This window comes from Panthera uncia, chromosome B4 (assembly GCF_023721935.1).
Source record: "Panthera uncia isolate 11264 chromosome B4, Puncia_PCG_1.0, whole genome shotgun sequence".
Taxonomy (NCBI): domain Eukaryota; kingdom Metazoa; phylum Chordata; class Mammalia; order Carnivora; family Felidae; genus Panthera; species Panthera uncia.
Window position 1 is genome coordinate 121,955,939 of NC_064809.1, and position 72,089 is coordinate 122,028,027.

Below are 72,089 nucleotides of genomic sequence, written 5' to 3' on the forward strand. Positions count from 1 at the left end.
AAGGCATGGGTTCAAGTTCTTACTCTTAACTCTTAGTTAATAGTGCAATGGTGGGCTAGACCTCTCTGCTAGCATTGGATTCAACGTTCTTAAATCAAGTGGTAAGCATGCTATAGTAGATTACTGCCTTTAAAAACTACTCAGGAGGGGCACCTGGGTGGCCCTGGCGGTAAGCGTCCGACTTCAGCTCAGGTCATGATCTCGCTGTTCTTGAGTTCGAGCCCCGCGTCGGGCCCTGCGCTGACAGCTCAGAGCCTGGAGCCAGCTTCTGATTCTGCGCCTCCCTCTCCCTCTGCTCCTACCATACTCACACTCTGTCTCTCTCTCAAAAATAAATAAACGTTAAGAAAAAAAATTAAAAAAATAAATAAATAAAAACTACTCAGGAAGGTGGCACCTGGGTGGCTCAGTTGGTTAGGCATCTGGCTTCAGCTCAGGTCATGATCTCACTGTCCGTGAGTTTGAGCCCCATGTCGGGCTCTGTGCTGAGAGCTCAGAGCCTGGACCCTGCTTCGAATTCTGTGTCTCCCTCTCTGCCCCTCCCCTGCTCGCGCTCTGTCTCTCTCTCTCTCTCTCAAAAATAAATACACGTTTAAAAAATTTTTTTAAAAACTGCTCAGGAAATGAACTCTCTCTCAAGTTTGGCGAAATCACCTGCTGTTAGTCACGATGGGAAGCAGAGATCCCCACTTCTCTCTCAGCTGGAGGGAGGACAGCTTCTTCCTATCTCTGACCCTACATGGCATTGGACCTTGAATCTTCCCTCCTGAGGCTTTACAGAATGGCCCGTAGCTCAGTGAGGGTGGGGTTGGGTTTGTGACAGCAGCCTTGGTGGATCGAGGCAGTGGCAGCTGCAGTGGTGCTGATGGACAGGCACCGTGCACTGAGGCTATATTGTCCCCAGTGCCCAGAATCCAAGCTTCCTGACTGTTTCCCAGCCTTCGTATTAAGTCTGGGAACCATGCAACAGAACCAACGCCCGAGAGAGTTTTTACGAGGATTAAATGAGATAATTCATCAAAGTAGTCAGCATTGTGCCTGACTCATGGGAAGAGCTCAAAATGTTCATTATTATTGTTTTCAGAAAGATGATGCAAATTGTCTTGAAAAACCAGCCCTAGGATTAATAATGGCTGTTGGACAAAAAAAATGTTTTTATGATTCTGTCTCTCACTTCTCTCCGTTTACGCCCACACAAAAACATTTTTACCTGCTTTCATTGTGCAGTAAGGAAACACAGTGTGTAAGACCCCATCCCTGTCCTCAAGGAGCTAAGAGTTTAATTAGAGAGATACAACTTACCTACATTCAGTGTTGTCTGTTAAAACACATCATTTGTGGGCTGAACGATAGCCTGTGCCAGAAGAAAATGTGTTGAAACATGTTCGAAGGTTAAGCATGGAGAATGGCGGGGGAAGTCCCTATATTGCAGACCATCACTTTTCACAGCCAGTAACTCTCTCCAAGACCATGGGTATATTTTAAAACGAAATTCATATGGTAACAAAAGAGTTCTCAATGACTCATGCATTAATAGATAATGGAAGTTACAAAGTATTTATAACTGAACAACAGTGAAATTAATGAAATATGAAAACTTTTGGATGCAACATAAACCATATTGAGGAGAGGAAAGAAGGAAGGAAGGCAGGAAGGAAGGAAGGTAGGAAGGAAGGAAGGAAGGAAGGAAGAAAAGAAAGGAAGAAAGAAAGAAAGGAAGAAAGAAGGAAAGACTTAAATGAGTTTGGTGTTTAACTTAAGAAGTTATAAAAATAGGGCCACCAGGGTGGCTCAGTTGGTTAAGTGTCCAATTTAGGCTCAGGTCGTGATCTCACAGTTTGTGAGTTCGAGCCTCACATTGGGCTCACTGCTGTCAGCACAGAACCCCTTTTGTATCCTCTGTCCCCCTCTAGCTGTGCCCCCTCCCCTGCTCATTCGCTCTTTCTTTCTTCCTTCCTTCCTTCCTTCCTTCCTTTCTTTCTCTCTCTCAAAAATAAATAAACATTAAAAAAAGGAGTTATAAAAATAAGAGTATGCTCAAAGAATTTAGAAAAAAGAAAATAGTAAGATAAGGGCTGGAAATAAATGGAAAACAAAACAAAAAGAGATGGCCAAAAAAACTAAAAGTGACTCTGAAAACTCCAATAAAATGGACAAATGTACAGCTAAACTAGTCAAGAAAGAAAAAGTGCAAGGAACACTATAGGAAGGCAGAAGGGGGCACAACCACACACATAAAAGAGACAAATCACCGTGGGTAAATAATCAATCAATTTCGTGATCAGCTTCATGGCACTTAAAAGTGTCTATGCAGCAGACACAGGTGCTGCCACATCTGCGTTATGATCCGTTATGAACCCTGTGCTGTTTTTATATGTTAATGGTTTGTCATGATAACACAACCCTAACATCTCAATGGCTTAAACACAATAAAAATTTCTTGCTTGCTCATTCTTTAGGTCCAGCACGAGTGTGGGTGGGGACCTGTTTGATGTAGTGACTTAGGGATCCAGGCTGATGCAGGATGCAGCCCTTTCACACGTGCTGCCAGGGTCCTTGAAACTGGAGAATCTAGAACTCTCAGTCAAGAGTGTCTTCCTGTGTGGACGGCTTGGAGATGAGATGTTCAGATCGCCCTTCAAGAGAGAACTTGTTGTGAGGAGTGGGGTTGGCTCACTGCCCCCAGCTTTTGGCACCTTTGGATCTGCTGCTGTGCCCCAGCTGAGGCCAAGATCTCTCTGGGCAGCTCACAGCCCAGCCAGGTCCCTAGGGCCTGGCCATCTCTGCCCAACAAGGGGGTCCCCCACAAACAATCTGCATTTGAAGTTCTCCTTGGCCTTGGTCAAGACTTTCTCAGAGCTGCATCGCAATCTGGGGTTCTTCCTACCTAGTCCTCTTTAGATATCCCTCTTTTTTTTTTTTTAAGTTTATTTATTTTGAGGGAGAGAACATGGGACAAGGGGAGAGAGAGAGAGAGAGAGAGAGAGAGAGAGAGAGAGAATCCCAAGCAGCCTCCCAATTGTCATTGCACAGCCTGACGCGGGGCTCGAACTCATGAATCTCGAGATCATGATCTGAGCCAAAGTCGGACACTTAACCAACTGAGCTGTCCAAGCGCCCCATATACATATCCCTCTTCTTATTTCCCCCATGGGTGTTAGACCTCCAATGCAGCCTGAAGGCTTTCTCTGCCTACTTCTGATCCTGCCCCCTGGATCTTTCAGGTAGTACCCATAACAAATCTCTTCTACACCTGTCTACTAACTCCCAACAGACCAGAAGTCACAGAGCCTCTGACTCATATTTCACTTTTGTTCACACTTTATTGGCCAAAGCTAGTCATATGTCCGTGCCCATCTCCAAGGGGGTAGGGAGCCTAATCTAGAAGAGAACTAATCTAGAAGAGAGAGATAGTACAAAGGGACACATATGTTCTATCTATGACTACTACTGGTTAAGCAGCTACACTCTTACCCCCCTCCATGCCGGCAGAGCCCCAGTTTTGTTCAGGTGTCTATCCTGCACTCCCTGTCATGACTCAGGGATAAATTGTAACTTAACCAGAGCCAATTACAGCCATCCTATTCACCTTCCCAGTGGTTGCATCAGGAAGAGTCATGTGATCCAAATCGTGGCCAAAGAAGTGGGAGAGGAAGCGTTCCCAGTGCCTCTCAGCTTGGACCCAAAGGGGGAAAACAAAATCCCCCTTTTGTTGCTGAGTTCTGTTGTGTCCAGTGGCTGAGCTACCCAGAGCCGAGGCAGCTATCTTGCAGCGTGTCCAGAGGGAAAAGGAGAGAAACAAAAATAAAATTCGGGTTGCCAAACTTCTTGGTGGGGAACTCTTTATGGAAGAAAAACCATGAAAACAGACTATTTAGCTCCACATTCTCCTGTGTCTTGCTTTCCTTCCCTGGCCAGATCAATTTCAGCCATGCACATCTTCTCTCCTCCTCACACCACATCGGTTCTTGTCTGAAGAATGAAAACAACAGCTCAATGGTGTGATTTAACTGGCACAGAGAATGAAGGCAAAATTGACCAGTCGGGAAATGAGACATGTATTAATGATTTTCTTTTGACTCATTGTTTTTGAAAACATCCAGATGCAATTAACTGTTATTTACAAAAAATAAAATAAATTCCTAAAAAGGATAAAGGAGACACTAGACTTATTCTTTCACCCCACACTAGGGAGAGGATTGACATTTATGGGGCACTTACTATGTGCCTGACACTTTATCAGGAACTTTGCCTATATTGTCTCATCAAACGACTTCGCATCGCCCTTTGAACACAATTTTAACTCCTTACAAAGCCCATCATACCCAGTGTGATCTGGCTTACCTCCCCAACTACTCCTCTCTGTCTCTGCTCTAGACCTGTCATGCTGGCCTTTTGTTCTATTTGTGAACCATATTCAGCACGTTCCTGCCTCAGGACTCTTGCACTGGCCATTTCCTCTGCCTGGGATGCTCTTTCCTTGGTCTTTACAGGTTTGATTTCTTCTCTTCAATCACACCTCAGCTAAAATACCCCTTCTTTGGAGAGGTCTTCCTTGATGATCCTACCTAAAATAGTACCTCTCCTTCTACCCCTAGTCACCTATTTCAGTGCCCTGCTTTATTTTGTTTCCATCACACTTATAGTATCTAAAATTATCTTTTGTTTGATTCTAATCTGTCTCCTCCCACTGGCTTTTTCTTCTGTGCCTTGTTCACTGTTTCATCTCAAGCATTTAGAAAAGTGGTTAGCACAAAGGAAATACTCAATGGTGTTTGTTGAAAGAATGAATAGATAACACACTCTGTAACCTTATAAGGCAGAGTACATATCACTCACAAGGGTCAATGTCCTCCAACCTGAGACCACCAGGAACATGCTGGTAGTTGAGCAAGTTGGGTTTACTGCTATTGCAGTGAAAGAGAAGCCACACCATAGGCAACCATCTCACTAACAGAATGTTAGGAAAGAATCCCTGGGACTTGGGTTCAAGTTAAATGATTATGGTTGGGATTTGAGAAAGCAGGACTTTTTGGGGCACCCGGGTGGCTCAGTCGGTTGAGCATCTGACTCTTGATCTCAGCTCAGGTCGTGATTTCACGGTTCTTGGGATCGAGCCCTCCTTCGGGCGCTGGTCTCACTTCCGCAGAGTTATAGAGTGTCCTGGTCTGATATTGGTGTTCTGTGTAACTGTGCTTAACAGAAGAACACAAAGGCCTGGCGGTGTCAGGCCACTTACTAGATGTCAGGATCTGTTTCTCTCTTTCTTGCAAGTGTCCTAGGGCTGGAGTCCAGTGTCAGCACAGAAATAAACAAGACTGTTTCCTTTGGCTGTTTGATAGTCCTCCCCTCCTCCTCTGCCCACCAATTTTGGGTTTGTATGGGGGTAGCCACTGAACAAAGATGGCGGAGGCCAAGGTAGAGAAACGGTGCTTCTAGAAGTCAGACAACTCAGAAACACCTTTATTTGCCGAAGAATTAGTTACCACCTCAGAAGGTGCCCAAATCTATTTTTCAAATGAGGGATGGTGTATCCTGAATGGGATTACCCCATGTTTACCATTGCCTCAAAGGTCATGTTAATAGTCCACCAGGGTCTTGGTTCTAGTTCAAGGTTTTCTCTAAATACAACTGTATTGTTTTAGAAAAGTGTTTTAACCAGGATCCCAGCATCCTCTGGGCTCCCGTAGCACCCTCTATTCCTTTGCTAACATCCCTGCTTATATTGTAATTAATCTGTTTATAATCTGTCTGCCTGGTTAGACTGTCTCCTACATGTTTGTATCACTGGAACTTAATTTTAACTAAGGACTTGGCACAGGCTACGTTCTCTATAAATATTAAATGGATTTAAAATGGAGATTTAATTCCTGGCCTGAATTCATCTCACAAAACATTTATTGTGTCTGTACTACGAGCTAGGAGGACACTATGATAAAACTGATAGTCCTTACCTTCAGGGAATTAGTATTCGATTCTAATAGACTTAAGAACAAGAAGAGCTGGCCTTTATTTAGGATCGGGCACCGTGTTACGTGCCTGAGTGATTACTGCCATCTTAGAACAGCTGATACACTAATGGGTTAAGTAACTTTGATGAGGCCACACAATTATTAAGGGGGCAGAGCAGGGGTTGTAAATCAGACAGTCTGACTCCTGTCACACTTGCCCAAATGTTAGGCTGAAAGGTGCCAAGTAAATTCAATTCTGTTATTAAATGAGTGGAGGTCCTTTAGGCTATCAACATTGCAGCAAATGCAATTAAAGTGGAGTAGGTTAGTAGCACCAAGCTAGGGAAGACTTTATGCTCTTTACCAAAGAGCTGCATTAGCTCTCTGTTTCAGCAGAAATGGATTTCGGTGTTGGCTTCAGATCTGAGGATCATTCAGTCAGTAACATTTATTGGGCGCCCACTGTATGCAAATAGCTGTTTCTGCCACTTCCTTTCCTACCCACATCCTGAAGCAGGGAGGGGAAGTGGGGAAGAAAAGGCAAAGAGGGCGTGGAGGTCGGCAGGTGGGCATCTCCGGTCGCCTCCAGCCTCACCCCACTGCCGGCGCCGGCCACGCCCCCAGCCTCGCCCTAGCCCCCCAAACCCACTTTAAACTCCCGCCCCCTCTTAACGACGACCAATGCCCGGCCGGGGAGCCCGAAGGAGACCGAGGATTGGCCGGCGCGGCGGTTGCCGAGGTGACGGGTGGGTCCGGCGGGGACCCCGACCGCTGCGGGGGCGAGGGGTGCGGGGCGGCTTCCGCCCCCGGGCCGCGCCGGCTCCTCTCGCGCGCCCCCTCCCCCCGCGTCCCAGCCCGCACCGCTCGGCTGCGGGAGGGGGAGACCCGGCTCTGCCCCCCTCCCCGCGGCCAGGCGAGCCCCGCGCGCCCCCCGCCGGCCTCCGGCTCGGGGCGCACCGCCCTCCGCCTCGGTCTCCGCCCCCAGGACCCGCGGCCGCCGCTCCCGAGCGCGGCTTCCCCGGCCAGCGGCGCGATGGGCTGCGGGAACTCCACCGCCACGAGCGCGGGCGCCGGCCGAGGTGAGCGGGGGCGCGGGCCGGGGACTCGGGGGCGGCGGGGAGGTCTGCGGGGCGGGCCGCCCGTGCGGGAGAGGCCGGGGTAGGGGTGGGAGGAGAGGCGGCGGGGCGGGGACCCCGCGAGGCAGGGCGCGCAGCCCCCCTCTCTCCCCGTTCCCCATTTTCGGGCCGGGGGGCGCAGGCCGCCCGCTCTCGGAGGGACCCAAGGCAGGGCATTTCCCCACCCCGCGCGGGGGCGGTCTCGGCGGGACGCGGAGAGCCTGCGGGGCGGTCCTGCGGAGGGTGCGCGGGGAGGACGCGCGGCGGGGCTCCCCTGCAGCGGGTAGCCCAGCGCCCTCCGGGGGCAGAGGGCTCCTGCGCGCGGTCCGCAGCCGCTCCCTCCGCGCCCCGCCTCCTCGCGGTCCTCGCCCCCGGCCCCTCGGACCCCTGGCGCTGCGACAGGCAAGTGCGGCAGGGCAATTCAGGACTTTCTCGGTGGTGCTGGTGGCGGCGGGGTGCGAGTGGGTCGGGCAGAGCCGCAGAGGGGCTCCGAAAATTCATCCGAGTCTGTCCTGACGCCTAAACCCGGTCGGGCTGCCCGAAGGATTTCTCCGAGAGGCTGCAGTTTCAAGGATGCTTTAAGACAAAGTGTGACAAAGCTTTCATATTCGCAGTGATCGCTTCATGTAGTTTTCACTGGAAATTCTATTGAAACTTCTTTTACTCCGCTTCATTTTGTGGATTGGCAGGCGACAGCTCCCGAGGTTTCCCCCCTGTCAGCCAGGCTTTCTTGTCGAGTGACTTATTCTAAAGCTCAACTCTTCTTCGCATTTAGCCCAGCTAGCGTCTCCCAGTTAAAGAGTCAGGATCTGTTTGGAGTAATGTCTGCTGGCCTGTTTTGGTGATTCTTCTGGTTAAAGAGCTTCTAGTCTCCTCCAGTTGAGATCAGTCAGATGCCACATCCTATCCCCACCGGCAGGTGCAAGCAGCATTCCGATGCGGCAGTGTTTCCTAGCACGCTGGTGTGGGCGCCCTGTCAATAACTTGGTGACCTTGGGCCTGTCACTTCCCTTAACCCAGACCTCCGTGGAAGATGGAGTTTAAAATTCGAGCCCTGTTTGTTTATTTACTTTAAAGTTTATGTTGGCGTTTTGCTTAGTGGGATCAGATGTGGAAAGCTGCCCTGTTAACTGGCCAAGTTTGTTTTCTCCTGTTTGTGGGTAATCTCACATGGAATATTCCGTTTTCGGAGAAGGCGCTAAAATATGTGGGCTTCTAGTCTCAGAGCTGTGAATTAACCCAGGTGAAGGATTCACTGAAAGGTTGATCTGTTACAGGTGATCTTTATCATCTTGAATTAAATTCTTGTTCTTGGGATATGCAGAGAGCCACCAGGGACCAAATCTTTTCCATCCATGTAACAGTGAGACGGGTTAGTAAGCACCTTGTGCTAACGAGGACAAACAGGATTCTAACCTGACAGTGGCCAGAATGCTCTGGTTGGAAACCTGGAACAGTGTCAAGGCCACATCCTGCACCATGCGTTGTGCCTCTCAATCTGACGTGCACCGGGACCCCGTGCAGGCCACTGCAAGGTTAAGAACAGGGCATCTGGGTGGCCCTGTTGGTTGAGCGTCCGACTCCTGATTTCGGCTCGGGTCATGATCTCACGGTTCTGGAGTGTGAGCCCCGCTTCTATCAGTGAAGAGCCTGCTTGGGATTCTCTCTGTCTTCCTCTCTCTCTGCCCTCCTCTCTCTCTCTCTCTCTCTCTCTCTCTCTCTGCCCCTCCCCCACTGGAGCATGCACTTTCTCTTTCTCAAAATAAGTAAGTAAACTTAAAAACTAAATAAAAATTGGGGGCGCCTGGGTGGCTCAGTCGGTTGAGCGCCGACTTCGGCTCAGGTCACGATCTCGCGGTCCGTGAGTTCGAGCCCCGCGTCGGGCCCCTGTGCTGACAGCTCAGAGCCCGGAGCCTGTTTCGGATTCTGTGTCTCCCTCTCTCTGACCCTCCCCCATTCATGCTCTGTCTCTCTCTGTCTAAAAAATAAATAAACGTTAGGGGCGCCTGGGTGGCGCAGTCGGTTAAGCGTCCGACTTCAGCCAGGTCACGATCTCGCGGTCCGTGAGTTCGAGCCCCGCGTCAGGCTCTGGGCTGATGGCTCGGAGCCTGGAGCCTGCTTCCGATTCTGTGTCTCCCTCTCTCTCTGCCCCTCCCCCGTTCATGCTCTGTCTCTCTCTGTCCCAAAAATAAATAAAAAACGTTGAAAAAAAAAATGTAAAAAAAAAAAAATAAATAAAATAAATAAACGTTAAAAAAAAAAACTAAATAAAAATTAAAAGAAGGTCAACAATTATCCACATTAAAAAAATCATAGGAAGGATTTCTAACATTTTCTTTAAAGTGGAGCTATACGGTTGGTTAGTTCATTTGCGTTTTTATTTATTAATGAACTGCTTGTCAGATTTGGGGCCAGGAGGGAGGAATACTGTTGCTACGTCAGAACAACGATAAGGTAATTTGGAAATGGTAATGTAAGAAAATGGGAAAACATGATTCTTTTTACAGATATTTGGTTGACCTTTTCTTTTTTTTCCCTAGGTGCACATCCCTTATTACATAAAAGGAGGTATAGTTCTGTTGAACAGTACATGCAAAGTGCATGTCTTCTGGTTGGGTAGCCTCTCTTTTGTTTATGAAGAAGAGTTCACATAAGCGCATGCTGTTCTCTCTTCTGGCTTGCTCTTTGCTAAAAATTACTTTTCGTTCAGGGAAGAACAAGATAGCGAGTGCAGACCGTGAAACATGACAGAGAAGACATGATGAGTAAGGACTTACTGCATCACTTCTTTGATGGATCTGCCCCGTCTTTCACAAAGTCCTCCCCCAAACATTTCCTTGCTAGAGTCCAGCTGGCCAGCTTTGGCATTTGGTCATTGTTATTTTGAAATTTTCTGTCAGCTGGTGGCAGGACTTGAGTTTCAGAAAGGAAATGCATCAGGATGAACTATGTAAGGTTAAGAAAAATAAAACCACAGTGCAACGGTATTCGGGTATCTTTCAGTTGTGAACTTTGACATCAGCATCCAAAACGCTATTGGCCAAGTTGCGAAGTTGTGGTCCTGAACCCAAGTGGCATGAAATGCATTAAGTAGATGTTGTCCCTGCCCTCTAGGTACTTACCATGCACAACTTCTGAAATATCCCGGGGTCATACAGGTCAATAGCTATCCTTGAGCTTTTCAGCAAGCAATCCATCCACCCATCCATCCATATATACATAATATAAAAGTACAGAGAGAAGGTGAGAAGAGTGCTGAACTTGGAGACTGGGGACTAGGGCTCAAGCTTGACTTTGGTTCTGTGCTGGTTGCGTTGCTATGGGTATTTCATTTCACTTTTCTGAGTTACAGTGAAAGCACTATGTAAGCTGTAATTTATTATAGAGTAGTGGAATATTACCATGTTGAAGGTAAAATGGCTTTCCCTGAGCATTTTTCTGCAAGAATGTGGCAAATCTACTTCCAAAGCGTACATTAACACCTAATAATAATACCCTTAAACCTAAAATCTTTATTATAAGCCCTGTTTTACTCTCTAATTCAGGTAAAACACGATAATTGTTTCTCCTCTCCCTGATCTATCTGAACAACTGCCTTTCTTGGCTTTTGCCTGGAGAAATTGGTTAATGTGACAAATTGATACTTAGTGTACTTGTGTAAATTTGATTCCATATGTCCAGTATATGGAGAAACTGATATGCAGTAAAATGATCGAACAGCCATAAGGAATCAGCCGCTAGATCACTCAGGCCCTACGTAATTTCTCCCAAGGAGATTTCTAACCATAAACTTCTGCACAGTCCACCTGTACATGCAGAGCACTGGACTTTACTAGGAGCTTTAAGGCAAAGGCTGAGCAACCAGCAAAGGGTGATTGAATGAAATCAAACTTTCACGCCCTTGAGAAGTTGATAGTCTAGGTAGGAAGATGAACCATTTGAGAACATTTGCAAAGCAAAGTATGATAGAATGCACGCTGAACATCCAAGTGCCCAGGAGATGTTGAATAATACAGTTTAATCAGAGGAGGCTTCAGGGAGGAGTTGCGCTGCTGGTCCAAATGGGGTCATGAGAACCATTGCGATTGCAGAAGAGCTCTCTTCATCATAATGTTCTAGTAAGATCACTGTCTCAATGTGGGAGTTTGATTTTCCCCAACCTAGAACTGTGTTAGGTTTCTTGCATAGTCTAGAGTCTAGACTGTAAATGATAGAGCAACATTTGGATTAAATAATCCATTTTAAAAGTGCTGCATTTACTGTAAAGCAGGGAGGTCTGATTGTTTCTCTTTGCTCCCCCCCCCCCCCTCTCTCTCTCAGCAATTAGATTCTCTGTCCCCTTGTTTTTCTTTGAGCATATATACATTTTTAAACTTAAGTGGAGAAAAGAGTAGCCCTGCATTTAGGCTAATGATCTAAACAGGTCAGCCATTCCCTTTTATATAATCATACATATAGATGGCTAAGCGAGTCTGTAATGTAAGCCAGACCGTCTCTTTTTAGGTAAACCAGAAAATCCTTAAAACGTCTGGATGGTTCCAAATATCTACAGTAGCCTACTTCAGTGCAGGCTAAGGCTGTGGAAATTCTTTGCAGCAGAGGAGTTATTTCAGATGTATTCTGCTCATGGTAGTTGATTGAAATTTTTAGTTGTAGTTTTTCTACCAGATATATATGTAACTGGTAAGTGTCTGATCATAACTTTGTGGCAGCTTAGTATCAGAAAGTTTCTGTAATGGTTCTTCTGCTCTTTATATAATATTAGTCTGAAGAGGAGGAGTTTAATAATTATTTACTCTATTTTTATCAGTGTACCCAGGGAATTAATACAATCCTTTTGAGTCTAGTTATTTAGATTAGTTTTTTCCTCATCAATTCGCCAGATAATTGCATTCTCTTCTTTTGATGTAGCTGTGTGGTCCAGCTTTAGTGTACATGTATCAATGGTTCGGTAGTCCTGAAATGTTGCCACTGTGCTTAGCGTTAGTGCAGGCCGTATGGGGGAATAACAGAAAATTTTGTTGATAGCACCCAGGAAGTCACTTATGTCATAAGTGGCGTTTTCTTTTCATGTTTATTTATGTGAGACAGAGTGCAAGCAGGGGAGGGGCAGAGAGAGACGGAGGCACAGAATCTGAAGCAGGCTCCAGGCTCTGAGCTGTCAGCACAGAGCCTGACGCGGGGCTTGAGCCCACAAGCCGTGAGATCATGACCTGAGATGAGGTCGGACGCTTAACCTAGTGAGCCACCCAGGCGCCGCGGGCCTGGCTGGCTTTAGTAGTTCACGTTGGTTATAGGGTGTTGGGAAGGAAGGAAGAGTGGGAAGGAAGGCAGGAAATCCTCAGAGTTGAGGGGGGCCTCTGGTGCCACAGGGCCCCAGTTCAAATCCTGCTTTTGTCATTTATCAGCTGTGTGACCTTGGGCAACTCACTTAAACTGTACCTTAGTTTTCTCAACTATAAAATGAGGGAGTAATAATAGAACTTACTCAGGGTAAAATGAGTTAATGTAAGCAAAGTACTTAGAACAGCGTCTCGTATATTGTAAGCACTCCCTGTGCTGTTTATTATTAATATAGGGAAAGACTTTGGTAACGTGTAGAAGGAAAGAGTGGGCATACAGCAGGGGCATACTTTAAAGCTGCTGCCTGGAGTCAGGGGAGTGAGAAGGGCCTGGAGTGTTGGAGGCATTGATGTCAGAGACCCTTGGGACAGCCAGGCTGAGGATGGGCTGCATGGGACGGAGAAATAAAAATGAACCCAAAGAAATGCCTGGGTCACTGGAAGATTCTGTCGCCTCTAAAGGGAAGGTAGGAAGGTGGGGGTGATTGGTATTCTCCTGGAGGTTGCAGTGAGAAGTGATGGTGAATGAGGAGAGATGTAGAAGTACTTCTGTCCAGGCATTTAACCATTCATGCGACAGAATCTGGACAGCATCAGGACGTTCCCGATGGCGTCCTGGCTCCCTGGAACTGACGTTGCTGTTGCGTGCAGGGTTTGTAAAGGTGACCTCAGCGAGTTACTCAGTTCTGCCATAAGCCACTTAGCGCTCGATATAGACATGGTTAAATTATGATATAGGAGCGAGATGCCAATCCCTTACCTTATGTCTGTACTTATGTGGCAGCCTTTATTTATTAATTTTTAGCTGCCTAACGTGGAGCTGCTCAACAAGGACAACCTGCAGACAGAGAGGTTTTGTAAGAGCCTCCATATTCATGCACGTAATTTTATATTTCTAGGACACATTGACCTGGATTTTTTTCTCCCTTACTGAAGAGATGACTTACGAATCTAGTTCTTTTATTGGCTTCTTGAAAAAATAACATTGCTTTGGATGAACTATGAGCTGTTTTTCAACTTCTTTTGGCCAAACTGAGACTATGACATCGTTTTAGAACTATTATGGGTCAGAAGAGACATCACAAGCTGTCAAAATTAAAGAGAAGTTTGTTTAGTTTTTCTGTAGTTATGTTTATACAGTTCTCAGAGGGCCTTTTCTTTCCTTTTATAAAACAAATAAAGAGTAAGACATTCCTGCCTATTTTTTATTATTTCCCATAAGAACCATAGTCATTTGTGTTTCTGGTCATTTATGCTGAAAGAAGAGTGATTTGTAAATCTTTAGTGCTTTTTTAGAAATACTTCATGTACACAATTTTATTTTTTGGCGCGTGTGTTTAAATTATCACCACTCAGTTGGAAGAAGGAAGTATGATTTAATATGTAATTTAGCAATTTATTTACTTGTGAATATTTCGTCTGTAACATTTCTATACATAGAACATATATTTATAACATAAATTCTATACGGTGCAATAGAACGGTGATGAAAAAAGGCATTAGTAGGCTAGTTTGTCCTGGTGTCTGGGTTAGTCGGTTAAGCATCCGACTCTTGATCTCAGCTCAGGTCGTGATCTCCCAGTTCGTGAGATCCAGCTCCTGGATCGTGTGGGGCTCTGCGCTGACAGCATGGAGCCTGCTTGGGATTCTCTCCCTCCCTCCCTCCCTCTCTCTCTCTCTCTCTCTCTGCCCTTCCTCCGCTCACACTATCTCTCTCTCTCTCAAAATAGATGCACATGAAAGAAAGAAAGAAAGTAGAACCTTTCTCTAAAAATTAATTAATTAATTAAATAGGCCAGTTTTTGAAATGTAAAAATGTATGTAGCCTTTCTTTAAAAAAGATAGATCTTTTGTTTATATTAGCATTTGGGACATGGGAGGAAGCTTGTGACAATAACTGTATGAATCTGAACAATGTTGAGAACGTACCTGACTGTACAGCTCACTCTTCATTTGTAAGGCTGTTTAGATTGCGAAGGAACGTCTGTCTATAGGAACCAAGGTGTGACGTCCGTCTCCCTAAAACTGCTGAATCCGTGTTGTGTCTTGTAGCTGGCTTGCTTTATCATTCATGAGGAGTAAGATTGTGTCTGTGTTTCTAGAATGTATGACTGTAACATTAAATTTAATCCCTCCCCCTGCAAACCTTAATTTTGCTATATATTTCTTTTCTTTTTTTAAATTTTTTTTTTAACGTTTATTTTTGAGACAGAGACAGAGCATGAGCTGGGGAGGGGCAGAGAGAGAGGGAGACATAAAATCTGAAATAGGCTCCAGGCTCCAAGCTGTCAGCACAGAGCCCGACGCGGGGCTCGAACTCACGGACCGTGAGATGATGACCTGAGCCGAAGTCGGACGCTTAACCGACCAAGCCACCCAGGCGCCCCTATATATTTCTTTTCAAAAGAGAATTTTGGGTTTTAGAGGGAAGGAGGAGGACAGGGGTGAGAGGTGTAGTGGGAGGAATGGTGGCCTCTAAAAAGATATGGCTGTATCCTAATCCCTGGAATGTGTGGATTATCTTACTTGGAAAAAGGGTCTTCGCAAATGTAATTACGGTAAGGATTGTGAGATGAGGAGATCATCCTAGATGGTCTGGGTGGACCCTAAATCCAGTGATAAGTGTCCTTATAAAAGAGACACAGTGATGTGGGGACGTGGGTGGAGTAGAGTGCACACACCATGAGGTCACAGACCAAAGAATGCCAAGGAATGCTCACTGCCACCAGATGCTAAGAGGAACATGGAAGTTTGGACCTGTTGATGTCTTAATTTTATGTGCCTGGACTCCAGAACTCCAAGAGCAGAATTTCTGTTGTTTTCTGTGTCCATCACCACAGATTTAAGGGCAAGGTGCCGTAAGATGTTCTCAATTCTTTTTTTTTTTTTTTTAAACTTTATTTATTGTGCATGCACGTGTGCAAGGGCACATTGGGGAGGGGCAGAGAGTCTCAAGCAGGCTCAGCGAAGAGCCTAATGCCAGGCTCGATCCTGTGAACTGTGGGATTGTGACCAGAGCCCAAATCAAGAGTCAGACGCTTAACTGACTGAGCCACCCAGGCACCCCCAAGATGTACTCGCTTCTGACACCAGTCGCAAGTACTGGGTCCCCATTACTCCCACTTCTATCCAACTTGGCAGCAAATTTGGGTGTTCCCACAGCTCTTCTCCTCAGATTTGATAATTTGCTAGAATGGCTTAGAATCCAGGAAGGCACTTTAGTCACGGGTTTAAATTTACCAGTTTATTATAAAGGACACAAACGAACAGCCAGATGGAGAGGTACATAGAGTCATGTCTGGAAGGATCCCGAGTATAGGAATCTCTGCCTCCATAGAGTTGGATTGTGTCACCCCCCTAGCACATGGATGTGGTCGCCAAGTCAGAAGCTCTCGGAACCTTGTTGGTTAGGGGTTTTTAGAGAGGGTTCATTACATAGGCCTGATTGATGGAATCATTGGCTATTGGTGATTAACTCAATCTCCAGCTCCTCTCCCCTCCCTGGGGAACAGGGATGAGACCAAAAGTTCCAAGCTTCTAACAAGGCTTGGCTTTCCTGGTGACCAGTCCCCATCTCGAAGCTATCTTGGGTCCTGCCAGGAGTCCCTTCATTAGTATGAAAGAGGCTCCTGTTACCCTTATCACTCAGGAAATTCCAAAGGTTTTAGAAGTTTTATGCCAGGAACAGGGGACAAAGCCCAAATATTTTTCTATGACCCCACAATATCAGATTAAATTTTTAAAGTGTTTGAATAAATTGGGTTTGCTATGCATTTTCAAGTGACTGAGGCTTTTGAACTTTGAGACTCATGAATAAAATATTAGTCTTTTGAAGTGTGTAAAGTAAAAGGTATACACAGTCTTGGTGAAGTGAAGTGATGTTTGAAACAACCAACAATGTTTAATTGTTTCCTACTTTTTTGTCCGTAGGGAAGTGTTCTTCCCTATAGACCCAAACCATTTATAATAACTTTTTGTCACTGAAATTGCATATAGTACTTGTCTGAGAGCAAACCTTAGACCCTTTCTCTTTTTTAGGAAGGTACTTAAAATTATCATCCTTTATACAGTTTTGGAAAATAGTCATCAGATCTCTAGTGTATATATTTTGTGATGATTTCATGCCACAAGAAGCATTGTTACCTTTCCTCCATCTCTGTTTCTTCTGAGGCCATTATATTAATGCGTCAAGGCTATGTTTAAACGGTAAAGAGTCATTTTGGCAGGAAATGAGGTGGTGCTAACAGGAATCAATGTTGTATCCCAGGGGCCAGGAAAGAATTAGATACCATTATAAATATTTGTTTAGCAAATGATAAATCACATGGACCATAAACACAATTTAAAGCAAATGGGATTTTGCTACTATCTGAATTGTTTTAGATAAATTTTTTTTTTTTTTTTTTTTTTTTTTTTTTTTTTTTTTTTTTTTTTTTGTGGCATAAATTCTCTAGAGATCTCCCTCTGGTTAATTAAAATCAATATATATGTGAATTGTGATTACAGTGTTGTGGTGAGGGTAATGATTTTTCTTCAATTTAGTTTTACAGTTTTATACTTTTGCAGAACAAAGACATTTTACATTTAAAAAAAAATTTTTTTTTTAACATTTACTTTATTTTTGAGACAGAGAGAGACAGAGCATGAATGGGGGAGGGTCAGAGAGAGGGAGACACAGAATCTGAAACAGGCTCCAGACTCTGGGCTATCAGCACAGAGCCCGACGCGGGGCTTGAACTCACGGACCGCGAGATCATGACCTGAGCCGAAGTCGGCCGCTTAACCGACTGAGCCACCCAGGCGCCCCGAAGACATTTTACATTTTATGTACCTGCATATTCTGATAGTTTTGCCAAGGTTTGCAACAATAACACATTTTTTATTTTTTTTTTACTCTGAGCACTTGTGTGTTGGGGAGTCATGTTATACCTGTTCTAGTTCTATAAAATCATTACTACCATGTTCCCTTGCTTCTAAGATGCACATTTTCCAACCTTAAAACAAAAAATGGAGCATATATTATGATCACGTGAATACCTGTAGTGTTTCTGACTTCTTTGCCCACCCCGCCACTGCACGTATTAAACAGATGGTGCCCTTTAAATGAGGGACATTTGCAAACAGGAAAAATGGTGGGCTGACTTCCTTTGGGAAGGTAATACCAGGCACCTGCATGGGGCCTGCAGCCATCAGGTGAAGTGAATGGAAGGTTCCCTTCACCTTCCATTGGCTTCCAATGGCTGATTAAGTACTCGTTAGACAACATGTTGCTGTTTTGAAACTAGTTACGCACACATTGTGCTTTGTCTTCTCAGCTGCTTTTAATCTGCCCAGTATTAGCAATTGAAGCAGTGATTTAGTGACCTTGGACGGAATGATCAGAGCAAGGACTTTGCGTGGGTCTCTGCCTTCCCATCCCACACTGTTCTTTCCCTACCACCCTGGGGCCATCCCCAAGATGGAGTGAGGTGGCTTCTGTCCCCTCTGCTCTCTGTGTGGATTTATCAGACGGCCCTTCATCTCTCTGCTGAGGACTCATGGTCCACACTATGATCTCTGCTCTCTTCTCTCTGGAAGACTTTGCAGAATCAAAGTTTCCCACCCCTCTGGCTCTCCTGACCACAGTAAACCCTCAAAACATTCCCTGTGCTTTTCCATGAAAATGAAAATATGAAAATCAAGATATTATTTTCTCTCTAGACTTTCTTCCAAATTCTTACACTCGTTTTGACTCTGAAATAAAACATTCATTTACACAGGTTTTTGGTGGCACTAATCCTTTGCTTATTTTTTCTATCAAAACATCCAATGTTCTTAGGTTAAGATTTTTTTTTTTAATTTTAGGAATTTATTTTGGTTTTATGACTTCAGATTCCAAACCAACTTTTATTTCTATAATTTTAATGATAGTTGTGACATAACAATGTCACTCTTCTCTAAAGAAAGGAATGAAGTTTGTTACAAAGTTCGGGTTTGGTCAGAACCTTAAAAGAATTTGTTTGAGACACAGTCTTGATTATCTTTATGCTCTGCTTTGAATGTGTAGGATTACAGATCTTAAATTAGTATCACCGGGGTACAGTTTGTGCAGTTTTGGCAATAACTTTTCCTGCAGGTTTATTGCTTACTTTGTAGCACATTTTTTGTTTTCAAATCTCTATGACTTGGGCAGAAATTATTTTAATTCCCATTTCATAGGTATGGAAATCGAGATATTAATTTCTAATGAAATTGACTGCTAATTAATAATAACACCTTAGCTATTTTTATGTAGCAGACTTTATTCTAGGTGTTGACATGCATCTTTAAAAAAAAATCTTGGGGTGCCTGGGTGATGCAGTCAGTTAAGTTGCCGACTTCGGCTCAGGTCATGATCTCACAGTTTGTGAGTCTGAGCCCCACGTCAGGCCCTGTGCTGGCAGCTCAGAGCCTGGAGCCTGTTTCGGATTCTGTGTCTCCTTCTCTCTCTGCTCCTCCCCTGCTTGCACTCTGTCTCTCTGTCTCAATCTCAAAAATAAATAAACATTTAAAATATTAAAAAAAAAAAATCTCCACAGTAGCATCAGATAATGAAAGATGAAACTGAAGCTGCAAAATAAAATATGGGCATTTATTTGGGGTCTTAGGGATTGCAATCTGGGAGACAGGAATTTGACCAAAGTTGAAAACATACTCTGAAAAGACAAAGGAGGTTAGAGTTTTTAGAGGAAAGAGAAGGTGTTCATAAATTGTTTTGAAGAAAAGGTGTTTGGTGCTGGCTTAAGTACAGTTAAAGCAATCCATGTGTGATTGGTTGCTAGTGTGAGAAAGCCCGTTTTGGTCCATTATAACATAAGTAGATGCCTTAGCTTTTAGCTGAGTTCAGCAAAAGGATTCTGAGAATTTGGAACAGAATATGTGCATGAGCTGGGCCTGCCTCCTCACTGTCCTCCCTGATCCATTTTTTTTTTTTTTAAGTTTTAGTTCTTTATTTTGAGAGAGAGAGAGAGAGAGAGAGAGAGAGAGAGAGAATCCCAAGCAAGCTCCACACTGTCAGCTCAGAGCCCGACACGTGGCTCCGTCTCATGAAAGTGAGATCACGACCTGAGCCCAAATCAAGAGTCAGATGCCCACTCAGCTGACTGAGCCACCCAGGTGCCCCCCACCCTGTTCCATTTTAAATGGAACCATAGCTCTTAGCTGTGGTTATTCCATTTTATTCTCTGTTCTACATTAACTTTTGAGAAAGAGACTCGTATTACCCTCATTTGACACAAGGGAGGGAAGTGAGGTTTTAAGAGATTAAAAAACACTACCTAGTATAGTTGGAACCAAGTTCTGTGTCGCTCAGATGAGGATCCTGGGAGTTGGCAGTGTGTAGATGGGGCTGGCCATGTTGGGGAGAGAATCTGTGCTGAATGATAGGAATGGGGTCTAGAAGAGAGGGGTTGTTTTTGGCATGTGGGTGGGAAGCCAAGATGGGACAGGGTTCAGTAGCAAATAGGAGCAGAGTTAGATATGCGTGTAACACCCTTGGGAGCTAGGCTGGTGTCCTTAAGACTCGTAGTTTACTGAGGATGTCCCTCCAATTTGTCTTGTGCTTAACTTTGTGACTAGTGCATGGTGTGACTTAAAGCAAGGCCATGTGGACACCAGCTTAGAACATGTGTGACTTAGAAATGAAAATATTTCTCAAATCTGTCAGTTTATCTGGAAAATGAAGGGATCGGATTAGGTAATCTGTAAAATCCTGTCTAGAACTGACACCTTAGAGTTTATAGAATTGTTAAAAGTGGGCAGAAGAAATTCAAATTTTAATATTTGAATATAATGATTTTCTTGCTCTCTTTTTTTCTTTTTGAAGTGATATTTTTAAAACATATTTTCAATTTGTCTCTTCTAGAACATCATTTTGGATGGGTATCGGGATTAATATTTTGTAGCACTTCTATCACAGTAATGCAAACCTTTTTTTCCCCCTAGGCCCTGCGGGAGCAGCTAAAGATGTGTAAGTAGTTAATATTATGATTTTCTAAACTCTTTTTGAGGAAGACACTGTTTTTCATGATCATGGCCTTTCAATATATGTAGGTATGCCTGAAAAGACATGGGAATACTGGCTGTACTGTGTAAAAATCAAGAGTTTCATCTGGTGTATAACTAAAGTGGTATTTGAAGAATGATACTGTGTTACTAATTATTCCGTTTTAGCCTTTCAGTTACCCTAGCACTGTAACTCAGAACTTTCAGGAAGGGAAACATTTAATTGTGCTTCCTTCCCAACTTATGCCAAAATTTCTTCTAATTGAAAGCAAGTGGTTATGGGAGAATTAATTTAGCACGTAGCTCCTATGACTATGCTGTAGAGTTAGCCAGTGGGGAGAGGCTGGAGTGAGCATTTATCAAATGCACACTGAATTTTAAAACTAAAATTGAAAACTTTCTTTAAGTTTATTCATTTTGAGAGAGAGAGAATGAGCGGGGAGAGGGGCAGAGAGACAGAGGGAGAGAGAATCCCAAGCAGGCTCTGCACCATCAGCCCAGAGCCTGATGCGGGGCTCAAACTCACGAACTGTGAGATCATGACTTGAGCTGAAATCAAGAGCCAGATGCTTAATGGACTGAGCCACCGGGTGCCTCTGATAATTAGATATTGGAGTGAATGTATGTGACCATTCAACATAGTCAATATTGAGTTGATCCTTTACACCACAGGACATTGATAAAGGGGCATGTATCTCCCTGGGAGAGATTTCTGGAGCTCAGGAACCCTTCCAGTGTTTCCATCATGCCCCTTCTCTCCGTCTTAATACCTCTCATCTAGGACAGAAGGGACATTGCTGTAGTGAATATTTGTGGTTACTCCGTGGAGAGTGGGATGGACCCCACCCCCCAGCCAATTTGGATGGTAATACTGATGGAACCACACACATACCAAGGAGGATAGGAAGATTTCTTTCTCTACACACATAATGAGGCTTTCTGGGGGAGAAGAGTAGGCACCCACCTGGCCCATCAGCTTGAGTGAAGGAAGAGGGTGGCGGTGAGTGGCTTTGGTTTTTATTGGGGTTGGGAGTGGGGCTGGTTGAGGGGCTCGTGTGCAGGGGGAGCGGCCTGCCTGATTTTGTTGTCCTCACTGGCACTAAGGAAGTAAAGTCCCTGCTTTCTCGGATCCGCTCGCACTGGTGTGAGGCGAAATGGGGAGTGGTCAGACTTGAAAGCTGTCAGTGGTCAGACATCAAAAATAGAGTCAGACTTTTTTTTTTGTTTAATTATAGGGAAGATTCAGAGAAGATTCGAATGGGATTGTTTTTCAAGAGTTAAATATGTATCTTATGTGGGACTTCAGGTACCCAAGAAGGAGTCTACATTGCTTCAAACTCCTGATTGCAGCGTTTGAGTTTATTCCCACAACTTTTAGCAACAACAGCTTCCGCATCCTGACCTTATTCCTGTCATTGCTGTATCTTGGTCTCCCTCAGCCCCTCCCTTCCGTTTCTATACATTGTTGCCAGATTCATTTCCTCAGGCACTCCCGTGCCCTTGTAGGACGTCCGCTCAAAAATTTGCAGTTATTCTCCATTGCCTGCTGGATTGAGCCCAGAATCCTTTGGGAACAGGAAGGCCATTTATGTTTTAGCCTTTATTTGACACACTCTGCATGAGGTGGAAGGAATCACTGCAGTTGGGGTGAGCAAGGCCAAGGATGGGAAGTGAGCTAAGTCCTGCTCTGTGAGGCCTCTGTCAGGGGCCCCCTGACCTCCTGTGTTCTGCCTCTGATCCTTGTGTTTTGCTGTTCCCTCTGCCTGGAATGGCATTTTTCTCAATTCTGTTATAAAAAAATGCTATCTCTTCTTCAGGGCTTATGTCTTGTTTGTGGGAAGAATTTCTTGGATCTCTCAACTGGATAGAGTGTCTTTTTCTTCTCAAATGTTATAGCATTTTGGACCTTTCTAATGACACATCGAATTGGGCTTATATTGTAGCTATTTATCTTGTCCTCCTCGGGCAGTGAGGGAAGTGAAATGTCTTACCCATCTGGAACGTCTCCCATAGTTATTAGTATTGTGTTTTGAAGGTGGTGTTCAATGAACAGTTGCCGAATGAATGCCGTCATTTCTGTTCCAGGAGAGAGATTGACAGCTTGACTTTTTCTTTCTTTAAGAGGCATGGAAATTCCTAATAAAATTTAGTGATGCTTTTGTCAACAGAATTAACTATTCTAGGATATGAGATGGGTAACTTAATTACTTTTTGAAATCCTAACTTCTCCAGATCTAAAATTTCTGTGACTATATATATACTTCATTGTATGTCCTAGAAAGATATAATTTTAGTTAATGATTGACTCTTTTAGAAATTAATGTAGCAAACTGGAAAAAGTTAACGACTATTATAGTATTACTTTTTCTTGCACAAAAGGTATATTTAAAAGTGTTCTTTTGTTTTTTTCTAACTAGAAGGTAAATATTTATAAATCTTGACTATGAATGAACAAGGAGCTATGAAATAAAGACACTTAAAACTTTTTTTTTTAAAGCATGGGGCTTGAACTCACGACCCTGAGATCAAGACCTGAACTGAGATTAAGAATCAGACACCTAACCGACTGAGCCACCCAACAATTTAAACTTTTTAATATGAAGATTTAATTAAAAAAAATTTAATATTTATTTTTGAGAGAGAGAGAGAGAGAGAGAGAGAACGAACAGGAGAGGGACAGGGAGAGAGGGAGGGAGACACAGATTCTGAAGCAGGCTCCAGGCTCTGAGCTGTCAGCAAAGAGCCTGACACAGGGCTCGAATTTATGAACTGTGATATCATGACCTGAGCTGAAGTCGGCTGAGGCACCTAGGCGCCCCAAAGATTTAGTTTTTTTAGGTTTATTTATTTACTTTGAGATTGAGAACATGAGTAGGGGAGGGGCAGAGAGAGGGAGAGGGAGAGAGAGAATCCCAAGTAGGCTCCACAATGTCAGTGTAGAGCCTGACGTGGGGCTTGAACTCATGAACCATGAGTTCGTGACCTGAGCTGAAATCGAGAGCTGGATGCTTAATTGACTGAGCCACCCAGGCGACCCATGAAGATTTAATTTTTTAATCTAGAGAGACTGATCCCAAACCAAAAGAAGTGGCCAAAATTATATAATGGGTGCTAAGAGTACAGAACTTCGTGTAGGGCAACCATCATATTAGTATGCAGAGAACATAAAAGTCTTTTGGGGGGATTATGGTTTAGTTTTAGAAGTGAGAAATACTATAATCACTCTCTTAGTATAACAAAAAAAACCCATTCTCTAGGGAAGGTTTGCCTTTTCTTTCCCATTTGCCTCTTTTCTGTAGACAAGAAGCCAGGATACAGTAACAAATAAAATGATACTTCTGCCTTTTAGTAGGTTATTGTCTATTGGGGACCAAAATAGAGTGATAGGTGCTGATTATGAAAATAGTCAGAATTTAATGCTGGTCTGGGTCTTGAGGGATGAATAGGAGTTCGTGTGGAGAAGAGAAGAATGCCAGCCCAAGCAGAGGAGCATGACAAGAAGCACATGGGTGCAAGAGAGCCTCAGCTCTTCTGTGAGGAGCCCGTCAGTTTGTTCTGGAGCCTGGAGGGCATGCTCAACAGAGATGCAAGACAAGGCCGATGGCCTGAGCTGGCTTGTGAAGGGCCTTTGGTTCCAGGCCAGTGATTGCATTTGATATTATATGCATTCAGGAGCCATTAGAATTTTAAGGTGGGGAATTCAAAGATTGTGTTTGAGCTTTTAGGGTGATAACTCCCAAGACAGGGCAGTTTGTGAGCTGGGGGAAGAGTGGACGCATGGGGAGTTAAGGGGGTGAGGGAGTTAAGAGGGAGGCAGACGGAGGGGCAGACTGCAAGCAGTAGCCTGGGAAAGAGAAGAGCTGCTCTGAGTTCAAAGTACTCTTGGAATAGGATTAAGGTTTGTTGACTGACAGATTGGAGAAGGAAAGGAAGGGCAAATCTGAGGATCACGTTGTGGTTTCAAACTCGAGCCAAGGGAAGGGATGGCTAACAATCCAAATAGGCAGATGGGCTAAAGGGGGAAGGGAAGCCATTGGATGTGGCGTGGTGGCCACACGGGTCACCTGGGGGACTGAGTGAGTTTCCACTGAGTGATGTGAGTAGTAATTGGCTCAAGGTGGAAGTGGGCGGGGAGCGGGGAAATGGTGTGTGGTCTTTTGTTGTAAAAGGTTTGCCAGTAAGGGAGGGAAGGCTGGTGTTAGGTTACGAGAGGGTGATGAATGGAAGCGTTGAATTACTGTATTGTGCACCTGAAGCTAATATACACTGAATGTTAGCTAACTGGAATTTAAATAAAAACTTTAAAAAAGGTAAAAAAAAAAAAAAAAAAAGAGGAAGCATATTTTTAAAAAGTGTATTTCCATTAAAATTTTTTTTTTTAACTCACAGAGCATGAGCAGGGGAGGGGCAGAGAGAGAGAGAGAGGGAGACACAGAATCTGAAACAGGCTCCAGGCTCCGAGCTGTTAGCACAGAGCCCGACGGGGGCTCGAACTCACAAACTGCGAGATCATGAACTGAGCTGAAGTCGGATGTTTAACTGACTGAGCTACCCAGGCGCCCCAAAAGTGTATTTCTGTTATAAAAGGAATACCTAGAAAATTTGGAAAGTGCAGAAAAATATTTTTTTTTTAAAAGAAAATAATTAGCTATTATCCTACCACCAGAAACAGCCATCATGAACACTTTACACAATTTTCTTCAATTTCTTCATTTTTCTATTTCTGCTCGGTTGTGTGTGTGGATGATTTTGTCTATGGAAGTTTGTTTTGCTTTTTGTTTATTTTCTAAGTGCCCATGGACGGAAGGGTGGAAACCAGCGGAGTGAGATGTGCTGAGGGTGGTTTGGGGAGGGCGTCATCTCTGATAAGGGGGACCATCTGATGGAAGTGAATCCCAGAAGAGGCGGAAGGGCTAAACAACTTAGAGAGAAAGTTAACCTTAGTAACTTGAGATGTGGAGGGAAGCCTGGGTGAGGATATACAGGCATACCCTCCTTTTATTGCATTTTTGCTTTACTGTGCTTTGCAGATACTGCATTTTTTACAAATGGAAGGTTTGGGTCATCCCCGAGTCAAGCAAATCTGTGGGAGCCTTTTTTTCTTTTTTGACAACAGCATTTGCAACTTCGTGTCTGTGTCACATTTGGTAATTCTCAATATTTCAGCCTTTTCAATGTCATATTTGTTACGGTGATCTGTGATCTGTGATTATGGCTAGCAGTAATGTACTTTTTGATTAAAGTCTGTACATTGTTTCTGTAGACATAGTGTTATTGTACACTTAATAAACTACAATATAGTGCAAACGTAACTTTTACATGCACTGGGAAGCCAAAACATTCATTTGACCTGCTTTATTGTGATACTTGTTTTATGGCCGTGGTCTGGAACGTAGCCTACAATATCTCTGAAATATGCTTGTAGAGATATGTAATCACCATAGCGTATCAGTGAGTGAGGCTTTCTTTTTCTCTCTCCCTCTGTCTCTTAAAAACTAAATCACAGTGCTGTAACATGCAAAACAAAATAGATGCGGATTCCATGTGATGCCAGTTGGCTGCTTTCACAAACCTGCAAAAACCAACCATGCCTTTTGCCTTATTTCAGTGAATTTTCGTAGCTATTTGGCACAAATAGGTTGTGTTGGGATATTTTTGGTTGCAAATGGCAGAAGCCCAGCTTAAACTGGCCTAAACAAACAAACAGGAAGGAATTTATTGGCATGTGTAATGGAAAAGCTCCAGGGGTTTGGCCCTAGTCACAGCTGGATCCAGGTGATCAAATGACAGGAAGAAACTCATCTCTGCTTTCCTGTTTTAGGCTCCATTCTTAGGAAGCTTTCCCAAGTAGTGATGGAGATGGCCAACTTTTTATCTTATCAGCTTAATAATTCCTGTGGAGGGGCGCCTGGGTGCCTCAGTCGGTTGAGCGTCTGACTATTGATCTCAGCTCAAGGCATGATCTCAGGGTCATGAGTTCAAGCCCTATGTTGGGTTCTGTGCTGGGTAGTGAGATACTTTAATAATAATGATAATAATAATGATAATAATAATAATAATAATAATAATTCCTGTGGAAAAAGAGCTTTTCTTTCCCAGCAGTATGATTAAAAATCCTAGGGCTAGGACTCTCCCTGCCAGTGCATGGGGTCATGTTCCTCTCTCAGAATCAACCAGTGAGCCAGGGGAATGTTGGCTTCTCATTGGCCAGGCCTGGGTCATGTGTCTACCACTGGAGTCGATCAGCATCATTAGCTCCACCTGACCATATATGGTCAAAGAGTGGGAGAGTGGTGGTCCTCACACTACAGACAAATTGGGATGCTGTTACCCAAATGGGGCAAACATACGCAAAGTACATTCTGCACTAGGTCAATTTCCATCTCTTTATTCAAATTTTAAGCAATATTTATAAGAATATTACAAACATATTTTAGTAAGAAACAGTATTAAAGAAGATGACACTAATTTAATGTTTGCTACTGAAAATAAAAGATCATAGCCACTCAGCTTAAATGAGGTATTTCAAATACGTTTTTTGCTTAGAACTTGTATGGTGACCTTTCATGAGGATTCCGTTCTTGACAAAGCAATTTTATTGCTCTGGAAGGTAGCAGCTACAGAGGAGAATATCTCAGAATGAGTTAACAGAAAATACATTGAAGCGCTGCTTTTTAAATTAAAATGAGATTATGACTCTTTCATCTCGAGTGTCCTTGGAATCCTTTATGAATTTCTCATGTCTAATGCACCTGTGTCAGCTGAACATTCTCTACTCCTAGTTACAAACCTGAGTGTATTGGTGAAGAAGCAGGAGGTTGAGGTGCATGGTGTGGAAGTGACAATGAAAAAGCATGCATTTTGGAGGCAGAGAGACCCGCATTTATTTATTTTTATTTTTTATTTTTAATTTTATTTATTTTGAGAGAGAGAATCCCAACCAGGCTCTGCTCTCTCAGTGCAGAGCCTGCAGTAGGGCTTGATCCCACGAATGATGTGAGATCATGACCTTGGCCGAAATCAAGAGCTGGACGCTTAACTGACTGAGCTCCCTGGGTGGCGGTGTCCTCTGTAATCTTAGCCGTAAAATTGGGATGATGGTAAGTGTACAGGGCAGCCATCTTCATCATTATCGTCATCATTGTTCTCAGTTCCTAGAGCTTATCTTTATTGAGGACTGTATGCCATACAGTGATTTCCAGCATCTATGTTATCCCATTCTGTACCCATGACGATCTGATGGAGACAGTAATGCTGCTTCATTTTACAAATGAGGATATGGGGCCCAGAGAGGTTAAGTAACTGCTCAAGGGTTGTGATGGTTATTGGTACAGTATATTTAGTATCCCAGGATGATACTTGGCATTATGCTTTGCTGCTGCCTATACATGGGAGTTAGAAGTGTTTGATGCTTTAAGTGTCACTGAAAAGACTTGGCAGAGGCTCTGTCACAAACACTTGGCAGTAGAAGACCCAGCGCAGAGCTGCAGTTCAGAACCACGCAGTCCCGCTGTCTGCCTGTCGGTACACGGTTCGATTCTCCTTAGGTAGGGCAGTGCAGTAAGAACAGGAAGACAGAAAGCAGATGGGTGGGTTCATCCTGGGACACAGAGATTGGTGTGACCAGCAAGGGTGGATGAAATGCTTGGCTGCAAGGCACATGCTGGAGAGGGGGAGCCTAAGGGGCTGATGAATGGGGAGAGCGGGCGGATGGCTGGACTGGAGGCTTCTTGGGGATGCAGGGAGAGGGGAAGATCGGAATAATGATTTTTCCCCCCTCTAGGGAGTGAGGTTGTCTACTGTAAAATGTCAGAGGTGAAGTAATTCCAGGAACTAAGCTCTTCAGAGCAGTCATGGAGGGAGTTATTAGAGTAGCAGCAAAAGTTGTTGGAATAGGGGAAGTCAGCAAAATGTGAAGCAAAGGTCGATTGGGTGATTTTCATGGAATTTAAAATACTCCAAGATAATGATGGTTCAGAAGAAAACCTCTGGGTCAGGGCCAAAATCTTTAGTGTATTTGGGGCTGCCGTAGCAGGGTTCCAGTGTCCAGAGGAGAGTGTTTGAATGAAGGTGACATTGGCCCTATCTGAAAGAGCTCTGTGGGGAGGTTGGGAGCCTGCTGGCTTCATCTCCTGTTTGGAGACACTGGGAGATTTTGAGAAAAGTGATACCATCAGGGAAAAGCAAGTTTTCTTAAGATAAGGAGGTGGAGAGAACATTCCTGTCTTTAACAAATGATGCTTCTGCAGCCATTGCCAAAATAATCCTAAGCACTGTGTGTTTCTTAGAAGGAGAGCAGAAGGAGGGGAGGGGAATTGCAATTTGGCTCTCAATCCATTGCCCTCATACAAAGAATGAATGTTATTCATGTTTTCCAGTAATACATTCTGGAAGAAAGAACAGGACCAATATTGGCCAAGGGGGTCATACAAGAAGAGAGATTTAAAGATAACTCTTCAAAGAAGTTTTGAAATCTTGAAGAAATGAATGAGATTACATATATTCCAAAATATGTAATTAAGTGTTTGGTAGAATTGATTGGAATCACACTTAAAAAGCAGGAGTCATCAAAAGAACGTATTATAAAGAAAATTAAATGATTATACTTTATCCAGGGAGCTGTAGTGTCAGCGGGAAGTCAACATTGTCAATTAATAAACCTATTCCAAAATATTATCATGAATGGCAACTAAAAATAGATAATTAGAGCTACGCACATGGTCTCCAGAGGTTTCCATATTAAATCTTATTGTTTACAAATCAAAATAAGTTTGGCCTCTTTAGCAACACTGCAAATATGGAAAAAGAAGAGACTGCAGGCTGTTTTTTCTACTTGTTAGATTATCGCTAATAAGAAACTCTATATTTAGAACATTTTTCTTGATAAGTAAGTAAAAATATAAATCATTTCCTTGCCACACAACTGTGTTCGTTCTGGAAGGCTAGGGAAATGAGAACTTTGTGAATTTTAAGGCCAGCTGTGGCGAGGCTGAAACAGTAGATGATAATTGGAGTGGCTGGCTAGCTGGCTAATATTTATCATCTGTATTTGTTCTTGAAAGTGAACATCATGTATCCATGCCATGGTTCCATTTAGTTTATCTTCGGAACCATTTTTTTTTTTTTTTTTTTTTTTTTTAGGTCACTTGGGATAGCTATTCTACACAACCCAGAAACCAAGCAAATAATAGTGACGAAAATATTTTGACTACCAGGTATTACTGAGGATGAAAAAGTAGTGGTTTATATTTGACAGAGTGACTCTGAATAAGGTTTCTCTTAATTAAAGTGATAGTTATTGATCGGGTTGAAATCACAGCAGAATAAACTAAAAGATTGAAGTGTTCTATGCAGATAGTTGGTTTTAAATAGGCGGCCGCAAATATGTTCATGCAAAAAAAGGACAGGCAGAAGGGAGCCAGCCTGCCCCAAACAGTGACCACAGACACGTAGCTGGTTTTGAGGCAGCTCATTTTCTGGAATCTTGACTTTAAAAAAGTCAGAGCTTATTTATGTTTAGGGGGAAATCCAGTCTCTCTGGTTTATTTAGGAAAGGTGCTCAAAGCTAGTATGAAGCAGACGGGGTGTGCCATTACCTAGAGAATGTGGATCCGTATAGACACTGAATCTGAGAAGGGTAGGAGGGACCCTGTGCTGGCTTTAGTAGGTTCACAGGAAGTAGCTAGAAGTATATGATGGAAATGCTGAGATAGAAGAAAGCAGTTTTGAAACTGTGAGCTCAGTTGTGGTGGTTGCCGTTGGTCGATTGGGGTTTTTTGTTTTTTTTTTTCTTCTTCTTCTTTTTTGCCATGCCTGTGGGAGGGTCATGGGCTGGGTCAGTTTTGGTGAGATAGAAATCAGTAACCAGTCTACTCGTCTGCAAGGGTGTGTCATTTTTAAACTAACGGAGGAGTTATCTTTTCAACAATCCCCAAAGTGGGGCAAATGTGTTCACCTGTGGTCCACCCTCAGTAACCCTGGTCTTTGCAAACATGGTGGTTGATGCTGCGACCAAGAATCTGAGTCAGAGCCTGTGAGCCTGAGTCCCGAGGGGTGGCTTTACCCTCGACACATTCTTTGCCTGCGAACATCTATCTATTCTTTGATAAAGGAAGCTGAACTTTTTATTAACAGATGGAGACCCATTTTTAATTAAATGCCCAATGTATTTCTTAAACCTGGTCCAAAATTATTATGTTCCATATGTTTGTAAGAAATGTTCTTGTGGTTTAAAAGGTTTTCCTCCTAAAATGGGGTGTGAGCTTGTGATTAAGAATGATTTCGTTATTACATTTCTTCAAATATGATGTCACTTTCCACACATTTTCAAATGCTGTCTATGATTAGAAATAAAGCATTGTCCTGATACTAGAGGAAGCCATTTAGCAGCAGGCTTTCAGTCATGCTCCCTCTGGAGGAAACAAGCAGATCCCGCAAGTGCACTCTGTATAGCAGTGGGTCACACGTAAGCAGAAAATGGAGTGTCTTCTTGTTAAAATTAATGGAAGGCTGTTAGTACTACTTTGTTCCTTTGCTCTTTGCACAACGGAAGTAAGTCTTCCTTCTAAGGCCGTCCTAGGCATGACTGCAAAATGGACCATGTTTGTACCCGAACCCCTTCCTGCAGGTTCTGTTCCTTGAATCTCTCTCCTGTGCCTCTCCCTTCACTGACACTGAGTGGGGCACACGCCCCTGCTAACAGAGGACTTGAAGTTGTAACTTTAGCCGTAAATTAAACTGCGTTTAAATCTTGGCCTTTCCAGACCCTTAAACGTATTCAAATACGTGTTTGCTTACACCACTAAGTAAAAAAAGCCAGCCTATGTGCCTCTCTACACGTTTCCTTCCCTCCCTTTACTCTTGACTGAGTTGGGGAAACCAGGAATCAAGAGGGCCCTGACTTTCTTTTTTTTTTTTTTAACTGTTTTAAAATGTTTATTTATTTTTGACAGAGAGAGAGAGAGAGAGGGAGAGCGAGCGAGCACGAGTGGGGGAGGGGCAGAGAGAGAGGGAGACACAGAATCCGAAACAGGCTCCAGGCTCTGAGCTGTCAGCCCAGAGCCCAAGGTCGGGCTCGAACTCACGGACCGCGAGATCATGACCTGAGCTGAAGTTGGACGCTCAACTGACTGAGCCACCCAGGTGCCCCGAGGGCCCCGACTTTCTTGCCTTGTGCATTAGGGCAAATGGCAGGGGTGGGGGGGTAGCGCCTGGGTGGCTCAGTTGGTTGAGTGTCTGACTCTTGATTTCAGCTCAGGTCATGATCTCCTGGTTGTGGGATTGAGCCCCATGTTGGGCTCCACGCTGAGCACGGAGCCTGGTTGACATTCTCTCTCCCTCTGTCTCTGCCCCTCTCCCCAAGCTCTCTAAATAAATAAATACATAAATACATAAATAAACAAACAAACATTAAAAAAAAGACAGTCTGCCTGCCTCTTCACACTTTTCCTTCCGCCTCTACTCTTTATTGAGTTGGGGAAACAAGAAATGAAGAGGGCCGTGACTTTCTTGCCGTGTTGTGTTAGGCCATTGAAACGGTGTCAGATAGAAGGGCTTTTTCTGTTACTGTTTTAGATTCAGTTCCACATTGAAGGACTACTTCATAGCTTTTCAGTTTCCAGTTCTAATAGAGACAGCTGTTTGAGCCTCTTCTGTTTCTTACTTCTCTGGTTAGAGCACTAGATTGGCCTGCATTAGAATTGATGTGAAACAAAGCTGACTTGTCTTTCTCCATCTTTGCCAGACAGAAACTTCTGGTTTTCCTGGCAGTGCCTTTGGGAAAGGAGTAGCCTGGCTATGTGGGGAGGTGTGGAATAGGGTCCCCTCATCTGGGGAGGTGGTTTGGTTAGGTGCTGCTTGTCCTCAAGACCTACTCCGTCCACCCCTTCTTTTCCTCTAGACACACAGATAGAGTCAGAGCTCCATGTGCTCCCAAGGCACAGACACAAAGTCTGACCTGACTTTGTGTCTTATAGGAAAGAGCTTACACTACAAAGTAATTGCAGGATTGTGTAGTTTATATTACCAGGAACTGAAGAAATGTGTGTGGAAATGGATCTAAGGGTGTGAGACCAAGGTGGAAGGAATATATACGGGGCTGGTATTGTATTTAACAGAGATTTTGTATTGACTAATTTAGGTGCATGGTGGGGACTCTAACAGTTTATTAACCTGGTTGGCGAGACTCTGCATCATTGAGCTTACTCTATTCAGGGACAGAGTAGGTCACAACTTCCCTGGGGTCTGGAGAGGAAGGAATCCAAAGGCTTAAGGAAATTGGGATATTGGTGTGAATTTCTCAAGTATGACCTGCTCCCCACTGCAGAGGACACCGCCCCCCATCCCCACTAAGCTTTGAGTAAATTGGGGAATGCATAGTGAGAGGGTGTACCAATAAGCACTAAGGGGGTGGTCCTCTGCAAGGTGGCTGTGCCCCTGAGATGGGCTCTTTATCTCATGTGGTATGACAGAATCCCAGAGGACAGGATCGCATGTCTACCAAGTGGAACTTAACCACAAGGTGGACACACTTACCATAATAGATAGCAGGGTTGGGATGACGGGGCACAGGGGCTCATCCTGGAGGGAACTCTGATGATAGCTGGTGGATTACAGCCTGTCTAGGGATAAATTAGAAGGATAGCCTTCTAAAGGGTCATTTTCTCCCTCTCTGTATTTTTATAAGAGGAAAACTTCTGGTCTATGAGCCAGAAACCTAATTTGAGTCATTACAGTGGAAAGGCATAGCCACTTAACCCAGTTTCCCAACCCAAGTCAGATTCCCAGTGATTGAGGCCATGTTCTCTTGAGGGAACTTTTGTCACTGCCACCACAGTATATAGTATATACTATAGGTATTTCTCCACACCTTCTCAAGGGACCTTTGTCTGTTTACTAGAGTAGCTGTGTCCAGAGCAAAAGGAAGTACCTGGACCTTTTAGAGCTTTCTAGATACTGACTCTAAATTGATGTTAATTCCTGAGGACCCAAAAATGCCACTGTAGCCCAGAAGTCCATGTGTGGGCTTATGATAGGAAACTTGGCTAATGTTCAAACTATAGTGTGCCCAGTAGCCTGGAGACCCATGCTCTGGTTTTTTCCTTAGTTCTTGAATTCATAATCAGAGGAGACATATTTGGCAACTGGGAGAAGCCACCCATTGGCTCCTTGACCTGCAAAATAATGACTGTCATGGCAGGAAGGCCCAAGTGGAAGCCCATGGAATTTTCCTTCCCTACTAGAATAATAAACAAAAAGGGATACAGCATCTCTAGGGGGAACTGCAGAAATTAGTGCCAGCACCAAAGACTTGAAAAAATGATGGAGATACTTCTCACATCCCCATTTAACTTGCCTGTTTGGTCTGTCCAGGAGGGAGGTTTATTTTAGAGAGTGACTTTGATTATTGCAAACTTCGTGAAGGGGCAATTTCAGCTGCCATTCAAGGTGTGGTGTCCTTATGGAAAATAGCGTAGCCTCTAGCCCCTGTTATGCAGCCTTTGGTGTGGCAAGTCCCTTCTCTCTGCACCAGTTTGCAAGGAGTACAGAAGCAGTTTGCTTTTACCTGGCAAGGCCAACAGTATACATCACAGCCTTGCCTCTGTTCCATAGATCCCCCTGCTTCCCCTCACCCTCTGTTCTGCAATATCCTGATCTTACTGGTATCCTTCAGCACATCCTAATGGTCCTGTACATTGACCTGGATAAACAGCAAGTCACAAGTGCTTTTGATGCTTCAGTAAGACATTTCAATTCAGGAGGTGGGAGATAAACCCCTCTTGCTTCCAAGTAATGTATGGGTTAGCATCCACACAGAGAAAAGGAAACCACATTAACTATATTAACAGAAAGAATTCACTATGAGGAGTTGGTTAAGCGGGTCTTGGAGGATAGGGAAGGCTGGCTGACTGACTGATCAAGGGTGGGAATAGCAGGAAGTGGCTACCACTTCTCAGGCTGGAGTGACGAAGGAAGGAGGTTGGGGCCGTCATAATCTGGGAGTTGGAGGAGGAGGAGTCTGTGGGTTGGGACCCAGGCTTCTGAGGCGGTGGGGGTGGGGTGCGCACTGCCAGGTCGGTGCTGTCACATCTGAATGTTGTAATCCGGGGCCCGTTCTGGAGACTGGAGCCAGCTGCTGGGCTGTTGCAGACAGGGACAGAGCACAGCTGGAAAAGGCAGCCCTCTTTCCCTCCTTTGCATTTATGTCTCTTTTTTATGTCCCTCTAGCATTCCCTTTGGTGGAACCTAATAGGGAGACTGGCGGCGGAGGAGAGCATTTTGTCAGAGTCCCAGCCCCACAGCCCAGGGTGTGGGGAGGGGCAGGATTTGGAAGCGAGAGGTCACAGCTGACAGGAGACAGAGTCCTGCACAGGTCCCCGAGCAGGAGCAGAATTTGTCTTGAAATGCCATATAGTTGTCTCCAGATCACTCTTGACCTCTTGGTAATCTGTGCTGGTTTTCCCTCCCTCTCCTTGACCCCAGCCTGTGGCTCCATGGAGGGGAAAGGAGTCAGTAAAAATTACCTTTCACTTTTTGTTTGTAGGTGATTTGGTTATGGTAGCTGGTCCCTTACCTCTTATAACTCCGTGTTTGGATCTCCTAGTAGAAACCTCAAGGATTCTTCCCTGTTTCTGGTACATTTCCCAGTTTTCAGTGCCTCTGCTTGTAGCTGTCTGGGCATTGACTCTTGAACTGTGTTTCAGAACTATTCTTTGGGAGTGGATTACCATGATGGGGGATTTAGCCTGGTTGATGTACGTGTCCTTGCTCCTTTTCTAAGGGAACAAGATTATGGGTAGGCTGAGTTTGTAGAGATATTGGGACCAGTTAGCACCTGAGAAGGGTGGTGCTTAAGTGCAGCAAAGCAGTTTATCCTCTTTTCCAGTTTGTCTGCCATGAATTGGCCTAGGTTTCACTCTGTTGATGTTTTCTAGCAGGGAACAATTCAGGCTTCAGGCTCTTCTCTCTAAGGTTCGAGGCTGGAGCCGTCTCATTCTGTGCCCTTACCTCTCTGCTTTAGTGCCGGCAACATATAGGGTAGTGCTGAGGACCTTCTAGACCATCTGTCCATGGCTTGTTGTTCACACAAAGCTGGGGGAGGTGTGGCTCCCTCCACTTCCTTCACCGGTTGGGGGACCAGATTTAGTACTTGAGCCACATTCACAGCTGCAGGCCTCACAGTAGCTACTGCCCTCCCACTTAAACTGTAGTGGCCAGAAAAGAAAAATAATCAAGTCCTCAGTGGAAAATAGAAGTTCCTCCATGGTGGGGGTGGGGATGGGGGTGGGGGATGCTCTGGCCTGAGCACGGTTCCCAGCCTGGTGTTCTGGATCAGTGGGACTGACAGACGACCACAGACTATTTTCATGACTTTGGAAACCAAACAGAAATCTGCATGTGTCCGAAAGGAGATGGCACAGGCTTACCAAAGTGTAAAACTGATTTGCCTTTGAGTCAGAGACACAGGCTCCCCCTGGGTCATCCCGTGCTCATCAGAAGCTCTTTTGGGCACCTGCATGTCTAAGAAAATATCTGCCAATGAATTATTAAGGCGGGTTGATAACAAAATCTTTCCAAATTTTGTTTTATAAGGAGACAAAACCCAATGATTCCTTAAAATGGTGTACATGTGGGGCAGCCCAGATATTTAAGCAGCAAGGGCATTCTTCAAAACTTAAGAATTTCCCCAAGGATTAGAATTCTGAAGGCTTAGTAAGTGCTTAGAAGTATAGTAAGTTCAACCCCAAGTTTTGGACTGCTCCAAGATAATGTCCACTTCTCTTCAGTAAGAAATGACCTTTCAGGAATCTCTGCTGCTGCTTGATGGACCATTTCTTCTTCTAATGCAGTTGGGTCAGGACCACATTATGCCAGCTGGTAGGATGCTGTCCACTTGGCCACGGGCAGGGCAGCATTTGGTTCCCAGGCATCTGACCACACTGGCTTGGACCTGTCAGTTCACAAGGAGATTGGACTTAGACCAACCACCATTTTCTGATTTAACCTCAGTCTGGATCTGGCTGTTCAGATGAATAGATTCTAACATAACTGTCCATCAGGACAATTTTTAAACTTGTATAAAAATGAGTTGTATAGCAATTCAGCAAGTTCTGTGAGGATTGATTGCCCCTGGAGCAGTTAGAAGTTTCTCCGAATGCTAACAAAATGTTGACTAAGACTCTTTTACTGTCTTACTTTTTCCTCTTTCCTTAAACGGAGTGCTAAAAATTGGAGAGATCCAGCTTGGTAGATGGGGGTGTTTCTCTGATATACCCGCGTATGGGCTCACAGTTTCTGAAACAGGAGTCGGAATCACACAAACTGAGATTTGAATTCTGGCTCTGTTACCTGGCTCTGTAACCTTGGTCATTGCTACTCACTCAGCCTTTCAGAGCCTCAGGTTTTCATGTTGAAAACGTGGCTAAAAGCCACCGTGTGATGAGGAAGCCATGTAATAGCACGAGCAGAATGCCTGCACAGTTACACAGGAGACTGTGAGAGCCAGGTGGTGCTCAAAAGCTTTTGCAAGAGCGGTGTGGAGGCAGGTCCCAGGTCGGGAGTGGCCACCTGCTGTTTTGTCACTGGCAGCGTTCTGACTTTTCCATCTTCCTATTTGAGAGACAAGTGATGAGTTACAACACGGAGCACGGTTTTTGGTGTCAGGCGGGGTCTAAATGTCAGTCTTCCTTGTTGGTCTCGCATATTTATTAATTGGTCTCACATATTTATTAATGACACGGCTCTGTGAACCTACTTCCCCAGGTCCAAACTCGCAGAGCTGTTGTGAGGTGCCCTGTGAGATGCCTGTGAAGTGCCCTGCCCTGTGTCTGACACACAGGAGAGACTCAGCGATGCCACCATTTTTACCCATGTGGTCTTTGTATTGTAGAATAATTGTTTGTGGAAGGAACAGATGAAGGAGCGGCCTCGCACGTGGGGGCATATATACAAAGGCAGGCATTGTAGCGTATTTGAAGGCTTAAAAGAGTGGGTATCTAATAAGTCTATATAAATGGTATTTTTAATGACTTAGTAATTTGTCTGAAGCTTAATTTATCACCCAGTATCTGTGGCAGCTGCATTATCATTTCCTGCAAGTTAGATGTACAAGGTTGTTGATTAATTTTATAATGGAGAGCACAGAGTGGGTTTCAGGACATTGAATACTTTATAAGAGATAGTAGATTAAAAATAATTTACTATTTTCTTATATTTGGGGGAGCTAAAATATATTTTAAAACTTTTAGTGTATCCTTAAGCAGAATCAGGCAAGGGGAGAAAGAATTAAAATAGACAGAGTTGGATATGAAAAAAAAAAAAAATCTGTGCCAGAAAATGAGACATTGTATTTGTCCAAACCTACCAGTAGCTTCAGAAACAACATCATGATGGGATTAGCCATTTGGGACCAAGGTAAACAGTTCTAATAATCTCGAACCAGTTAGTCACCATCATTGTCCTATTATCTATACTAACGGGTTATAAATCCATTTTAATTAAAAGTGGTGAACAACACCTTGTATACCACTTCACTAAAGCTTAACACCATTTCTAATACAGTATGACTTTGACACCTTTGAATTAAAAAACGATCCAGCTTTAGCAAGAAATGAATGAAATTGACGATTATCTGGCAAATTTAGGTTATGTGCTCAATCTGGATAAATTAGATCTCAAGATGGATTTTGCACTCCATCGGAGTAGTAGCTGTGGGCATGGCCAGTGTTCAACGGATGATTTCCAAATCTACACCTCCCTTCTGCAGAGGCTTGAGACTTACTGGAGGTTGCAATGAGGCAAAATCTCTTGTACATATTCATTTGAAGCATTCCCAACTTTTAAATGGATGAAACCACGATTAGACAGTCCCTAAAATTAGAAGATTCAGTGATTCATTCTTTCTTGTTGAAATCCTAAAGCCCTTTAGGATTACATGTTGGATTCAGCCAGATACATTTGAATCTTGGTTTTTTGCCTTTAAGAAAAGTAACTTATGTATGCTAACTAGTGCTTGAGGGAAAGCTTCCCTATCCTCTTAGAAACATGCCAAGGAGTATCAGTAGAATATGGATTCCTCTCATGCAAGGAAAGATGCTGTACATTTTAAAATTGTGATCCCCTGTAAAAGTCACCTTTTAAACATTTCTTCCTTCTCTGTGCAGTAGGTCATATGTAAAATGGCCCGTTTATATAGAAGGAAGTCAAACTAACGTTAACTCTTCTGCACTAAAGAAATCTCTCATACCTAGAGAGAATTGTACCACCGAGTGGCATGAGAATCAAAAAATCACAGTACCCTAGGACTGGAGGGTGGGCACCTTGGGCATCCGGTCGGCCACTTAATTTACAGATGAGATGCAGGCTGGCAACTTGCCAACAGCCTGTCTGTGCTGGTGGCACACCCATGACAAGAGGCCAGGCTTCCTGAGGCTGTGTTAGTGTGCTCTTTCCAATCTTGGTTGCCGTCCATTTGTCCTTTTGTTAGCGGTTGGACTTTTTGGCATTTGCTGGATTTGCACATTTTGTTAAGTAGAAAATGACATTTTTTTTTAGTGCATGAATGATTGAGGTGGGAACAAGAGTGTTATGGAAATACTTGATGGGAGAACTTAAATAAGCAAAAATGACTTTAAGTCAGTAGCCCTCTTCTTTTTATAACCAAAAAATAAAGTCTGTGGCAATGTGACCAAATGGCTCATAGCAAATATTTTTGACCTTTCAGAACAGAAGAATCGATAACGGAAGATGACAAGAGGAGGTATGTTTGATATTGAATCTGGCTTTAATTAAGTGAATAATTCTGGCTGTCTTTCATGGATTAATTTAACTCATGGATGTAATTTAACACTGTAGTGCATTGCCAATAGCATTGGTTACACCCAGAAAACTTCTGGCACAGAGAATACAGGTAGGAGCATGTGATCTGAAAAAGAACTTGCCCAGAGTTCATAAGCCTTGCTTTCTTTTTTTTTTTTTTTTAATTTCTTTTTTAATGTTTATTTTTGAGAGAGATAGAGCATAAGTGGGGAGGGGCAGATAGAGTGGGAGACACAGAATCTGAAGCAGGCTCCAGGCTCCGAGCCGTCAGCACAGAGCCCGACGTGGGGCTCGATCTCACAAACAGCAAGGGAATGACCTGAGCCGAAGTCGGACACCTAACCAACCGAGCCACCCAGGTGCCCCACGGGCCTTGCTTTCAAGCATGCTCGATTTTTGTCTTTTACACATGGCCTGTCATAGCTGGTTTCCATCCTGTGGCCTTTGGATGTGCTATTTCTCCCTAACTGATGACTTCCTTCATTGTCGCAGCAATGAAGGAGGTGTTCACCTCCACCCTCCCTATCCTCCTCTGGTTGGCTGCACTCTACTCTCATTTCTCGTTAGCTCTCTCTCCCCTCCTTTTATGTTTATATGTACCTACAGGGAATTATTTCTGTGTGTCCATAGCAACTACCACATTGACCACTCCAAATTCTTGATGACTGTTGACTCATTAACTACCATGTCACTCTATGGATATTTATTACTGTACTAAATTACAAAAATCCCAACTTCTTTTTTTCTTTTCCATTCCAAGTTAAATATCAAAAAATTCCATTGACATAGCTTTCTTTTTTCATATAGAGCTTCTTTTTAACATAGAAAACAGTGTATTTCCAAGGGCAATTATATTCCAAATTCTACTTTTGAAAGGTCATGAGTTAGGTGGGTCCCATGGTGTAATGGTCAGCACTCTGGACTCTGAAAAGTCATGAGTTATTTTAATAATTCTCTATGTTGGCAGTATCCCAAGCTTCTATCACTTTCTGCAAATATTGAGCTCCCTTAATATTGGTCTGATTTTTCTGTATCTGCTTCTTTTCACAAAGAAACTATGGAGGGGTATATGTTGGTCTACCGTCTGAAGCTGTCAATATGGTATCCAATCAAACAAAGACTGTACGAAAAAGTAAGTAAAATTGTGATATTTACTTTCTCTAAATATCTGTTCGTTTTGTGGGGGAAAATATGAAATTTATGTTTCAGCTTGCCCAGCTCAACCTACGTATTACTTAGTTGCAGTTAACCATGTAGAAAAGCCATTATCTGTTCATTGTAATCATTGGTTGAAATTGGCACCCACATCGTGAGAGTAATTCCAGGGCAAAATTTAGCGTCTATTTGTGGTTATGCTCCATGGATTAAATTTTTTTTTCCCCACGGATAGTTTAAATTTATTGTTAACCTCAGTGACGATTGGTGTGACAGTGATAGCAAATGATTCAGTAAGTTTACGGAGTTCTTCTAGAACATAAAGGTAAGTTCTTGTATTATATTCCTTTTATATACTGATGGCAGTCTGATGATCGGATGAAAAAACAACTGCCTATTGTATAAGTAAATGAAGCGAGGTCCCTTTTTCTGTTTTAATAAGTAGTGATGGTGGGGCTAATGATGTCTTTTTCATGATAGCGTGCATAACAGCAGCCTCACAACTAGCTTGTTAAATGTGTGGCTCGTGGTGAAGAGTGCTCATTATCGCCCACCGTACAGTTGCCTGGGGCATAGTTTGAAAGGATTGTTAATATGTATAATTTGCACACAGGCTATGTTACCTTATTTGTAACATACTATAGTTGTTTGTTTCTCATTGTTATTTCTCTGCTTTATGATCTGGACTAGCACATACATATATGTCACTAGTATTCATCATTTTATAGGAAACTAGAATATGTTCTTTATAATCTGGTTGTTTAACTTTTCTTAATTTTCTCTTTAAGATTAGAAGAAAATATCATGACTCAATGATCAAGAGGTACTGTATGTTTTCTAAGTAATTGTACATATTTAGCCTTGATGAGTGATATTGCTATGTATATACGGATGAATAGATATTATTGCTATGTATTTCTAAGAAATCTTGAACTTCAAGATTAGGTAGGCGGGGTCACATCTTGGGGTTAACTCTATGAAATGGAGCATCTGATATTGTAGAGGGGTCTTTGATAATTAGATCAATTTTCTTTGCAGTTAATTTTATTTTTCATTTCTTTTTGTTTCAAATGCAACTTAATTCATTTAGTAAGAACAAGCTAAGTGTTTACCTAAAACACAGAGGTGTCACTTTTCATTACCAAAAACTGAGGGGCTGAGACTTTGGAAATGACAGATAGGGAGAGACCAGGTAGGCTGGGACTGGGAATTAGATCAGGATCGATATTAAGTGTTCGGCAGTAGCCAGGGTTCATACAGAGCAGAGATGTAGAGATGGGCGGTCCTCAGTATACAGAGATGCCCTTATGCAGGTGGGAAGAGTAAAACCATAGACCAAGTTTACAGGTTGGGTATTACAAGACACGTCCAGTATGCACAGAAGCAACCACTGTGTAAAAGATGAGGCATTGTGGACCTGCTATCCTGGCGGAGAGCTTAGAGTTAGAGTTCTCATAAGACAAGCAAGAACAAGGACAGGAAAAAAGTTTTCCTTTATTCACTATGTGTGCCGGTCTCTAAAAGATCTAAAAGATCTAGCATTTCCATAGAGGCAGAAAGCCTCACTCCACCTGTCCAATGACACATATGATGCTTAGATCCCCGCTGCCTCTCAGTCTTGCTGAATGACATCCAGCCTCTTGAATGTCCTGTGATCAGGAATGCCCGCTCTCCTGAGACAGCCCATTCTCTTTGGGAGTAAGACAACCTTGGATTTGAATTCAGGCTCTTTCACTTATTAGCTGGGCAAGTTACTTTCCCCTCGTAGCCTCCGTTTTATAATCTGTAAAATGGCACTAATGCTTAGCTTGAAGCGTGTTGTTAGGATTCAGTATGAAATAAATGGTAGTTTCTGCAATCATTGTCGTCATTATCATCATCATCATCATCATCCTCCATCATACTAGTTTTTGTAACCAGAATCCAGCCTTTGGCAGACCCAAAGCAAAACTGATTTGAGACTGAACCAACTTCTTGCTCATGGCCAGTTACTAGAGTTGGTGTTTGGGGTGGGGAGGGATCACAGAATAAGCTTACAGGTGCAGACAAAGAAGCTTTCCCACTGGGGGACAGGGACACAGAAACCGTAATCAGTTTCTCCCTGACAAGATATACAACAATCTTGAGTAGACACGTCTTCAAAGACTTTCTCCTCAAGGCAAAAGCATCATGGAGCTTTATTCCCTAGTGCCCATGACCACGTCATAGAGTGTTGAGTTTCTTTTTGGGAATTGGCTGGAGATTTTCTATTTCTAGTATTTTTTAATATTTATTTATTTTTGAGGGAGAGAGAGATAGAGCGAGCATGAGCAGGGGAGGGCCAGAGAGAGAGGGAGACACAGAATCCGAAGCAGGCTCCAGGCTCTGAGCTGTCAGCCCAGAGCCCAATGCAGGGCTTGAACTCACGAACCACGAGATCATGACCTCAGCTGAAGTCAGATGCGTAACCAACTGAGCCACCCAGGCGCCTCTGTTTCTAGTATTTCTAATAGAGTTCTAACCCTCTAGATTCCCTGCTAGTTTTCCCCTGTGCAGAAATGCTTTTGTTATTTGCTTCGAGTAGAAAAGATAATCTAATTGCAAGCAAGCATGTGTTATTCTCCTCAAAATGGGTTGTATTTCAAAAAGTACAGGAATAGAGTGGAAAGAGGTGTCTTGAGATGGGTATCAGGAGATTCAGGAGCTCTGTTACTAACGCACGACCTTAGAGGAAGCCCTTACCTTCTCTCAGGTTTTCTCAATATCTGTTTTCTCATGGGACAGCTGGACAAGATAGATGGTGGTTCGACTTTGTGTGTATGAAATTCCCTGATAACAATTTAACAATCTTGCTGGTAAACCAGCCCACGACTTCTAAAATACCTCTTTACTGCTCATGACTATAAACACATATTATTTTATTGCCATCCCACTCTGTTTGAATTGCCTGAGAAGTTTTCTAAGTTGAAAGGCTCTCCTTTTTCCGTAGTTGCTAAGCATCACTTCCCTGTGATATGTCTGAGCTCATGGCTCTCTGGGCTTAAGTCATTGTTCAGAAACCCCGAGAAGACTGTCCTTTGCAGAGAAAAATACTTCATGGAAAGGGTCGGAGACTTTTTTGACCTAGCATGTACAGAATCTCTCGAAATAACGCCACTCAGTGACCAGAGCTCAAAGTTAATTTGGTTACTTTTTGAAACAAACTGCGGAATGATTTCAGAATCTCCTGCAAGACTTCTGTCTTGTTACAAAAGTATAGTTTCTTCTACAGATGACTCTTGGGTGAAAGTTGTGCCCATCTAGATGTGTGGAGTACTCCCAGCCCAGACAAGCTTGAGTGATGCTCTCAGATGCCCATGGAGGGCCTGGCTGAAGCAGATTCCCCTGGGAGAGCTGGAGATAGTGTGGATGGCTACACCTCTCCCAGCAGGGTCTGGCCAAGTAGGAAAGAAACGATGTTATGGCTGAGCGGTCTATGTCTTTAATTTGGGTGATGTTGATGTGCAGCTGGTCTGGGCATTATCATATCATATCATATATATATATATATATATATGTGTGTGTGTGCGCGCGTGTGTGTGTGTATTTTTAATGTTTATTTTTGAGAGACACTGAGTGAGAGCAGGGGAGGGGCAGAAAGAGAGGGAGACAGAATCTGAAGCAGGTTCCAGGCTCCAAGCTGTCAGCACGGAGCCCGACGCAGGGCTCGAACTCACGAACCGAGAGATCATGACCTGAGCCGAAGTCAGACACTTAAACTACTGAGCCACCCAGGTGCCTCTTATCATGTCATATTTTAATTCTAAGCCCATAAGTCTCTTTCCCCACTGCTCTTTGTCTCTTTATATATGTGTCATCAGTGCTTCGCGCTGTGCTGGCCACATATGTAGACTTAAATAAGTATTGAGTGAATCTTGAATGTGTGTTTTACTGAAAGGAAGAATAAGTAAGTAATTTAGCTGAAATTATCAGCTAAAAAACCAGCTTAAAGCTGATATTTGTTTTCCCTGAGTTGTACTTTTTTTAAGCTCGCTAACTCTTTCCCCCTTTGACATTTGTTGTCTTCACAGCTTGCTCGTTAAGATTTGGAAGGAATTGCACCCCATGGGACATCATAATGTGCACAGAAATTCCCAAGGAAATTCTAAATAGTCACCTGCTTCGCCTCCCCTCCCCACCCAGATTCCTAAGTCTGTAGTTGAAACATGGGTACATGTTGAACGTCGTGGTGCTAGACAGGAGGTGGGTGAACAGTACATGGGCAGATGGGACTTTCTGGGGTCCACCTGCGGAAGACAAGCTGACACAAGCTGGTGCCTGGAGCCAGCCTGCTATGCCTGGCAGCATCGTCACCTTGGCCACTCAACACAGCTCATGAAGATCATGTCTTTTCACTGATACTTTTTTGATAGCTTTTATATAACAAAATCCTTATTCTAGTTATGACTTCAGATACTAAGGCACTATACGTGAACTCCCTAAAGTAATATATTTGTGTGTTACCTTTCACTATTTCTAGGTCACGTTAATTTTTAGCTGTAATAATGGTTAAGTTGATTCTTACTGTTACCTCTTTCCCTTTTTTACCTTTTGGTTTTCAGCTTTATTTAAGCGTCAGAGAATTTCTTCAGTTAGGAACAGTGTGTCTTATGTTGCAATATTTAAAAATAAGCCACTGAAATTTGCATGCCCCACGTGCGTTTCGATTAACTTTCTGTTTTCTTTAGCCGAAGGCTCGTGTCACCCTGGATCCTTCGTATCCATCGATTCTCCCGTTCTCATCATGTTAATTCTATACTCTCTTCGAGGATTTGTGACTGATGGTTCGTGGGGTGTATGGAAAGTTCTTTATTTGAGGATATGTGGCCACTTAGTACTGCAATGTAGATTACTCAGTTTACCGATGTATTTCAACAATTAAAACATTTTTAATCCCTCTTCATCTGGATTTCTTAATTGTTTTTTAAAAGATCACTTTCAAATAAGTCACACATGGCATTGTGATATATAGATACTGTATCAGTGTATAAAGCTAACAATGTATATAACTCGATTGCCATGAAGAATCAAAATTTTTCGTAAGAAGGAAGACATTGTCTTACATATCTGGTCTATGTGACAACCGCTGGGATGTCAAATTGATAAATATATATCAAAAGTGCTTTTCTGAGCAGGTGGCCAGAGTGGAGTCTTGGATCTTGCTTCGAGTGGTTGCTGGCTGCATCTGGGGTGTCATGAGCCATGGGACCTAGCTCTGAGGAAAGAGTAAATCAGACCTGGGAGATCTGCGTGGTCCTGATAGCTGTTGTCAATATTTTATCAGGACAGTTTATTGGGAGGAGGTTCAAGATGGCAACATAGAAAGATCCTAAACTCATCTCCTCCCACGTGCACAGCAGACTACATCTCCACGTGAAGCAGCTCCCTCTGAAAAGGACCTGAAAGCTAGCTGATCCGCGCCTCAACAACAAAGGATAGAAGAGCCACATGGAATGGGGAGGAGGGGCACAGTCATGCTCTTGCAAGCAGCTCCACCCTGGGCACAGGGACCAGCAACTGGGAAGGGGCTCACTGATACAGAGCTTGTCCCTGAGGAGGGAGGGGTTTTGCTCCACATCAGGTAACCCAGCCCTTGGGAACTGCGTCAGAGAGATGAACCCTCGAAGCACCTGGCCTTGAAAACCAACAGGGCTGACTTCCAGGAGAACCAGAGGGCTTTAGGGAATGATAAATCCCCTCTTAAAGGGCTTACACACAGACCCACTCATCCCAGGACCCAGCACAAAAGTAAGTGTAAAAGATGCTTAGATCATATGTGTAGGGGACTCATTTGTTAATCTTACAGCATCTGCCAGAGAGACGGGAACCTGTTGGGAGTCTCTGGGGACAGACGTGCTGGCAGACACCATTTTTGCATTCTACTTCTGCCTTGTTGGGACTGGTGCTGACGGTCTCCATTTTTGTACCCCACCCCCCAAGCCTGCTAGCTCTGGTGGAAGTGTCCTGCTTGCAGGTACGGCAGCCGAAGCCCACCCAGCTCCAGCTGAGTGCCCTGCCCCCATGGCCCACTGTGCCAGCCACAGGGCATGTGCAGCCCACACAAGGGTCACCTTGGAGCACCTGGCTTTGGTGGGAATGGGCGATTGTGTTTCTAGACCCGTTGGACAATCAGTCCTTGATGGGTTGCCACCCCCCAGGGCACTGCACAAGCAGAGGACTGAAACATACCTCCAGGGTTCATGTGAAAAAGGATATTTTCTTGTCCTGGAGCCTCAATCCGAGGGGCAGGCTTCTAGGCTTCTGGTTTGCCACATATTCTTAGGCTACAGAGGTGCCCCCAGGGAAGATGGGCAGGAAGATAACCATATTGGAGCTCTCCCTTGGCCTCCTAACAGCTGGCTGATAACCTTCCAGAAAGCCATGAGTTTTGCAGTTGTCCCCCTGGGGACGCCTCCAGATTTCCTGGTCTGGAAAGTCTGCAGGGTTTAGGATTGCAGACCCACAAGACTGTATATGTGATATACCTTGAAAGGTGCTCCCTGTGGATCTAGATGGCTTATTCTTACGTAAAAGAACTAGGAAAAGGACAGATGAAGCCCAAAGGAAGGAAATAATAAGGTGGAGATAAATGAAAGAGAGACTAAAAGGATAGTAGAAAAGGTCAGTGAAGAGTTGGTTCTTTGTAGATAAGCTAACATGTAGGCTAACATACCTAAAATCAAAAATGAAAGAGGAGTTACAACTGATACTATGGAAATACAAGGATCATAATAGACTACCACAAACAAACTACTTCTATATAGTAGTTTAGTATACTACAAACATACTACTATATGCCAGCAAACTGGACAATCTGGAAGAAGTGGATAAATTCCTAGAAATATACAATCTTCCAAGACTGAATCTTGAGAAAATAGAAAAATCTGAATAAGCCAATGGCCAGTAAAGAGATTGAATCAGTAACCAAAACCTCCCAACAAACAAAAGGACCAAATGGCTTCACTGATGAATTCTATTAAACATACAAAGATGTAATACCTATTCTTCTCAGACAAGGACCCCACAGCGTAGAACATTACAGGCCAGCACAATAATCCTGATGAACATAGATGCAAAAGTCCTCAACGAAACAAATACTGGCAAACCAAATTCAACAATACATTAAAAGGATCACACACCATGATCAAGGTTGGTCTGTCCCAGAGATGCAAGGATGATCAACATCCACAAATTAGTCAATACGATACACCAATTTAACATTTGTATGTAAGAATAAGCTGTTGTGTGGAAAGAAGCCTGAATGAGAGGCAGGGAGACTCCAAAGCAAACACAGAGAACTGTCTAAGTTCCTAAGGACATGATAGTCCTGGGGCCATTGTGCCACGGGGAGTGTGAGTTGGCTTCTGTGAAACAAATTCGTGGCCCTGTGATTGGTTCTCCCCTTCGCTTTGGCTTAGGTTGCTGTCTGTCCCTGGATGCCAAGACACATTCTCACTTTTCCATTTACACTACTTACCACCCTGGTCTCGTCTCACACGAACCTAGAATTGTATGAAAGCCCGTTGAACTTTTAACATGACAAAAGAACATTGAAGGTAAGAGTAAGACATGGTCATAATATCCATCCCCCTGTCCCCTAATGGGATTTCGATGGAACAGCAGCAGTTTATTCCATTAAGGATAACAGATTAACTTTGTGAAAACGTTTAATTTTGACATAATTTTAGCTTTATAGAGGAGTGTAAAGTTGGCACAGACAATTCCCATATGCTTCCCCTAATGCTAACGTCTTACACAGATTTGTCAAAACTAAGAAATTAAATATTGGTACACTCTACAGACTTTGGTGGGATTCTGTTAGTTTGGGCATAAAGGTCCTTCCTCTTGTTCCAGGATCCAATCCGAGGTTCCGTTGCATTCCATTATATTAGGTCCTCCTGGCTTCTTAGTCTCCCCATTCTGGCAGTTTTCTCAGTCTTGCCTTGTTTTTTCATGACCTTTACACTTTTGGGGCCTCCTGATAGATATTTTGTAGCATGTCTCGCAATTTGGATTTGTCTGTGTTCTTATGGTTAGACTGCGGTTTTAGATTTTGGGGTAGAATACCACAGAGGCGATGCCCCCCCCCTCATCACACATCGTATCTCATGATTTCATCACAGCTTGTTGCTGGTGATAATGACCATGATCGCTTGGTTGGTTAGGGGGGCATCTGTCCGGTTTTTCCACTGTAAGGTTTCTAATTTTTCTTTTCCAAACTCTGGTCCTTATAAAATGAGTTACCATGTTTAGAACATACTCAAAGGAAAGGAGAATAAAACTCTACCTCCTGGAGGAAGGAGTATCAAGGAATTTTTAGACATTTGTTAACAAGCACTACAGTAGTATTTTGGGGGAGATACTTGGAGACTCTGAAAATGTCCTGTTTCTTCTTAAAGGTTTGCCCACTAATTGTAGCATTCACTCTCAGATGTTGCCTGTAGCATTTATTACTGTGGTGTTTCAGTGCTGGTTTTCTACTTTCCTCATTCAGTCAGATGTATTATTTGGAATTCTTCTCTAAGGAATATTTGTCTGTTCTCCCCTATTTACTTATTTGTGCAATCTCTTATTTATATCAGTATTGATGGATATTTATTTTGTTCTTTAGATTATAATCCGATACTGTCACTATTTTATTGCTCAAATTCTTTGAGCTTTGACCATTGGTAGTTCTTCAGGTTGGTTCTTTTCTTTTTCTTTTTCTTTTTTTTTTTTTTTTAACGTTTATTTATTTTGAGAAAGGGGTAGGGGCAGAGAGAGAGGGAGAGAGAGAAAATCCCAAGCAGGCTCTGCACTGTCAGGGCAGATTCCAACACAGGGCTCTATTTCATGATCCCAATGCGGGACTGATGTCACAAAATGTGAGATCATGACCTGAGCTGAAATCAAGACTCAGTTGCTTAACTGACTGAGCCACCCAGGCACCCCCAGATTGGTTCTTGACATGGCTTATTTCCCCCCCACCCCCCTGCCTTAGGTTGACTTTTAGTAGCAAGCTGGCCTACAAAACAAAAATCCAAGTCAAAAGTTAAAGCATACTCCTAAAACTTCATCAATTTTATTATAAATGAATAGTGTTTTCCATATTATGACAAGTCTTAACATTTTCCTTCAACTAGACATTACTTAAATTTAGAACCTTGTGATTCTCACATGCTAATAATACTTGCCACTCACTTACCTCTGCCTTAAGGCGAATGATTATAATATTTATTAAGGACTGCAAGAATCTTGAGTGAAAGACTTAAAGTAGGAGATCTATTAACATTAAGATCTTTCAAAAGAAAAGTGAGAGATTAGTGAAGCCTTAAAAATGCCTGAAAGCTAAGAGGTAACATCTTTTCAAACAATATATCCTGGTTGTTTGCAAGATTATTATTTAAAAATATTAACAGAAGGATGAGTTTCAGAAATTTTCTGATTAATAGATTAGAGAAGGCCTTCTTAAGAAACTTTCTGAGCTAGGACACATTTACTCCTAGACTTAGTTAAGAAAGACCACTAGAGTTTAGTTTTGGAAGAAACTGAATCTGGGATGTAGAAGTCTGGTTTTGGCAGGTACAACTAACTTCTGAGGTGTTACTGAAGAATGGCTGGCCTGATAAATTGAGTTCTCAAAGGTGATCTGGAGTAAGGTTGGGGGAGAGAGGCAGAATGATAGAAGATGCTAAGTTAGCATGACGGGCAAGCTGTCTCTGCATGTTTGAATTGGTAAGAGCTTGAAGAAGAAGAGAAAAGGTTCAGTTTTGCAAATGAGAGCTTTGTGTAGTCATATGGTATCCATGTCCAAGGTTGTGAGGAATTTCAGGGGTGAAAAGTTCTGTAAGAGACTCATTCCCAGGAAGACATTTGCTTATTTGCTTACTTTTATATAATGTATACGATAACTTCAAGCAGTACAAAGTGATGTGCTTTTCCATAGATTGTGTTCTAGTACCCAGTTCTGATTTTCAGTTGCTCATCAGCCATCATCAGTCAAGTTCTCGCTGTGCCCCAGGTGGGTATTAGTTAACAGTATGGTTGAAAGTCCTTGCATGCTAGGCTCTTCAGACTAGTGAGGATATACCCGGTAACCTGCAATGTACACAGAGCCATGCCCAGTGTTGGCATGGATTACTTTGGGAGCACAGAACAGGGGCAGCTAAGTCAGACTGGCGGGTTAGAAAAGATTCCCCAGAGGGCAGTCCTCTGCAGAACCACATGAGAGAGGGTGAGCTGGCCAGCCAGAGGTGGGAGAAGAAAGAGGCTTCAGGCGCAGAACCTCAGGTACAAAGAAGGCACCGAGGGTCCTTGGCATATCCTGGGAACTGCTAGGAGTTCATCTTGGCTGGATGAGAGCTGATGGTGATGGGGTGGGAGGGGCGATAAGATGAGCTAGTGAGGCACTTCATAAGCCACACTAGAACTTCTAAAAGCTGTGGGAAGGCACTGAGGGAGAGAAGCAGTGGTGGAGCTTGTGTTCTGGGTCCTTCCATTTACCTGTTGTGTGGGGGCTGTTGGAAGGTTTGGTCCTGCTGTCTTGGTTCTTGACATGGCTCCGGGTTTGTGGTCTCTCTGTGGGAGGCATGAATGATATTATTAGGTCTAGATGGTGCAGGTGGGGCTTTCCTATTTAATCTGTCATACAAAACCCTTGGAGTTTTCAGATACAGCGCAATTTGTGGAAAGGTTTGAGGCAACCAAGAGTTTGATAAGGTTCACCCCTTACACGAGACCGTACCTTCAAGACTGGGAGAGATGGCTGTTAATCTAATGCATAGAAACCAACACGGAGAATCAAGGAAAATGAAGAAACATAGGAATATGTTCCAAATGAAAGGTTCCATCAAGAATATCAGAAACATTGCATTAAGGCAGGGCCATGCCCCTCCCAGCACCAAGTATGACCAGGTACTTAGTAATTAGGTGTTTGAGAATGTTGAAATCATCCTGTTGTTTCATTTATTTCTTCCATATCTTTTCCACAAAACCATTCTATTAAATGAAGACAAGCTTCTTTGTCCAGTGGAGACTTTACACTTAGATAACTTAGCACTCGACTGCGTATTTTGCTTATTCTCTACATATGTAATATTGAAGTACTCAGACTCCTTAGAAGGCAGGTATATTTGTGTATATCTGTATACAATTGTATATTCTTTTCCATTCTTAGAATTGGGTCCCCTAGACCCACTATGAAGAAATGGCCTTATGTTGGTAGGGAAAGCAAAATAATTTGTGGCTCTCTTCCAGACAAGAAGCAACTATGGTGTCTTTTCTACAGTAGTCATACCTTTGAGACAATTTTAAGGTCTTTGGCAAGTCATTTGGGTTTTCTTGCACCTTGGCAAATTGCAATGAATGGTACAAAATCTATTCTAGTTCTCTTCTAAGATTGTTAGCAGAATTCATTCATTGATTGATTCATTTATCCAACAATCATTTCCTGAGTGTCTACTCTGCCTGTCATTGTTTCAGGCATTGGAGATGCAGCGGTGAACAAATCCTATGACATCGCTTATGTTTTACAAAGGAGCCACACACTAAATGAGTGTGTGTGTGTGTGTGTGTGTGTATACATATATATACATACATATATACATGTACATATATATATATATGTATACACACACACACACACACACACACACACTCACATTATAGTTTGTGAGAGTAATAAGTTCTATGGGGAAGACTAAGCCAGAGAAGAGGGAATAAAGAGTTAGTTGGGAAGGTGGGAATTATAACTTTAATGTTTACTTTTGAGAGAGGGAGAGAAAGAGAATGAGCGGAGGAGGGCAGAGAGAGAGAGAGAGAGAGAGAGAGGGACAGAGGATTGGAAGCAGGCTCTGCATTGACAGCAGCAAACTCGATGTGGGGCTCGAACTCATAAACCATGAGATCGTGACCTGAGCCAAAGTTGGAACCCTCAACTGACTGAGCCACCACTCAGGTACCTCATGGGAATTGTAACTTTAATCTTAAATAGAATGATCAGGGAATTTTTCACTGTAAGTATGATGCTTGAATCAAAGACCTGAAGAAGTAGCTACTACCCATGTTGTATCCAGAGGAAGAGCATTTTAAAGAGAAGAGAGGGACAAGTTAAAATACCTCATGTAGGCATGTGTCTTCAGTGTTTGAAAAGGGCAAAGAATTCAGTGTGGCTGGGCAAAAATCGCAAATGGGAGAGAAATAGGGGAGGCTAGAGGGCTGCTAGGGAAGAGATTTTGGAGGAAGATTAGGTTTGTTGTTGACCAATGGCTTTGTAAGTTATTCATATATTTTAGAATAAAAATTGTATATATTTAAGATATACAACACAATTTGATATAAATACAGTCAAGCTAATTAACACATTACCTCCTTCATATAGTTCCTTCTTTGTGTGTGATGAGATCACTCAAGATCTCTCTTGACCTATTTCCAGTGTTTAATGCAATATTATTAAGTATAGTCATTATGCTGTACATTAGATCTCTAGACTTACTCATCCTACATAACTAACTTTATACTCTTGACTAACATCTCCTCATTTCCTCCATTCTCCCAGCCACTGGCAGCCATCATTCTACTCTCTGCTTTTATGAGTACAATCTTTATTTTTTTTAGATTACACCATAAGTGAGATCATATAGTATATATCTTTCTCTGTCTGTATTTACTTAGTGAAATGTTTTCTAGATTAATCCATGTAGGTATCAATGGCAGGATTTCCTTTTTCATGGCTGAATAATATTCCATTATATATATATATCACAATAATATAAAAATATAACAGCATAATATGTATAATGGAATGTTATATAAACTATATATATTATTATATATCTTCTTTCATCTTTATGCTCTCATCTGTTGATGGACACTTGGATTGTTTCTATGTCTTGGCTACTGTAAATAATGCTGCAGTGAGCATCTCATTGAGATACTGATTCCATTTCCTTTGGATATATACCTGGAAGCAGGAATTACTGGTAGTTCTGTATTTAATTTTTGAGGGATCTCCATATTTTCCCATAATGTCTATGATAATTTACATTCCCATCAACAGTGTAAAAATGCTTTCTTTTCTCCACATCCTCACCAACACTTGTTATCTTTTGTCTTTCTGATAATAGCCATTCTAACAGGTGTGAGGTGGTATTTCATTGTGTTTTTGATTTACAATTATTTGATGATATTGAGCATCTTTTCATTTATCTGTTCAGATATCTGTTGGCTATTTGTATGTCTTCTTTTGAGAAATTTCTGTTTGGATTTTCTGCCCATTTTAAAATTTGGTTATTTAAATTGGGTTATTTGCTAGTGAGCTGTTTGAGTTCCTTATATATTTTAGATATTAACCATCTATCAGGTATATATGGCTTGCAAATATTTTTTTTTCCCATTCTGTATGTTCTCTCTTCACAATGTTGATCGTCTGCTGTGCAGAAGCTTTTTAGTTTGATGCAATCCCATTTGTCTATTTTTGCTTTTCTGTGTGTAGACACTTCATTCTATGAGGTGGGAAGCCCCTGGATGGTTTGGAATAGAGATGGTTCAAGTTTTAACTGGATTACAGGTTGATGTATTGTGTGTGGTGAGGAGGGAAGCAGGGACATCAGTTGGGAGGTGGTTGAAGTAATCTAGGAGAGAGAAGAAGATAGTTTGGAAGAGGGTGATAGCATTGGAAGTAGTCAGATTCTAGATGTATTTTGAAGGTAGAGCAGATAGAATTTGCTGCTACATCAGATGTGGGATATAAGAGTAAAAGAAGAATTAAGGAGTGCTCCAAGGATATTGGCTGAGCAACTAGGAAAATGGAGTTGCCATTTGCTGATATGGGGAAGATCGTGGGAGGAGCAGGCTTGAGGGATAATCAGGTGATTGGGCACATTAGCTCTGAGATGACTCTTCAGTTTCAAAGTGGGTACATAGGAAAGGAAGGTAAGATGGCACACACATACATACCGTGTACAGATGGAATTTATAGCCACAGGGTGATGGGATTGCCAGCAGAGTGAATAGATGGAGGAGAGATTGAAAGGCTGAGTCCTGGTCACTCAGTGTTTGGGTCTTGGAAGATGGGGAAGGACCAGCAAAGGAGAGTGAAAAGGAGTAGAGAGAGAGAGAGAGAGAGAGAGGGAGGGAGAGAGGGAGGGGAAATCTGGGAAAGTTTGGCATCCTGGAGATCACACGCAGAAAGCATTGAATGGAATATCATATTAGAAGGGCCACACAGTGGTAAATGGTTAAGACAACCATACCCTCAAAAGCACAGATTCCCATAGAAACAAAGCCAGTGGGAACAGAGAAGAGAGTCAGGAGATACTGATTTTGTTTTAGGCAAGTGGTCTGTTAAAAAAAAACAACCCTCTTTAGGTCTATTATAATTATTGGCCTAGGTATATTTTTGACTGATTTGGTTCTGTTTGGAGCTAATGAATGGAATCTGTAGCTCTGGATTTCCTAATTCTCTACATGAGGGTGGTATATTGAGAGGGAATGCTCAAAGGAAGTTGTGTCTTCTACGGACAAGTTGTCGTCTTTCTATAATTGCTTGCAGCTTTAAAGCAGTTACAGTCGGGGCGCCTGGATGGCGCAGTCGGTTGAGCGTCCGACTTCAGCCAGGTCACGATCTCGCGGTCCGTGAGTTTGAGCCCCGCGTCAGGCTCTGGGCTGATGGCTCAGAGCCTGGAGCCTGTTTCCGATTCTTTGTCTCCCTCTCTCTCTGCCCCTTCCCCGTTCATGCTCTGTCTCTCTCTGTCCCAAAAATAAATAAAAAACGTTGAAAAAAAAAAAAAAAGCAGTTACAGTCATAAAAACATGTAAACTGGGAAAGTGATGAGTAGAACAGGAATATCTCTCCCCAGATCTCAGAGCACTAATAAAGCCACAATAGCCACAATAGGGCCGGTACATGAATAGATAGATTGATGGAACAGAAGAGAAAATATATAAATATCTATTTTTGCATATGATGATGTCATTATAAATTAGAATGTAAAGGATGATTTGTCCTTTTTTAAAAATGTATCTTTTTTAAATGGTGCTGAAAATAATTTGCTGATTGGGTAGACAAATGGCAAGAGTCACCAAATAACCTATCAATGTATTTGAGTGGATGTGAGCATAATATAAATGATAAAACCATAGAAAAGGAAAATATTGTTGACTATCTGACCTGGATCGGAAAAGAGATTTATGTGAATGACACATAATGCTGAATCCATAAAGAAAAGTATTGTTAGATTGGACTATGTAAAAAATGAAAGCCTATGTAAGAAAAAAAAAAGCCTGGAAACATTTAAAAAGCAAATAAGGGAAGAAACAAACAACATTTGTGATAGAAGGTTAAAGTGCTTTGCAAAGTGCTCTTAGATGAACGGCCTAAGAGAATTATGGACAAAGGAACCAAAAAGGCAATTCATAAAAGGGATACAAATGGCCAGTGAATCATTGTGGGAAAAGTTCAACCTCATTAAAGTCAAATGTTGCAAAGAAAAGTCACAGTTTTCACTTTTCAGACACTGCTCATCACTGCATCTGCTGCTCTAGTAGGAGGGCCCCTCTTGGTCATGTGACTCCAGTATTATTACTCTTTGCTTTCAACATCCATGAGTGGGAACCTTTCAATTCCCTGGCCTCAAAACTTCTTGACCTTATCTTCCCCAATTAACTTGTTCTCTACCCAGCCTCTGACACTCACTCCCACCGCATGCCCCAGCTCTTGTTATTTACACATTTTTTAAGTGTTTATTTATTTTGAGAGAGAGAGAGAGAGAGGGAGAGAGAACCCCAAGCAGGCTCTGCGCTGTCAGCGCATGATTGTGAGATCATGACCTGAGCCCAAGTCTAGTCGACCGCTTAACCCACTGAGCCACCCAGGCGCCCCAGCTCTTGTTATTTACGTAACTATAACTTTTTACAGTGACACTTTCTAACATTCCACACTGTTGCTCACTATCCCCTCTCTTTCCATCTCCTGACTCCAACAGTCTTTCAACCCCACCAGGACCACTCATTGCTGCTTTCACTGCTAATCCGTCTTGTGCCCTTATGTCCTTCCTTACCCAGTTCAAACACTAAGGTCAATCAATATCATCATTCCATTGCACACATCATCAACTCGCTTGCTCCTGTTTTCTGCTGCAATCACTTGACTAACTATGATCCTGGATGGAGCCATTCCCCTGCCTGCACATGTGCAGCTGAATAGAACTGCATAGAAATAGACAATCAGCTAACAGAGACTTCCAGTGGGTCCACGGTGCTGCCTGGCCATTACCTTCTATTTCCTTAGTCCATTCATACTTCCATTCTCTTAGATGGCTATGTCATATTTTCTCACTTCTCAAACATCTACCACATCCCCTCCCATCCTCACTGTAAGCTGACACCATTGCTTTCTATTTCACCAAACAGAAATAAAAACAGGAACAATCAAGCTCCCCCAACCTTGGGTATCCCATTTTTCCTTTCCTTGCAAACTCCAAATACTGCAACTGGAGAGCATTGCATCCTGTCCTCTTTGACCCAAGGAGGGGCTTTGCTCCTATAAGTCTCTCCAGTCTCCAACAATTCCCAAATCAATTCTCCACCCTTTACAGTATAATTTCCATCATCATAAAAATGTGCTTTTATTTCTCCTACCTTAAAAAGACCCTCTCTATTGACCTAATACCCCTTTCTTTCCTTCCTTTGCAGCAAACCTCCTTACAATATTTACTGGTCTATACTCACTGTCGCCAGTTTCTCTCTTCCTCTTCTTGAACTTACTCCATTCAGGTTTTCACTCCTCTTTCCACTACAACCATTGTTCTCAGAGTCACCAATGACCTCCTTGTTGATAAATCTCATGGTCAGTTTTTGGTCTTCATCTTGCTCTTGATGTTTCCAGCCTCCCTGAAACACTTCTGCACTTGGCCTCCAGGTCACCAAGTTCTCTCGATTGTCTTCCCGCCTCTCTAGCTGCTGATTCTCAGTATCCTTTGCTGATTCCCTCTGATGATCCAAGCCTCTATACCTAGGTGTGTCCACCAGCTTGGTCTTTGGACTGTTCTTCTTTTCTATTTATTCTATGCACTGCCAGTTCTTTTTTTTTTATTATTTATTTTTATTTTTTCTTTCTGTCTCTTTATATATATATATATATATATATATATATATATATATATATTTTTTTTTTTTTTTTACAATTTACATCCAAGTTAGTTAGTATATGGTGCAACAATGATTTCAGAAGTGGATTCCTTAAGCCTCTTACCCATTTAGCCCATCCCTCCTCCCACAACCCCTCCAGCAACCCTCTTTTTTCTCTATTTAAGAGTCTCTCATGTTTTGTTTTTATATCTCCATGTTTTTAAATTTTTTTTTTTCAACGTTTTTTATTTATTTTTGGGACAGAGAGAGACAGAGCATGAACGGGGGAGGGGCAGAGAGAGAGGGAGACACAGAATCGGAAACAGGCTCCAGGCTCCGAGCCATCAGCCCAGAGCCTGACGCGGGGCTCGAACTCACGGACCGCGAGATCTTGACCTGGCTGAAGTCGGACGCTTAACCGACTGCGCCACCCAGGCGCCCCTATATCTCCATGTTTTTATATCATTTTTGTTTCCCTTCCCTTGTGTCCATCTGTTCTGTGTCTTAAAGTCCTCATATAAATGAGGTCATATGCTATTTGTCTTTCTCTGACTAATTTCACTTAGCATAGTACCCTCTAGTTCCATCCATGCAGTTGCAAATGGCAAGATTTCATTCTTTTTGATTGCCGAGTAATACTCCATCGTATATATATACCTCATCTTCTTTATCCATTCATCCATCGATGGACATTTGGGCTCTTTCCATACTTTGGCTATTGTTGGTAGTGCTGCTATAAACATGGGGATGCATGTGTCCCTTTGAAACAGCACCCTTGTATCCCTTAGATAAATACCTAGTAGTGCAATTGCTGGGCCATAGGGTAGTTCTATTTTTAGTTTTTTGAGGAACCTCCATACTGTTTTCCAGAGTGTCTGCACCAGTTTGCATTCCCACCAGCAGTGCAAAGGAGATCCTCTTTCTCTGCATCCTCACCAACATCTGTTGTTGCCTGAGTTATTAATGTTAGCCATTCTGACAGGTTTGAGGTGATATCTCAATGTGGTTTTGATTTGTATTTCCTGGATGATGAGTGATATTGAGAATTTTTTCATGTATGCACTGTCAGTTCTTAAGTGTTTGTCCTCAGTCTCGACTGCTCTTGAAACTTGAGTTCTCTATGCAATTGTCTGTTCTATATCTCCATTTGGATGTTTTAAACCATATCTCAGACTTAACAAGTCCAAATCTTTGTTCTTTTTTTTTTCTTAATTTTCTTATTTTTAAAATTTACATCCAAGTTAGTTAGCATATAGTGCAACAGTGATTTCAGGAGTGGATTCCTTAATGCCCCTTACCCAGTTAGCCCATCCCCTCCACAACCCCTCCAGGAACCCTGTGTTTGTTCTCCATATTTAAGACTCTTTTATGTTTTGTCCCCCTCCATGTTTTTATATTATTTTTGCTTCCCTTCTCTTGTGTTCATCTGTTCTGTGTCTTAAAGCCCTCATATGAGTGAAGTCATATGATACTTGCCTTTCTCTGACTGACTAATTTCGTTTAGCATAATACTCTCCAGTTCCATCCATGTAGTTGCAAAAGGCAAGATTTCATTCTTTTTGATTGCCGAGTAATACTCCATTGTGTGTGTGTGTGTGTGTGTGTGTGTGTGTGTGTGTGTGTACACACACCACATCTTCTTTATCCATTCATCCATTGATGGACATTTGGGCTCTTTCCGTACTTTGGCTGTTGTTGATAGTGCTGCTATAAACATTGGGGTGTATGTGTCCCTTTAAAACAGCATACCTGTATTCCTTGGATAAATCTCTAGTAGTGCAATTGCTGGGTCATAGGGTAGTTCTATTTTTAATTTTTTGAGGAACCTCCGTACTGTTTTCCAGAGTGGCTGCACCAGTTTGCATTCCCACCAGCAGTGCCAAAGAGATCCTCTTTCTCCACATCCTCGCCAACCTCTGTCATTGCCTGAGCTGTTAATTTTAGCCATGCTAACTGGTGTGAGATGGCATCTCATTGTGGTTTTGATTTGTATTTCCCTGATGATGAGTGATGTTGAGCATTATTTCATGTGTCAGTTGGCCATCTGGATGTCTTCTTTGGAGAAGTGTCTATGCATGTCTTTCGCCCATTTCTTAACTGGATTATTTGTTTTTTGGATGTTGAGTTTGATTAAGTTCTTTATAGATTTTGGGTACTAACACTTTTTCTGATATGTCATTTGCAGATATCTTCTCCCATTTGGTCAGTTGCCTTTATTTTAAAAATAAAAAAAATTAAAATAAAATTAAATTAAAAACACACACACAAACAAATCAAATAAATGATGCTAGATCCTAGGTGTGTTTTGGTCTGGGTGTTGAAAGGGGCTTGATAGATTAGAGAAAAAAGAGGAAAGAAAAAAATAGTTTGAAAATTTGAAAAAATGAATACAGTGAAATAGAATAAGATGAAGTGATGGAAGTAAAATAGAATTTGAAAAAATTTACACAAAAGTAAAAAATATAGTAGAAAAAATTAAAGAAAAATATTTTTAATAAAAATTGGAAATAAAAATAAACTTTTTTTCTTTCTGTATTCAAGAAAAAGAAACAAAAAAGAGAAAAAAAAAGAAAATTGAATAGATGGACCAGCAAACAGACAGAAATACGATTGAAATTACTTCGTTTTCCCCTAGAAGTCAAACTATGAAGTGCTTTATGGTCCATAAACTAAGCAGGCAGAGAGACTTGTGTTCCTGAAGAGCGAGGTTGGCCCAGTTGGGCAGGGGTCAGATTAACGGCTCCGCTCTCCACCAGATGGCGCTGCTAGCCTACTGGTGTGGATTGTTGCGGCGCTCGTAGGTGCGCATGCTCATACGCGGGAGCAGTGAAAATGGCGCCACCCAGCTGCCCAGTCTCTAGTATCGGAACTCTGTTCTCCCTGCTCAGCAACCGCGCACCAGTCCTTTGTCTTCGGCTTCCGTCCACTCCCCTCTTTTACACTGTCTGTGACCATGCTGTCAGATGGCACCTCCCCCCTGAGTTTTATCTCAGATGTGTCTGTGTTTCCTGGCCCCTTACTTCTGAGGGACTGCGGCTCTGACCCGCTCAGATCCTCTGGGGGACGGTCTCACCGAGCAATGGTTGGGTGCCGGCTGCACCCAGGAACGTTCTCGGGACTGTGCTGCTGCCGATGCTCAGAGACTGCGGCTGGGTGCCAGCTCGCCCCAGAGAAAGATCACACGATTGTGTAACGGCAGCATTTCAGGGATTATGGAAAATCACAAAGCGCATCTGACACCAGGCTTCACCCCAGCGACCTTGTTCCAGCACCAGTGAATGTGGCTGTTCTCCCAGGTCCACTGGAGCCTTTGCCTGTCAAGCGGGGGCACACAGCCTCTACCCGATGTCCTCCCAGCAGGGGAACTGCCTCTCCCGTGTGGCCCAAAGAACCCCAGACTCCACTCTGCTCCTGGGGATTCACCCTTCCCACCAGAGCACGGCCAGGTATAGAGCTGTGGAGTTTCAGAGTCTGCATTCCCCCTGTTTATAGAGTCTTAATGGAATTTAAACCCTCTCCTTTCTCCCTTTTTTAGTTTAGTCCCTGTGGCTGTTTCCACTTTTCCACTTTCTCTCCAGCTGCTTTTGGGTGGGTGCTTTTCCCGTATTCTTCCCCCACCCCCCATCTCCATCCTCTCTCTGTAAGCAAAACAGCTCCCTGCCCTCTGGGGCTTCTCTCTCCCCACGCATACCTGCTGAGTTCTGTGGTTCAGGTTGTGCAGATTGTTGTGTTAATCCTCAAATCAGTTTTCTAGGTGTGCAGGATGGTTCAGTGTTGGTGTGGCTGTATTTCATGGACACAAGATACAAAAAAACCTTCCATGCTGTTCTGCCATCTTGGCTCCTCCTCTCCCAAATTTGTGTTCTTTGTCTTCCTTCCCAGTTTTTCTCCTGTTGTGGAATTCTCCAACTCGGTAAAGGGCAACTTCATTCTTCAAAAAGCTGGGCGTCATCCTTAATGCTTCTTTTTCTCCTCTGTCTTCCACCTGCTGTATGAGCAAATCTGGTAGGCATAGGAACCACCTTTGTGATGTGCCTACATTTCTGTTTCTTCTCTCCATTGTCATTACTGCTATCCCAGTCTATACCACCATCTCCCTCCTGGATTACTGTAATAGCCTCCTGAGTCCTGACACATCTCATGCTTCCTTCCTTAACCTACTCCAGCCTGTTGTGAGCACAACATTCAGACGGTTCTGGTTAAATGTCAAGTCAAAACCCTCCAGTGCTTCCTCTTCAATTTCAGTGAAAGAGCTGAAGTCCATACAGTCCTGCACAACAGGTGTCTTACACCACTCCTAATTCCAGTAACCCTTCTGACTTCTCCCTTTTTGCTCTAGCTACACTGATTCTGCATTTGAACTTGCCAACCAGGCTCTTGTCTTTCATTTTTTTTTTTTAAATTTTTTACTATTTATTTTTGAGAGAGAGAGAGAGACAGAGAGCAAGCAGGGGAGGGGCAGAGAGAGAGAGGGAGACACAGAATCTGAAGCAGACTCCAGCAGAGCCTGATGTGGGGCTTGAACCCATGCACCGTGAGATAATGACCTGAGCCAAAGTCGGATGCTTAATTGACTGAGCCACCCAGGCGCCCCATCGTCTTCCATTTTCATACTTGCTGGCACACCCATGCCTGCACCCAGCTTCCTCTCTCCTTCAGGGTTTGACTCAAATGCCCCCCATTAAGGCTTTCCTTGCCCACCTCGTCTAAAACCCACCTCCTTTGTACCCATGCTTCTAGTCCCACTTCTGGGTTTGTATTTTTTTTTTATTTCTAACTTTTCTCCCTAGCATTTGCAAGAAACACATTCTACACTTTACGTATTTTCCTTCCTGGGTGTGGCCTCCTTCACTGGGATGGAAGCTCCAGGAACAGGGATCTTTGTCCTTCTTGCTTACTGCTTTATCGTGGCACCTAGCACCTGGCACATAGTAGATGCCTAATAAATACTTATTTGAGTGACAAAGATATCAAATGCAAGAATGCTCAGCCTTGGCATGAATATGGTGAAGTGCACGCTCTCATCTTTGCTTGGGAGCTTCAAGTAATAAAACCTTTCTGAGGCCAGTTTGGCAGCTTGAATCAAGAGCATTTAAAAATGCCCATATCTGGGGCACCTGGGTGGCTCCATCGGTTAAGTGTCCAGCTCTCGATTTCCGCTCAGGTCATGATCTCATGGTTTGTGAGTTCAAGCCCTGGGTTGGGCTCTGAGCTGACAGTGTGGAGCCTACTTGGGATTCTCTCTTTTCCTCCCTCTCTGGCCCTCCCCCGCTCATGCAGGTGCACACCTATGCTTTCTCTGTCTTTCAAAATAAATTAAAAAAATGGTCACATCCTGGACTCAGACGTTCAATTTCAGGGATTTATTTTAAGGAAATAATAAGGGATGTACAGACTTACATGAAAAGGATGTACATCAGTTTTTTTTTTAATATTTTTAACATTTTTATTTATTTTTGAGACAGGGAGAGACAGAGCATGAACAGGGGAGGGTCAGAGAGAGGGAGACACAGAATCCGAAACAGGCTCCAGGCTCTGAGCCGTCAGCACAGAGCCCGACGCGGGGCTCGAACTCACAGACCGTGAGATCATGACCTGAGCCGAAGTCGGCCGCTTAACCGACTGAGCCACCCAGGCGCCCCACATCAGTTTTTATAGTAAAGAGAAATTGGAAGCAATATATTTAAAAATAAGGGAATGCTTAAACATTATGAATCAGCTATACAGGAATATTGCATAGTCATAAAATACATTTGAAGAATATGTAATTTAATGGGAATATGTGCACAGTATATTTCAGAAAGCAAAGACACAAAATTATACAGAATTATCCCATATATTACACACACACACACAGTTTCCCTGCCTATCCAAAAGTAGAGCGTTCTTATGAAAACTTTTGTAAACTGAAATGGCATAAAACAAAGAAGCAATTACCATCAATTTATATGGAAAAATCTTAGAGTGTTCCCAAACCCAAAAAGTCACCTCTCTCAGACTCTTCTGATACCTTAGGACACACCTTGCTGATGGATGCACAAAATAAATTGAGATAAAGCACAGATGCTCAAAGATACAGCTCACAGCTATGGTGGCTTGATGCTGATCTAAATGCTGAGTGCTGAGTATGGTTCCCAGGAGAAGGAGCCTGTTGGCCACCTTCACTGTTCGGGGCACGTGTTGCCTCTTACTGGCTCAGCTTGCTGCAAAACAAATGATTAATGCTATTTTCTCTTTCCGCCTCTTCTTTCTCCCCTTTTTTAAAAAATGTTTATTTATTTATTTTTGAGAGAGAGTGTGAGCAGGGTAGGGGCAGAGAGAGAGAGAGAGAGAGAGAGAGAGAGAGAGAGAGAGATACAGAATCCAAAGCAGGCTCCATGCTGTCAGTGCAGAGCCCAACTCAGGGCTAGAACTCATGAACTGAGATAATGAGATAACTGAGATAATGACCTGAACTAAGGTCAGACGCTTAACTGACTGACCACCCAGGTGGCTCTCTGCCTCTTTTCCTAAGAGGAAACATTTTCTTTGGGTTTCTTTTGGTTAGCAAAAACAGGTACTAATGTAGATCTTCTGTAAAAATGAAGTGGCATAACGTAAGCTTTCAAAAGGCAGGGGACACCTGCATAAACATAATAATATGTCTGTAAGTGAGACAATAAAGAAATCCTGCTTTTTGGTGAGTGATGAAATATACATTCTTAATACATTTCCCAAAAATGTGTGTGAGACTTTTGTGATCAGAAATACATAAACTTTATTTTTCAAGGTAGAATATTATTCTTCCACCTGTCTTGGGTGTGTAATATTCTGAGTTGGGGGCAGCGGGATGGATATCTCTCCTCCTGTCCCTCCAGCTCATCCCACAGGGCTTGCTGAGCACCCTCTAAAGGCACAAGCACCCTCCATGCTCTGCAACCTTTATTCAGAGTATTTCTTCTTCTTGGAATGCTTCTCCATTTCCCTCTGTCTGACTTGCAAGCTCTTTTTGGTCTTAATACTGAATTCCAATGTCATCACCAGGCAAAACTAGTCACTCCCTCTCCTGCCTTCCTGTTGGCATTTGGGCTCCAACACAGCACCTACCACAGTGTTTTCCAAGTTCAGTTTTGTCCAGTTGCCCCAAATATATGCCGAGCCCATGGACTGCCTTCTCTGGGCCACCACTGCCGACCAAACCACTGCTATCATGTGTCTGGACCACTGCCAGGCTCTTTTCACTCAGGACAGGGGTGGGTGGAGAGTGGTACAGTGGCGTGGCCGGTCCTTGTCTCTCCTTGGTCAGTGAACGTCACGCCTGGGACACGCTGATCCCCAGCAGCAGGGCAGTGCCAGGCTCATCAGAGTGAGTAACAATGGTTTATTGAATGTTGATGGAAGGAGTCCTTTCATTTGCTTGACAGTTTACCAGACATATTATTTTTAATCGTCACAGAAGTATTCTACGCTTTAATAGGGAAATAATTTGAATCAATTTCTTCCTTAACAATCGGCATAAATATCTGTGATAACACTTTCAGTGTTTAAGGTCTTAAAAAATCCCACAAAATCCCTCGGGCTAGCGTCATGTCTGTGTAATGCACGCGTCTACTGCCCCCTAGTGGATCTAGCTTATAATAGCCGTTTTATTCTCTATTGCTGGCGGAAGTAACCGGTATCTTTCCTTAATATATTCATGGATTCCAGAATACAGCAGTTTCTTCATAACAGCAGGGAGTTTATATCCTGGCTTTGCCACCTATTAGCTGTGTAGCTTGGGTAATTTACTTAACTTCTCTGTGTCTCAGTTTCCTACTTTATAAAATGGAGCCAGTGACAATGGTAAGTCATTAAAAACGAATATGTACTGAGTGCTTACAATGTGCCAGGCATAACTCATTGAATTTCTGCAACTCATAGTAAATAGGAACCATATTTTATTTCAAATTTTATTTAAATTCTAGTTAGTTAACATTTGGTAAAATTGGTTTCGGGAGTGGAATTTAGTGATTCATCACTTACATACAAACACCCAGTGCTAATCATAACAAGTGCCCTTCCTAATACCTATGACCCATCTAGACCATCCTCCTGCCCACCTCCCCTCCAGCAGCCCTCAGTTTGTTCTCTATAGGTAAGAATCTCTTGTGCTTTTCCTCTCTCCCTGTCTCCCCCACCCCTTTCCCTGTGTTCATCTGTTTTGTTAACGCCACATATGAGTGAAATCATGTGGTATTTGTCTTTCTCTGACTTATTTCCCTTAGCATAATACACTCTAGCTCCATCCACAGGAACAAATGTTATTTCCACTTTACAAACAAGGAAACCAAGAGCGCAGAGAGAAATAGTTCCTACCTCTCAGAAAGATGTGAAAAAGTAGTTAATACATGTAAAGTGATTATAAGAAGGTTGAAGGTGGAGTAAGAGCTCAGTCACATCATCATTAGTATCACAAGATTCTGTCTGTGACAAGGACACTGCTGTGGACCACACAGACCCTTATTTGCATTTGGGTTGCTCTCATAATGCATGGCAGTTACTTGCGTAATGAAACATATACTATATCACATGGCAAGCTATGTTATTTATACATATTGTTCTAGACATTTTTCTTTTTCTTTTTTAAACTTTTTTTAAACATTTATTTATTTTTGAGAGACTGAGAGGTGGGGCATGAGTGGGGGAGGGGCAGAGAGAGCAGGAGACGCAGAATCAGAAGCAGGCTCCAGGCTCTGCACTGTCAGCCCAGAGCCCGACATGGAGCTCAAACTCACAAACTGTGAGATCTTGACCTGAGCCCAAGTCGGAGGCTTAACTGACTGAGCCACCCAGGTGCCCCTCTAGATATTTTTCTTAAGCCAAGACATAATTCCTTCTCATTTCTCCATTTCTGATATGAAATCAGTCTATTTCATTCTTTTTTTTTTAACAACTTTAAAAACACTTTTTAATGTTTATTCATTTTTGAGAGAGGCAGCATGAGCGGGGGAGGGACAGAGAGAGAGGGAGACACAGAATCCGAAGCAGGCTCCAGGCTCTGAGCTGTCAGCGCAGAGCCCGATGTGGGGCTCAAATCCACAAACCATGAGATCATGACCTGAGCTGAAGTAGGACGTTTAACCAACTGAGCCACCCAGGTGCCCCTGTTTCATTCTTGACTGCACAGAAGAATCACTGGAGAAGGGAAATAAGAAGAAAGGGGCAGATTTAGTATTTACTAGTTTGCAGTTGTCTGGAAGTAAGTGGATCCACACATATTTCCCCAGGGGAGTGGGGATGAGAGGAAAAAGAGGATGCCCAAACCTATTCACGTAGCTCCTTAGGGTGTCCACTTCTTCATCTACTCAAAAAACATGTACCGAGCCTCTGTGTGTTCTACAGAGTTCTACACTGTTCTAAGCACCAGCCTCTCTCTCACTTCTACCTTTTGACATCATGCTTGTGGCTCCAACAGAAATAAAAGAACCAGATTAAGTTGGGAATACAGATCCTATGTGGATTTTCTCATAGATTTTTTTCCATGGCATTTCAGAAAGAAAAAAACAGGTATTGTGTCAAGTGATTCAATAGTGTGAACAGTTTGAATTCTCAAGGTCTGGTAAGAAATTTGATTCTTGATCAGAGGGTTAATCGTGCAAAATTATTGAACTTCTAATGAATTAAATTTGAACAATCAAGTCCAATATTGATGGGGGCAGATTATTGGGGGTGGGAGGGAGTCCAGTTTGGAAATTGATCTAAAAAAAATCGAGCACTAGATCTAAAAAAAAGAAAATGTATCTAAAACACAAATTTCCAGGGCATGGAAAGCTGAGGAAGTATTAGATGATGGGCGCCAGGGAATGGCCAGGACACAGGGTGTTCCGTGGAAAGATGGGCGTGGTGCCAATTTCAGTGCCAAGATTAGAGGTGTGTGGGTAGCACCGGCAGCTGTCCCACGGTGCCTTTTACCTGAGAGCACCAGTCTTCGCCGACGATGCCGTGAACGTGCACACTTCGCGCAGTAGGGAGCAAGTCGTTGCCATCCAGCATTCTCCCCAGCACAGACTATAATTTCATCCTTGCTCATTTCATTTACCTGAGCGTTTCAGAACCTAAGTTCCAGATACCATTCGTGTTTCCATACGTGGCTTGAGAGCAATGCCCAAACGTGTAGGATCGCCAGCTTGTTCAGGGGTGCTACACCACGAAATGTCAACTGGAAAAGATAGGGAACTGCTGCTTAATTTCTCCTCCACAACTTGAAAAAGAACAGTGGGTCCTTTCATGCAAGAGTGTGATGAAAGTCCAGCAAACCTCTACTGAGCACTTACTCTGTGGGTCAGGCCTGTGTTAGATCCTTCCACGTACTATCTCATTTAATCCTTGAAGCCACGGACTTATCAAAGTTGTAGAGGTTGTCATAACGCAGCACGGTAAGCCTTCTAGGCAAAGGGTGAGGAAGAGTAAGCTGTCACCCCTGTTAGTGACAAAGCTGACTTTAGGGATTGTGGCTTGTATCTGGGCGCTCGTAGTTTTCTTAATTCTGAACTCCACCTAGAATTAGAGATGCTCGCTCACCCAGCCACAGGCAGTGCCGGACCACGAGGGGCCTCCACTCACGCAGGCCCCTGCAGAGCCTCCAGTGTGGAAAGGGGACCAGAAGGTAGATTTCCGGTGGGCAGTCACATCCCAACAAGAAAGGGGCACAAGGGTCGGTGTTCCTGCTCTCACGGTGTGCCGGAGTTGGCCGGCTGGGCTTGTGTACATCTCTTCCTGACTTCATGCTGGTGGCTCGGAACCGGCCACGGCGAGATGGGAATCTTTACGCCATGGGGATCGTCAAATGCGACGCACCAGGGCTTCGGCCCCACAGAGCCAGTTGTTAAACATTTACCAGCACACCACTGCCTGCACCCCAGTTTTTCCAATCCGAGGTGTCTCCTCTTCCTCAGCAACCAGGAGAGTGAGGAGGCTAGAAAAAGGCTGGGAGTGTCACACTAGTGGACGCCTCCCACATGGAAGGAATATCAGGAGGTTAAGTAGGGTTCAATTGATCTCAAGGGTTCCGAACTGCAGCAGGCTTGAGAACCACGCCTCCAGCTGGTGCTGCTTCGCCATTCCCCCTTATAGGAAACTCTTCAGAGATGCCTACACTCTTTGTCTTCTGGAACTTTCCTTTAGGCCAACCCATCAATGAGGTGCCAGTGATTGAGCTGCTTACCCTACTGGAAGGCACTAGGCACTTCCAAATGGTGGATGTGTAATCCTTTTTATTTATTTTTTGTCTTAATTGCTGTGAGAATGCTTAATCCTTTTAGGTAGGTAGGAATGAAGTGGAGACCAGGATCCATTCTCTCATCCATAGTCCTTCAATTCATGGTCCATTACGCTGTTCAAGACCGTGACCATGTGCCCCGCCTCGCCCCAGCTTTACTTTACAAGGACATTTTGTTTTAAGAGATAACAGGTAATAATTTAATTGCCGGATTTACCCATGAAATGCCCTGTGCTGCCAGAGTCCCATCCTCCAATTTCAGCTATTTTCTCTTGACTTCAGACAGAACCAGGCCAGAGAATCCATTCTTGAGTCCCGCGTCCTTGAGTGTCTGCTGCCTGGGACCGTCCTGATACTAATCACTGTAACAGGCAGGGCTCCTGTGGAAACAGAATTGGCTTTAACTAATTTTAGCAGCAAGTGCATTTACTAGAGGATGTTAAGAGCGCACGACTCTGGGAGGAGAAGGAAGGCAGAGAGTGTCGGGCTCGGAGGCCATTTTGGCCCGAGGGAACACCCACACCGTCTCACAGGGGCTGCCCCAGTGAAGATCCCACCATGCTCCTGCTGCTCAGCACAGACACTGGTGTTGATTGTGGCTGGACACCCCAGACCCTGCCTGTGCTGCCCGTCATGGGTTTCCTTGTCACCAAGTTCTCAAACCAGCTTCTCCCGTTGCCTGAGATGCTTGGCTCACCTCATCACTGCTCCTTCATCTGCGTTACCCTGAGGTGGCCTTCAGTGTCCATTATCACCTCTTCTGGGAAGGCTTCCCTAGCCTCACAAAGGCCTAGACGCATATTGTCCCCCACCCCACCTTCCCGCCCTCCCTGGAAGCTGTGTTTATGTGTTTATGTGGCATTCATCATCATGATGGGCCTCTACAGACACGGTGCTCCTCCTGCGGAAGCTTCCCCAGGTTCTCCCTCACACTGTTGCTTTGCTCTTCTCTCAGGCTGTGGTGTTGCAATTCCATCCATTTTCTTCTTGCTTAGGCCTTAATGGAGAAGGATCACTTTAAAAAATAATACACAACTTCATGTGGGAGCAACACATACCAACCAATTCCTACGTCAGCGGCTTTGGTGAAGAGTCAAAGTGTTTCTCAGGAGTGCTCCAAGTGCTCAAGACAATAGCACCTAGAAACTTCATGGCCGGAGAAGCAGGAGGCTAGGGCCTGTGTGTGGGAGTGTAGAGGGTGCTGTGAAACAGGCACTCAGGCAATGGAAAAGGAGAGGGGGAAGGAGAGAGAGAGAGGAGAGGGAGAGGGCAAGAGATAGCATGAGCCTGCTACAGGAGTAGCTCCTGGTGTTGTGCCTAGCCTGAAAGGTCTTCAGGGCTGCCCCGTTTATTATGGTAATGCTATTGTGGGTTCTCTTTATTTCTAGAACCATTCACCAAGTGACATTCCTGCTTCCTTGGTCTTGCCCTTACGGAACTGTTATTTCATGATGACTTGTCTCTTTCATCAAGCATAGGGGTGTTCCACCTGTGATGTTTATTATTACTTCCACATTTCTGATGAGGAAACTGAGATACAGGAGAGCAATGCACCCATCTCAAGGCCTCTCATCTAACAGCAGATTCAGTCCACATATTTACTGAACACTCATGAAGAGTCAGGTCCTAAGGGCTGGTAGGTGGCAGGGTGGGATGGGAATCCAGGTTTATAACCCTAAAGCCTTTCCACTACAGCATGGCAACATCTGTCAGAGACCTAACCACCACAAGAGTGGTTAAGGAGCACAAAGATAGAGAAATGATAAGAGGAAATGGGAGGGAAGAAGAGAAAAAAAGGATGGAGGGGAGAAATGCACCTAATTATAGTGCAGTTTAAAGATTGCTCATGGACAGGGCACCTGGGTGGCTCAGTTGATTGGGTGTCCAACTTTGGCTCATCTCATAATCTCGTGGTTTGTGAGTTCGAGCCCCACATCGGGCTCGCTGCTGTCAGTGGAGATCCTGCTTTGGATCCTCTGTCTCCCTCTCTTTGCCCCTCTCCCTGCTGTGCACGCATGGTCTCTCTCTCTCTAAAAAAAAAGGTTGCACACTGCTAACATCCATGAATGTTGAATGTGGCTGTTGGAGTTTGAGATAAAGAAACAATATTTGATTTGCTGGAGAGGTCATGGGTGGGGGTGATGGGCTAAGTGGGCGATGAGCATTAAAGAGGGCACTTGTTGGGATGAACACTGGGTGTTGTATGTAAGTGACGAATCACTGGGTTCTACTCCTGAAACCAACCCTACACTATATGTTAACTAACTTGGATTTAAATTTAAAAAAAAAACAAAAAACAAAAAACTTCTGGGGGGAGAATAAAAAGAAACAATAGCCCTTGTTTTCTCTCTCAAATGGAACCTTTTTGGAGACAGATGCTGGAATCAGGTGGAGATTAACATGTAACTATTTTTAAAAAAGAACCTATTCTGTTGTGTTGAAGAGTGTTCCTTTCCTCCCTGCCGTCCCCCCAAATTCATGTCCACTCAGAATGTGACCTTATTTGGAAAAAGCTTTGCAGATGTAATTAGTTAGGATGAGGCCATACTGGATGAAGTGGGCCCTCATCCAACATGACTGGTGTTCTTATAAAAAGAGAAAACAGACACAGAGACGCACAAGGAGAAGGGCAAGTGAAGAAGAGGGGGACGCTGGAGTGATGAGTTGCAAGCTGGGGAACGCCAAGGATGGCGGGGAGGCACCAGAAGCTGGAAGAGGTAAGGAAAGATTCTTCCCAAAAACCTTAGGAGGAAGTACGGTCCTGCTGACCCCTTGATTTTGGATTTCCGGCCTCCGGATTTGTGAGAGGGTATCTGTCGTTTTAAACTACCCATTTGGTGGCACTTTGGTATTGCAGTCACAGGAAGCTCATGCTCTGATAAAGCAGTTTGGAGAACTTGGTTTTCTGTTCTCAAGGAAGTGGGTTTGTGGGCGCCCCATCCTTGAATAGTTGGGCTTTCCCACCCAGCCTGAGGGGCACAGGATGTGCACTCCCGGAAGCCACGCTGGCTCCCAGGATGGAGATTCCTGGGCATGCCCACTTCCTGTGCCAAAGCTCACCAATCAGAGGAAACGGGCGGGAGGTTGGGGGTGGTCTGGCTAAAGTTCCTCCCACGGGAAACACAATAGTGCAGAATCAGAGTTCCGGCCTAATGGGGGACCGCAGATGCCAGTTTTTCGGCCTGCACAATGTATTTCAAAAAGTGTTTGAATCAGTGCCCAACATTTAAAAGTTGGGACATTTAGTATAAAGTCCAAGATTACATGCTTCTCTTTGAAACTGGAAACTGTGGCCACACTGGACCACATTCCCTGAAGGCTGTGACTG

At 43.4% G+C, this 72,089-nt stretch overlaps 1 protein-coding gene across 1 annotated transcript; it reads left to right on the top strand.

Moving 5' to 3' along the window:
• The first annotated feature begins 6,417 nt into the window (after nucleotides 1-6,417).
• CB4H12orf75 (chromosome B4 C12orf75 homolog) lies at nucleotides 6,418-45,322 on the top strand. Its single transcript, XM_049626720.1, has 6 exons — nucleotides 6,418-7,030; nucleotides 20,371-20,395; nucleotides 39,152-39,187; nucleotides 40,299-40,378; nucleotides 41,190-41,224; nucleotides 44,451-45,322. The coding sequence occupies exons 1-5, from the start codon at nucleotides 6,418-6,420 to the stop codon at nucleotides 41,192-41,194; spliced, it is 759 nt and encodes a 252-aa protein (XP_049482677.1). The 3' UTR covers nucleotides 41,195-41,224; nucleotides 44,451-45,322.
• The last annotated feature ends 26,767 nt before the right edge of the window (nucleotides 45,323-72,089 follow it).

Excerpts from the sequence above, each read along its gene's own strand:
- CB4H12orf75 (XM_049626720.1), top strand. The coding sequence starts at position 6,418 with ATGCAAATAGCTGTTTCTGCCACTTCCTTTCCTACCCACATCCTGAAG. Across the intron at positions 7,031-20,370 it reads GAGCGCGGGCGCCGGCCGAG|GCCCTGCGGGAGCAGCTAAA; the intron begins GTGAGCGGGGGC and ends TTTTCCCCCTAG. Across the intron at positions 39,188-40,298 it reads ACGGAAGATGACAAGAGGAG|AAACTATGGAGGGGTATATG; the intron begins GTATGTTTGATA and ends CTTTTCACAAAG.